Here is a 72,089-nt window from a genome sequence, read left to right on the forward strand (position 1 = left end):
GAAATTTGATATAAAAGCAGACAGAATTTCATAAATTGATAAGAAAATTGGAAATTATAAATTTTGCCAGCATTTGATTCATAACTGATATACTGGTGTTAACATTATCTGTTTAAATTCAATACATTTCTCTCCCGATAATTCTTTTACAGAAGTGTATTTTGATATATTAAGTTTACATTTATTTTTTTAGTTCACTTCATGGTACTTGTTAATTTGATCTGAAAGTTCGGATGGGAACGTTTGGTGTTAGATTCTGATGATGTTGCTGTTATTACTTTTACCTTACAGCAACTTGAATGGGGTGACATTTTGTTTGTTTTATTGTTTAGAAATCAAAAATTTACAGTTGTAAACACTTTCTTCCATACTTTATGTTTGTTATCAAAATAGTCTCAGGCAATGTTCATGCAAAAAAATGTAAATAAATATACTATATATGTATCTATAAGTGGTTAATTAAGTTTCATTCTAAGTCTCACAGTCTTTAAAAGCTACCTAACAAATGGTAACAGAGGCTCTGTTTTGGCACCTGACTCTTGCACCAACCTGAAACAATTAATTATGTGAAGTTAGAATTCAAGGTCTTTTTCTGCTTTTAAAAGCTGAATAAAATACACATGACATTTATAGTGGTGTTGTGAATTAAAACGCCGACATAAGAGTAATGTTTAATATTTAACTTCCTCCTCTTCAATTCTTCAATCTTTACCCAATATCCTGTAGCACTCTTCCATATACCAATCTATCAAACTGAGAGAAAAAAAATGTGAAAAGTCAATTTCTTATATAATTTGTAATATAAAAGGTGCTATCCAAATTTTGTTTCCCTTCGGACTAAAGCAATCTTCGAAAAACTGGGAGATTTTCACAAAATAGATTGTATACCAGTCGGAAGAAGATGGGTTTAACACTTAATAAACTGTGACACAGTCTGAACTTTTTGATTACTTTCGCAATGGAATAAATGAAATTTTGTGATTAGTAGGATACCCCATGGATGAGGCAATATCATCAATTTGTACATAGTGGCCATGCTGGTAGTGGCAGGCAATCTAGCCCCCTTATTGAATATTGACACAACTTCTGCTGGCTAACCTCTAAGCTAATCAACCAATTGGACACGCTCAACAAAATTATTTTCATTTTCAGCCAGGTTTTTTCTTTCCGTGTATTATAGTACAGTCTCGTATATTCAGATACTTCTTGTTATTATGATTTCTTTCTCCGAGAAATAAAAAGAGATTTCTGATTGAGATGGTATAAATGATTGAGTAATGTAAAAGTGTTGAAGCACAGTAAGTTAAAGAAAACCGCTTATTTTTTAGTTTAATAATGAAATCAATTTGATTATTTTAAAAGGTGATATTATTTTAAAAGGAGTTAGATATAGGTGATTTCTTAATAAGATTTTACACCTTATAAAATCGTTTTTATTATTTTATTAAAAAAGAAATGATGCATTAATTAATAACATTAATTTGTATCAATTGTGGGGGAAAAAAATTAATCTAAGTTTATTACACTTTAGCACAAGAGATATTGAAAGATTTCAAGAGTTAAGATGCATTGTTGCATTGTAATTATTGCATCAATTTGTGATTTATATAATTATCTGTCCGATTCCTTTCAAGGTTTTTGCCCTCAATCAAAGTGAAAAAGAAAGATAACTCATTCTTATTGTCCCTAGAGGAGAGTTAGGCAGCATCCCATTTGACACAACTGGTATTAACTTAATTGTTAAGGAGAAAATTTAGTGCTGCAGGGATGGTATTCATCTTGGGAAATTCATAGATCAGAGTGAGGTGCTGTTAAAAGAGCTCTTGTTCTGAATAAATCATGCTGAATAAGAATAGTTAGCTGGTCAAGATCACTCTCTTAAAATACATAAAGAACATAAGTCTTCTTTCTTTGAGTTATCTATTACGTTTAATTGAGTAGAAACATGGCTGATTGATATGAAGGGATTCACCGTGTGTTTGCCGAGCTCTTTACTGCTATTCACACTGTATCATTAAGACCCGCCACAATCATCTAATTTGAATACAGGGTGATTTGTGGATGACAAAATACATTTATCTGCTTCTGATTTATCTAGAGCTTCTCTATGAGCTGGATTTAACTTTCTTCATCAATGTCAATAAAAGGCTTGCAGTTGTGTTTGATTGGCTGATTTAATATTTTACAGTTAAACAAGTCTATAGACTGGACATATTTCTTATAAATATATTTAGCATTTGTCTTTGCTCAGTTTATAATTGATTTACGTCCTTAGAATAAACAAATACAAACATTTTTGATTAATGTAAATAATAAGATAAGACTATTTTGCTGGTAGAAAGGTAGATAGATGTAAACCTTAATTCTAATAATTTAAACATTAATAATAATCATAAGCATTTTATCTTTCTTTTTTTCTTTTGAAATATGATAAGTCCTGTATGCTTCACATAAATTTACAGATGATTCATTTAATCTAGATTTGTTTCTTTTTTAACGTCCAGGATACACAATTTCACCAGAGAAAATTATAATGAAAGTAAGTGAGTTTTAATGAGATTGAGTGAGTAGCTGAGTTGGTGTGGGTGTCTCTTATCTGATGTAAATTCCTCCAGATTTATTTACAGAACATATAGAAAATAATAACTTCTTTGTCCAGCCAGTACTCTCCTTGTAAATTCTTGCAGAATTATAGACATGCTAAAACAGAAATAACACATACTTTTAGATTAGAGGTCAAGGGCTGTAACTCAGTAACAAAACATCTGTTTCATTTTTTAAGCATTGTTAAACAATTCTTATATATTTATATATTTAGGTAAAGATATAATTGCAAGATCAGGGCCATAACTCTTAGATAAGGGCCATAACTCTATCACCATAAGACTGGTTAGTTTAAGGTACTATGTTAAAGGTATACACGCAGGATATTAATGCTAAGAGATAAACATAATGATGTTTCATTCATTGTATTTAACTGATTTTATAAACCTTGTACATTGAAGGAAAAATATTCAGTTAAAAGAGGGGCAAAATATAACTGTAACATATCCACATGAAAATTGTAGGAACAAATGTGAACTTGTTGAGTGAAGTAATATATATGTGAACAACAGGTTTCTGAAACAGACATTGTCTGTAATGAAGGGAAAACAAGCTGACATAAAAACAGCAAATAAAACATGAATTTCCCATTACTGATAATCTACTGCTTTATGAAATCTGGAATGTTTTTGACATGTATATTATTAAATAAATTGACATGACCAACCCTTTCCCAGCATCAGTTTATTGCTAGAACAGTTATCTCCAGGACGGCTCTGGTTACTGACGGGAATTTGTTTATGAATATAAATCTTGTCAATTTAATGTCTGAGTGTTTAGTAAATATACTTAATGAATGATTAAATACAGGATTTTAGCTTGGTTTTGCAAGATTTTCAGTGTGCCATAATTTCAAGTACCTGTGATAATAGAAACGTTGTGGATATAATGAGCTCTTTACGTTTACACTTTGGCAATTTAATGCTACGGATATACATTAATGTTTAATTGGACCACTCAAAGGCACTAGAAGAGAAATAAAACAAATTGCAGGTAAACTATTTATGTTCTCATTATATTATGAGTTATAAGAGAAAATATGTGGATTATTAACAACAGATTTTATAGTTATAGGTTGATTATGCTTGCTTTTAGTTAATGATACATTATAATACCTCAGTTAATTAGTGCTATAATACAGAATAGCTGAAATTTTTCTTAGTTACTGACAACATTCACACAAGGGCATCAGATTTTGATTAATCTTTAATTAACATTTTTAGTAAGGTTTTATTTTGATTTTCTGGTTAAGTTTTAAGTCACAATTTTGATTTTGTACCAAGATTTTGGCTGTACCGAAAGAGAAAAAGTCTGGGCTGACATCAGTGAAGTTTTAAGGCACCGACATATTGCATTAGCTAAGATGTCAGAGTCTGTGAATATTTTAAAATTTTGTGGAACAGTTTTTTATTTAATTAAGTTGTATCAAAAATGAAAGCAACAAGATAGTTCTGTTTTACAAAAATCTTCCCCAGTTGTGCTAAACACAGCAGTATATTCAGCTGATTGGTTCATTTTGTCATTTAATGAAGTGATTTAGAGTTAATTGAAGCCTATTACAAACTGACCGCCCCAATCAGAGACTGAATAAACCATTTGTCCTTTCTATTTCCTGTCTTGTATTGCCGAAGGGTTAGTTTGCTTCTATTCAGTGAATCAGGACATTTTTATGCTGTGTTAATGGACTGCATGTATTACTGTTAATGAGTATCACAGATAATAGTCACCACAAATCAGGCTGACTTTAATTTTAACAGCTTTGAAGAGATTCAATCTTTCAGACAATTTCAATCAGAAATACTGTCAACTCTTTGATTTTGTTAGCAAGAGCAAGAACTGACAAATCTACAGTATACAAAGCTGCCAAATTTACATCATATTTTCATGCTTGACTATTTGGAGAATAGAAAGAGCTTTAATATTTGTACGCATCAATATCAACTTTGAGTATTTTTTTTTAAAGCAAATTGCTATCTTCAAAACCACTTAAGGGAATGGTTGGAACTTCATAATTATGTGTGATTGTCTAACATGACTGGCACATCAGTTCCATAACTTTAAAAAAGTTACCTTTTTACAAAGTTATGCCCATTTTCTTACTTTCAAGCACTGAGAATAGTAGAGTGTGCTGTCTTACTGACAGCTCTTGTAACATACATGTATCATGTAGTTGCTTCTAAGTTAACTTGAGTTAAAGTTTAAAACAATAATTCCTTGTTATATTGGAGGATGTTCAATTTTTATCACAACTTTAGTTTTTCATTGACTTCCATTTTAATTTTCTCCACTAGTAGTTAGCAACTTCCTTGAAACCAGTTTGTTCTTATTATTTCATACACAGGACTTGACCCTTAAATTGGATGAACTTGAGGAAGGCGAACATTACAATCTGAAATAAAGTTAATTCATAATATAAATGATTGCTTGAAAAGATCTCACTCTAGTTAATATCCCCTTTGTGGGGATTTAAACAACAAAACAGTTGTGTGAAGCACAGGCCTCCAGATAATAGCTCTTTGTGGTGTGAAACTTAAAAAAAAAATATTCTGGCTAGTAATTATAATCTGTTTTTCCATCTGTGTACTTTTATACTGGATATTGTATATTAACAATATCTTACCGATATTCTCAAATTATATGACCCATATTCTCATATTTTACCCTTATTCTCATATTTGACGTACATTTTCATAATTATATGACCCATATTCTCATATTTTACCCTCATTCTCATATTTGACATACATTTTCATATATGACCCATATTCTCATATTTTACCCTTATTCTCTTATTTGAAGTACATTTTCATATATGACCCATATTCTCATATTTTACCCTTATTCTCATATTTGACATACATTTTCATATATGACCCATATTCTCATATTTTACCCTCATTCTCTTATTTGACGTACATTTTCATAATTATATGACCCATATTCTCATATTTTACCCTCATTCTCATATTTGACATACATTTTCATATATGACCCATATTCTCATACTTTACCCTCATTCTCATATTTGACGTACATTTTCATAATTATATGACCCATATTCTCCCCTCATCCTCATATTTGACGTACATTTTCATAATTATATGACCCATATTCTCATATTTTACCCTTATTCTCATATTTGACATACATTTTCATATATGACCCATAATTCTCATATTTTACCCTTATTCTCATATTTGACATACATTTTCATATATGACCCATATTCTCATATTTTACCCTTATTCACATTTTTGATGACATTTGCATATATGACCAATATTCTCATATTTTACTTGTATTCTTAATTTTACATTTGCACAGTCATATTCTCATATTTAACAGCCTGCCTTATTCTCATATTTTACCCATATTTTCATATTTTACATCATCATAATTGTCAACAATAACAACTTGTATAATATTATGCCAACAGTATAGAGTTCTAACCATTGCAGGAGCATGCAGTCCATGCCGTTGATATATGATACTTACTGTTGGCTGCACATTTTGATATTGAAATCCCTGAAATTCCCAACAGACATTTTATAATATAAAACAGGAGTCAGTCAGGAATTCAGCAGCCTAGTGTTATTATCTAATAACTAATGAGAATAATCTGTAAAGAATATAGTCTTTATATTAGCCTCTTATTAATTTTGTTTTTTGCAAAATGGCAGAAGTGATTGTTATAAGTGCTGATTTGTCAATAATTGAATCTTTGTTTGTTGTCCTTTACTTTCGTTCCATCAATGGATCTTGTCATTTATTTGTTAAGAATAGATAAATACTTATAGGGAAGTGTGGAAAAAGGGGTGAAAAAAGAAATTAAATCACTTATTTTACGGCACTACGAAAAAAAGAACCTGACATAAAATGTTTTTGTGCCAATTTAATCTAGCGGATTAATATACGCTTGCAGACATTTTTCACAGATTCTTTTTGGCCGTTTGAATGGGCGGAGTTTCGGCAGACAAAGATTCCTAATCTTATACTTTTTCCACTTGTTGTATTAGTGATGGTCATTGGAATAAAAAAAGGTGAATGTCTGTAAAAGCACTTTATCACCTATAACTATTGATTATTTAAGTTAGTGTTTCATCTATTACTGGCCAAGTGGTTAAGTTACTGACTCACCCTTCATCACTGTCAGGGTTTGAATCTTAACAGAAACATTGGATTTCATTTATTAGCTCGACTATTCGATAAGAATAAGTAGAGCTATTGTAGTCACCCGAGCGTCGGCGTCTGCGTCGGCGTAACAACTTATGTTACATATGGCTTTGAAACTTTGCACACTTGTTCACCATCATTACCCCAACCTGTAAACAGAGGGAGGTAACTGTATCAAGCATTTTGACAAAATTATGCCCCTTTTTCGACTTAGAATTTACGTTAAAGTTTTTGTAATAGTTCAAATATTTTCAAAGTCCATTGACATATGGCTTTGAAACTTTGCACACTTGTTCACCATCATTACGCCAACCTGTAAACAGGAGGAGGTATCTGTATCAAGCATTTTTTTTTACTATCAAGCACTAAGAATAGTCGAGCGTTGCTGTCCTACCGACAGCTCTTGTTTAAGTGCACTATATAGTTAACTTATGGGATGTCATGGTTCGACTCATGACAGTTTGTGCCTGAAATAATGGACGGAGAGATTCACCTGACATCTTCAACCAATAGAGCTTGTACAGTACCAACCAAAAAAAGTTTCGAGAATCAAAAGTGGTTTTTCTTCTCGAGATTTAGGTATTAAAGCTGTTTGAAATATTGGTGAGGAAAGCATAACACATTTATAAAAGCAATAAAGTACCAGTATCACTTTGAATAATTTATGCACAATTCAAGATTTATTATATAAGATAAACAAAATTTTGAAATGCTTTAAATATCCTTTAAATTAAACCAAATTATTTCTTCTGTAACTCCTTTGAGCGGAAGAGGTTAAATTCTTGTTTTAAAGATTTATTACCTTTGTAGTTAGTGGTTGAAGGTAAATACAAGTACATATTAGCTAGAAGAGTCCAGTGTGAACAGTATATTCCCTGATTTTCCTAACAAGCATCTAGATCAAATAAAAGAAAGGAAAAAAAAATTGAGGAGAATCATCTCTATCCATTTATGGATGGTATATACTTGAGACAAAATACAGATAATCACAGTATTGAGAAAGAGCCTGTTTTTATACAGACACGTCTGTCAGTCCATAATGGATGCATTTTTGGAAAAACATCCATCTTACAAAATGTCTGTTTGTATCCTCTGCTCTCAAAAACCCATCTTCCCACTAAAAGTAAAATGTGATAAATGAACAATTTTTATAATAACATCCCATTAACGTAATAGCAGCGTATAAACGATGACGGGCTAAAAGCTTTACGCTGCTCTAGTTGAAACATCGTCATTATGATGTCCTATTGACAAATGTGAAAGATACCAAAAAGATCAGCGCGTTAACACGCTCCTAAATACTTAAAATTTCCATTAAAAGCATTCCAAGGGTTCTAAAATGTTACAAAGTCCAAATTCGTGTTCACAGTTAATTGGGATACTGGGCTATCAATGTTAATACTCGGTTTCAAAATGCACCAGGGAAATGGATAGGCTTTTCGATCTCTGGAAAACATTTTAATGTACCGAAGTAAATTGCACTTTCATCCATTATAGGATCAATGGACGTGTGTTATGCTTTTACTGAAGTAACTGGTCAGAAAATGTTGCCATACATTTGTGATTAGGATTGGATTCTAAAATAGAGAAAAGTAATCTGTGTCTTGGTAAAAGCCCTGTCTTTATATGATAAATTCAAAATCGTACAACTAGTGCATAGCGGCTATAAGTTTCATTCAATTATTACAAAAGATGATAAAATGCTCGGGTTTACTTTAACATCGTCAAGTCTATTCATGGTTTATGAAAAGATAAATTTTTCATTTTCACTGACATGAAATTTTACTACGATTGACACAAAATTAACAATTTGTTTTCCAAAGTTATAATATTATTTACTAAATTTAAAAAATTTAATTGAAGGGTCTGATTCCACCGGATTTTGTCTTTCTCCTGGTCAACCACTCATAATTTTAAGGAATATTTCAAAATTTGCCCTGAATGAATGGTGAAGTGCAGACATTTTTTCCAAAAGATCATACGGATGTGGCGGGCTGATTTGGGTTCTGCACCAGTTCCCGGGGTAGTTTTGGCCCTGGGGCAATAATTACATTCTTTATTGTCTTGTAACCTCCCTTAAAGATTAATTAAACTGCAGAATAATGAATTGCAGCTTAGAATCAATACATGTTGCAAAATGTGTACGCGCTTTTTTTTCTCTTTTTATATTCCAAATGTAATAATCTAGAATTATGACGAGATGAATTTTATGAGATATTCTTAATATATAAATGGATGAGACATTAATAAATTATCTTATCTAATCTATCAACTACAAATATCAAGATGATTTGATAAATTGATAAATATATTTCCAATTAAAATGCACTAAAATATTTGTTACGAGTTGCAGGCAATAAGACCAGTAAATTAGATTAATTAATTACTGCAAAGTAATAAAACTTGAAATTCACATTTTAATCAAATATTTTCATGCCATAAGGGATGGTTAAATGAAAAAGATGGTTTTTCTTGTGAAGATTGAACAATTGAAAACCACATTCTAGCATGCTATGGTTTAATATTTTACAACATAATTCGAATGTTGCATGGCCTATGATCAAGTGTGATGCATTTTGGGAAAAAAATTGTGAAATATAAAAAAAATGCATCTTAGATTCAAACTGTTAATTGCTTTTGCAGGAGTCGTACTTAATTTCAGCTTCCAATGAGTATTTAAATAATGTTAATGTTTAAATAATGTTAAGGTGAAACAAAAAATGTTTGTTTTAGGTGTGTCACACATTAAATATTGTTACTGAATGAATTATTCTATTGCATTTTTATTTCTATATCAGAATATAAACTGTATTAAAAGTACCATGTTAAATGTCATAAAAATGCTTGCCCATCTTCAATCTAGACATAACTATACATCATTTTTCATCAAGTATGTGCCGACTGATTGTGGTCTGCACTTGTCACATGGCGGTCTGATCTTGGTCTGCACTGCACTGGTCTCATGGCGGTCTGATCTTGGTCTGCACTGCACTTGTCACATGGCGGTCTGATCTTGATCTGCACTGCACTGGTCTCATTGCTGGCTGATCTCTGTCTGCACTGTCACATGGCAGCCTGATCTTTGGTCTGCACTTGTCACATGGCGGTCTGATCTTGGTCTGCACTTGTCACATGGCGGTCTGATCTTGGTCTGCACTGCACTTGTCACATGGCGGCCTGATCTTGGTCTGCACTGCACTTGTCACATGGCGGTCTGATCTTGGTCTGCACTGCACTGGTCTCATGGCGGTCTGATCTTGGTCTGCACTGCACTAGTCACATCATGGCGGTCTGATCTTGGTCTGCACTGCACTGGTCTCATGGCGGTCTGATCTTGGTCTGCACTTGTCACATGGCGGTCTGATCTTGGTCTGCACTGCACTGGTCACATGGCGGCCTGATCTTGGTCTGCACTGCACTTGTCACATGGCGGTCTGATCTTGGTCTGCACTGCACTGGTCTCATGGCGGTCTGATCTTGGTCTGCACTGCACTTGTCACATGGCGGTCTGATCTTGGTCTGCACTGCACTGGTCTCATGGCGGTCTGATCTTGGTCTGCACTGCACTTGTCACATGGCGGTCTGATCTTGGTCTGCACTGCACTTGTCACATGGCGGTCTGATCTTGGTCTGCACTGCACTTGTCACATGGCGGTCTGATCTTGATCTGCACTGCACTGGTCTCATTGCTGGCTGATCTCTGTCTGCACTGTCACATGGCAGCCTGATCTTGGTCTACACTGGTCATGTGGATATCACTCTTGAACAGTAGTCTAGTTGGTTGCCCTTTCAATTTAAATGCTACTTGTTCCTGAGACACAAGGTAACAGTATGTGTTACTTCCAGGAAGCATTATAGGTGTGGTTCCAATAAGCTTTAAGTTTAAAATGCCAAAATGAATTTGTTTTGACCATATCACACACCATAAAATAATAAACCTGCAATAATTTATATGTCTTGTCTAATTCAATGTCAAGTGACAACTGTACTTGTTTTAGATGCTGGCATCATACGAGATATAGCTCTCTCCTATTTAAACGTATAAACATTAAAAGGTTTGAAGTGACTTAATTGACAATACAATTACAGTAGCAGAGATGGTGCCACTATAAAGAGGATATTGACTAATGTTTGTGACATTTCACACTAAATTTCAAACGTTTAAATTAGATCAAAGTTGCGGAGGCTTCAATGAAATGCAGTTTTTGTTAAATTAAGAGGAAAGAAGTAATTATAGGCTATGAGACAAGGTGTTGTTTGACTGAAAACAAAAGGCAATTAAATACTCCATAGTTTATTTGAGCAATTTACATGTTTACTTTAATAGGACATATATTTTCCTTGTAGTTAAAAATGTGTTTACAACAATGGGATGGTATTTAATTGATTATTATATGGAATCACAGTGTCTTTACTTACATAGCTATAAAATATATGAATATTATTTGTATATTTAATTACATTATTGCAATGGATTTTAGTTTATGCTTGTAGTTTCCTTCTATAGAATATGGTATATTTTTATGGTGACTACATACTCAAGTAAGGTGATAATTATTTTTGTTTAAATAAAGTATAGTTGTTTATTATAAGAGAGGTAAGAAATGTTGTTAAATTTATAATAGTTTTTGTTATATTTAATTCTGTATGTTGTTATATTAATATACCGCTGTGTTGACAAGAGTTATTGAGGATAAAGCATCAGGGCACCCAGTCTGTGAACCTAGAACTCTGAACCAGTCTGACCTTAAAGTCCATTTCACACAAACTTGTCTGACAATAATGCCAAGTTTTCATATTAATATTGTCCTGTCAGGTACCATTGCCAACCTTACATCAACATTTCAACAATTCACAACTCTATACAGCTTAAGCTTTATCTTTCAACCTGATATATTTTTTAAAAAAACTGGAGCAATAAATATTTAATGTTTCGTTAGTGGAACAAAAACCACTTAGATTAAAAATTACTGTATACGCATATATATTACTAAATACTTTTAATTCTTTGACAAGACATTATTCATTATTCATTAAGGTTAGCTTAGATGTAGGTAACCCTAATACCAAGTTATATTTTTTTAATGGACATGTCCATCTTTCAATCTGGACAAACCCAATTATCTTTTTCTAGGGCAAATTCAAAATATGTAAAAACAGCATTTTTTTTTTAAAGTGATATAATATTCCAATAGTTGCAGCCCCTAATATTATTCCAATAGTTGCAGCCCCTACTAAACAGTAAAATCATCCAATGGATGGATAGCTGAGTGAATTGCTTATAAAATTTAAACTTTCATTTGGAGAGTAACAGGTCAGAAGTGTTGTTAACAAAAGACATATTTTAATTGGCAAAAGCATTTTCTTTCAAAATAGATCGAACTATTTCCATGCACAAATAAGTTAACAAAAATTGGGGGTGCTATAGTTAAGCTGCTTCAGACTTAAACCAGGGATGTTAAACATTACTTGTGTCAAAACCCTTTATTTCCTTGAATGTAACCATGGTAATACTGCCAGTATTTAAATATAGAAGCAGATTCAAAATTGGTTTAAACAGTATTTACTTCATATAATACAAACATAAGGTATACAATAATGATACGAACATTATATAAAACAGGATTGAAAAGGTTCAAAATTGAACAAATTGATGTATAAAAAGGACTAGTTCAAAATTTTCAACCAATTAAAACTGTCATAGAAATATTGTGAATGCCCTCTCATTATTAATTGATACATTTAATACTTCAAAGGTGCTTGATTTATGATAGCAACAGTTACTTGCTTACTTAAAGCACTTAGAGCTTTAAAGGACCTTTTTCCTTCAATATACATTATCTATTATTCAGATTTATTTCCTTCCTTAGTCTTATAAAAGCCACTTAAATTTTTTATTTATTTATAATTGTTTTTAATCTTTCTATCTACTGTATAGTTTCATTACCTTTACCTTCTTTTGCTGCCATTTTTTTCTTCTTTTTTTGGTTAAACAAGATTCAAGTGATGATCCGTACGTTGAAAAACTTGATTTATCAATGAAATCAAACAAGACACGAAGACTTAGTTATTTTAAGCTGAAGTCTCCAAACTATCTATTTTTATCACCTGTATATGGCTTCGTGAAAATGAACATTTTATCCTGGAGGATTAATAATTAATCTTGTTTTCAGTGAAATCTCTTATAACTCTATCAAGTGCAATCACTGGCTTTAATGCAGGTTTAAAGTGGTTTCTAATGAACCACTCTTCTATAGATACAAACACAGAGATTTGTCACCATTTGAATTTGTATAAACAATTACTTAGCATCAGTTATATGGACACCGTCATCATCAAACATTTACCATTATGGATAGCTCCATAATTATGTGCCGTAATTACTGTAAAAGAAGTAAGTTTGTGAGTTGTTATTTTCTGATGTAAAGTTCGGATATGGAGTAATTGGAGAGCTAGGAATGTACATGCAAATATTTTGCATGTGATTTTGTTGGGGAGTGTGTTATGAATGTATATAATTACACCTGATGCGCACTTTACTGAAACAACTAACTGTTCTTGAATAATTATACAGAATGAGTAGATCTTTGTTTCGTTTCGTGGAAGTTACGTACAATAAAGGTAAAATGATGTCCTTAGTACTAATAATGTGTCAACAGTGTCATTAGATTTATTCCAACATCAATGCATAGACACATTTAATTGATTTTAAAATGATGAAATAAGTAAATTAGTTATACCAATTACTAAATCAAATATGTACCTTTCTAGTGTTAGTATGGTAAATTGAGGCAATTTGGACATTTTATATCTATGCTAATTAACATATTTATTCAGAGAAAGTCAATTTTAAGACCTTGCAAAATTTGTGCAGTTTACAATGTTTTATTTATAAATTACTAATTAACAAGGAAATTTCTTTTTAACGTGAGGAAGGTGGTCAAATAAACATGATTTAAGTTTGTGTGAAGTATTTCTGTTGTCTGCATATATGGAAAGTAAATGGGGAATGTAAAGGAGATGATAGACAGTGATTTATTTTGTGATACAGTCCTATAAGGAATTTATATTTTTAGCGTGCTAGTACTTAATAATAAAAGTGAGGATTCTGTTGGATATATCTTTTGAAGGTATGTTTTTATAGCCTTGAAATATATGAACAGGGTCAATCAAACCAAGCCTGCAACATTTTCAATTTTGAGCTGTGTTAGGTGTTCTTGTACAATAATTATATTTTTACTTTTGACAAGATATATAGCTCGGTATAGATGGTAATTCTATGCTGACATTAGTAAAAACTTTTTGTATCTAAACGAAACACCATTCAGTGATCCTCTAAACCAAAAAGAAAGTACTTTTCCAGTAATTCAGAAATAAATTCTATAAACCAGTTGTGAAGATTGGGATGGGCAGGAATTGAAACTGAGGGACATTTCTTGATAATGGTGTTGTTTATAAAATTAGACTGTTTCCTGGTTTATATTTTCCTGTCCATGACATAATTTGTTCTTTCTATCATTTGACTCTGCCAGTTAATTCACCTTACAGTGAAGGCATGGACGGTTACTTGTATTTACCTCTGGCTCAATCAGAGCCTGCAACATTTTCAATGATGTTGTGTTGGGCAGCCTTTAACACACCTATGCAGCCATGAACAAACTTAGGATACATTACTTATGTGACTTGCCTTTTGTTCTTTTTAGTCACACAAGGTATAAAAAAAGACACAAGTAAAAACATAATGAAAAGGATCAAAGAAAATGTACTGTTATCTATTGTTATTTTAGTCACAAAAGTACCGCTTGTTTGTACTGCAGACCAAAATCTGTTTGCACATCGATGCCATCTGAACATGCATGGTTTTCTTTTCAGACAGTATGTATTTTGAAATTTTCCCTTAAAATCATAAATGGTTCTGTCCAGATTGAAATATTGAAAGAGGGGTAAGTCCATTACATATAATTAGTGTTGTTAAGGGAAAGACTTTCATTTGTTGCAATTTTAGGGTAAAGATTTTCATTTGGACTGTTTTATTTTGAAATATTTAGTTACGTACCCTTTCAAGGAGAGAGTGATTTTACAATGTTATAGAGTTCCATTTAATTACTCGACTAAACCTTAAAGTAGACCTTCAACTTGTAGATCAAACAGACATACAAATGGATTAATCATGTTTCAAACTCAGTAACATTATTGTGTAAATGTTTACCGCTCATATTTTGTAGTTTGTATAAAAATTTCCATAATTTCTCTCAAGTCGGTCCAGTAATGGTCGTTTACAGGCAATGATAATCGTTTTAAAATAAGTGCAGTGAATGGATTATTTATGTAGAAAGCACTACAATGTCCTATTGTCTTAACAAATGTTCACAGACATTAACAAGTACATATCAATTATATATATTTATAGCTTATTTTGGGCACAACTAATTGCTTTAAAATTGACTAATTGACTTGATGGAACAGATTAAGAATTTGAAAGTCATAAAAATAAATGTTTAATTCCAATGTAGTTTGTTGTTTTGGATGATTTTAAATCAACAGATCGATAAAAGAGAAAGAAATCAAAATATAAGATATACTGAAAGTGACTTTAGAACTTTAAAATGATAATTAACTGTAATATAATTAATGAAAATTTTCAACTTAAAAAATTATTGTATATAATGATATTATCATTTTGAATAACATTGTGATGTATTCATTCTACATGTATAATTCCCTATAGAGTTAATTATACTGGAAAAAAAACTTGTCATAACCAACAAATTTAATCCTTTTTCAATTTTAAGAATTTTTATTAATGAAAATTTTGATGCATCATCGTACACATTCAGTAATGGCTGATTTGGGATATAAAGTAAAATATAACATAAAATAATGAAGTTCTATTATAGGAATATATGAAATAATGAAGCACCGCCACCCTGTAGGATAATTTCCTTTTTCCTCATTATTATATAATGAATCCATCTTAATATGATATTGATATACAAGCAAGCCTTGTTATAATATTTCAAACTTACAAAAAAACCTGCACAGCTTTAGGTTACTTAGAGGATAAATAAAGAATTTTTATCCGCTATGTGTCCCTAATTATATGTGTTTGGCCGTTAACAAGGCTTGTTTTTACCCTCATTAGTATAGTTAGTGTAACTTTACAAAGTTTATGATGGTTTCAATTCTGCAGTGAAATCTTGTTGTAAGATAAACCATAGTCTTTAATGAAGAGAAAGAAGAGTTGCTGTCAGAGAAAACCTCAAATGAGATACATAATTGTGAAGTTAGGCTGATGTTAATGATCAATTTGGCTGTGTTTTTTGTGATCGGAAATTGGAAATCAGCTTTTGTACAGCTCTCAATGATGCAAGCCCCTGTTTCAGGCTGTGCTATAATCAGTGCTGGAGTTTTATTTCTGTCTGTTTCATTTACTTTTATGGTGCTTATAGTTTCATTTTCATTGAATCTTCCCGCGGAGAAACACGATTTTGATTAAAACTTTGTGGATTTATCAATAATTGGAGACTATAAATGCTAATTACTACACTAATTGTTTGTTAAAGGTAGGGAACCTGTTTTCATTACATTTTCTCACTATTCAATTATCATGTATTTAGCAGAGTGGTATTTATTAGAGATCTAATTATCTCGCCTGCATCAGATACCGTTATTTTTTTACCTTCTTTTGTATGATCTTTCTAGAAAGGAAACACGACTTGGAGCAAAATTTGGATAAGTATGCTATCACTTTAAAAATTTAGGTTAAATTATGATGCATGATTTAAGGCTATATTGTAGAGCCTGATGGTTGCGATATTTTATCATTTTGAAATTTATCAAATAGCAATGGACAGCTAATTAAAAGCAAGCCATGCAAAGTATGTTTCGAATTATGTTTTTTTAACGGAGTCACAATTATGTCATATATGAATAGACATGTTCAATTTTTACAGTAACTACTGTTGAAAAAATTTCATGTCATAATTCACAATTGTTTTGTTTGATTAACCATAAATGAGCACTATAAATATGTAAGACAAAATAGTTATACATGAATACTTTAATAATATCAAGTCTTTCAGACTATGTTGTATTTAATTAAAAAGAAAAGTTATCCTATGGTTGGATGTCGAACAAAATTTATAATTATGAAAGTTAATAATAGTTTTTAAATATTTTGATAATTTCTCGTTTATTAAATTTATGCTTCCAGTTCAATTCTGTTCTATTCTAATATCTGCTACAATCGTCTGTAGTCGGGTTTTAGACATTTTTTTTATAAAATTTTAAAACGCGTGGGAAAACTTACAAATCATCACATAGGGAGTTAAACATTATATATTTATCATTTCATTTTATCGTATTTTGTATAAAGTTATTATATCAAATAGTTTCGCTTTCAAAATTGATTAAAAATTTAATGTTTCCATGGATACTGCTGGATTATTTAATAAAATAATTAATTTATTTTTGATAGAGGCGTTCAGTAATGATATTTCTCCATTTATGTCATTGTTTAATGAAATATTTCCGTAGGCTTTATTACTGATTGTGCATCATCTGTCGAGAATCACAGTTTTAATAGTCTCGTTAGAGTATATGGTAATGGTAGTTAGTGCCTGTCCCTTATTTGGTAAAAGTCTTGATCATCTAGGTGTTCAGAATAGCTACGAGAATAAAAATGGACATATTCTCATAAGTCATGTATATATAACTTATCATACATGACAGAGTGGTTTAAATCATTTAACTTTTGCATTCTGTGGATTTTGAATCTTGTCTGAGAGGTTGATTTATTTTGAATGTAAAAGTTACTCCAAGTTGGCGTACAGAAGTCTGGTGGTTCTACGCTATTCTGCAGGTTCATTTGCTGCTCATTTTAAAATAATGCTCATGCTCACATCCTAAGGTTCTCCTACACTTTAAATGTGCAAATATATCATGTTATTGGACTAATTTTGGTTTGACTTCAAGGGGGGAAAATTTAAAAAACAAAGAACAATAAATAACTCTTCTCAACTCTTAAAACTAACTTGAATGCTTTTCAACAAACATTTCACTAATTGCCATTAAGTTGAAAGGCATTTTCAAAATAATTTCATTAGGTAAATATTATTACAAGTGATTTTTTTTTGTTACTGCACTTAAGAGTTATGGCCCTTGATTTGTCATGAAATGGCTCTGGCAACTCGGTAACATTACATAATGTTGAAACAGATGTTTGTGTCTTTTTTATGTAATTCTCTCTACCGTGCATGTTTGTAATTTATGTCTTTTAATGTTTTCCTTTTCTTTTTCATTGTTTGTATTATAATTCTATCCTAGATATTCTTTTTCGTTGTTTCCAATATAGCTGTGTCCTAGATATTCTTCAGCCTGAAGTATTTTTGCCAACATTTTGGCACTATTATTGATCTACCATTTTTAGGTTTGTTAAAGCAAGGTTAGTCAGGGGTATTCGGGTATTCAATATCTGTTAAGGGGTCAGAAAGAAATGGCAGGACCTACTTCACCTCGGCAATTTGTACATTATCACGAAGGACATGTTTTGTCACAACAGCATTGATGTTCTACTCTGAACATTTAATGAATTTCGTATTCTGTACATTTGCAAAATCGGCAATAAAAGTTACTTGCTCTGGTAAAGCAGAAAATTAATTAAATTGATCTGGGATGAGAATTGTTGAACTTGGTTAAAAAAAATTGCTGCTTCAATATCATGTTTCAAACAACAGTTGCAGTTGCTAGTTACAAAAATAATTATTAACTGGAGTATAAGTTATATGTGACTTCAAATGAAAAAATGTAATGCGTTTTTTTAATAGGTGTGTGAATGTCATCTGTTTGAATTTTTTCACATCTATTCATTGGGATGTGCGAAAGATGACGCGAAGATGTTAATAAGCCCCCATTGATGATGATGTTAAAAAGATTTATATTTATGAGGCAACAGCTAGAGGTTAAAGGGTTACAAATATAAAGATATGAACGCAAACATATGTCACATATTTTTTCTTGCATTTTCTACCATATTCTATCATATTTTAAATTAGTTACATCAGTTAAACAATTTTTTTTTTCATCCGCAGCTATTTTTTATTACAACAGTGTATGAATTTACAATGGCAAAATGATGTCATCCGAGGCACACAGTTTCATTTTGAATATGCCAAATTGATGTCATTTTTACGCGGTTCATTTATAAAATGGGCTAAAATGATGGCATTGTATAACATGCAACTCATCTGGCACCCCCCATGCCAGATGAAATTTCCAGCATGGGTCTAAAACTAACAGAAAGACCAATAAAAAAAAGAGTTATGACAAAAAGTATGTGTGTATCCAGCAATCATTGTTTCAGGAGATTTACCTGGCAACAAATTGAAAATTTAGATTTAGAGCCTTCATTTAAAAAAAGCAAATTGTTTTCTATTTCTAATATTAATATATATAAGATTTTATTATATAAACTTCTTCAAAAATCTTGGGAACAAATCAACAACAAAAAAAGGATTCAGCTTAAAAAACGTGAGCAATTAAATGTTATTGCAGGCAAAATGCATATCAGGATAAAAAATAAAGTGATATAAAAAATTCATGGCTGAGAGTAAATTACTGAGAAATAAATGCATGGTATTGTGTATTAGAACCAGCCTGTTTACCCTGTATTGTATCATAGAGAGGGTTATATTTCCCTCAGATTGTCTGAAATTCACATTAACTTCTAACCAGATGCACTTCCATTATATTGAATGTCTGTTAAAATACTCAGAAATTCTATTAGAATAATTGCATATTTGTTTGTGTTGAAATGTGCAACTTAGTTAAGCACACACGCTAATTCAATGATACTCGATGACTGGCGCGCTGATCTTTGAAGTGGAAATTTAGTTTGTGTGTTGGTTTTTTTTTACAGAGGCATGGTTTTGGAAAGTTTTATATTTAATTTGATATAATATATCAGGAACGGTTTGATACGGATCCTTGCAACAAATTGAAAGTATGATCTAAAGCCAAAACATGGGAAAGCAGTTAACATATCATTTACAGAAATTCTAGGCTATACATTACTTAGATTTGAACAATGAAACGTTCCTGAAGCCGGTGAGTTATGTCTTTTTGTACATTATATAACTTGTCTCCTTATAATGTATAATATTGATAAAGATAAGCAAGTTTTTACTTAAAAATGAATTTGTAAGTTAACATTGTTTTAAGACCTATGGTATTTTATTTCTTTTTAGATTCGACTGAGTGAGGTGGACCTCTAACATTTAGAAATTGTGACTTATTGATACTTTTTAACTTCGGCTAATCTTACTGTTAAACTTAAATTTTGTCTTGTTATACATTTGTGTACATACTCGACTTATATGTGACTTCATAAAAACTTCTCTGATTTATCGAAAAATGTTGTTTTTAGCAAAGTTTCAAACAAGAAGTCTAATGAATTAAATGAATTGATATCACATGTAGTCTAAACCTCTGCTATCTAATTGGTTATACAATTAAATATGGTTACAGTTAAACCTTGAAAAACAGAAATCCTATAAAACCAGATTTTCAGCGGTCATAAAGAAATTTATTGCTCATTTTGAGCTGCTTTTATCTTAGAAAAAAACAAACAAAAAAAACAAACCACAAATACAAGAAAGCACTTTAATTTTTATTTTATTTGTATAATATAATCTATTGAGATAATCATGAGATTTTTATGGTTGATACAAGAATTATCTTTGAGGTAATTGTGTATGTATATTTTATGCACTACTAGACATTACATGATGCCAGTTGTCTTGTATTGTGTCATAAAGCTGCCAGAACGTGAGCCTTTTCCGAGTCTCTTCATTCGTCCATTTGCTTACAAATCATAATTTTGATGGTACTAGAGCATGCTAATTCCTATAACCATATGTCATTATGTCAAATCTGATCCATTTACTAGCAGAAAATTTCCTACATTATACTGGGCCTATACACAATATAGCAAATATTTTAATGTTTATGTACACTAAATTATTCCTCTCTCTATTTCTCTATTTTATATATTCTGTTTTTACTGAATAATGCAAGATTATCCTTTTAAAAAGCTTGAAATTTCTATTTTAAATGTTCACATCAACATGTTATAAATTGATATTTGTAATAAATTCTCCCAGGAGGTAATATCACTCTTACTTTAATTAGTTAAAATTCTTAAGCTTTAAGTTCACAACATTCAGCAATTAATGAATGTATGTCTCTGTTTATCAATACTATAAATTATGCATTGACTTTGTTTTATTTTATTTTTTAAATAAATTTTCAGCTATTGAATTATCAACATCCTATTTATGACTTGTAAAGTCTGTTTGCTATGATTGTGTGACCTATGGTTATTTATTGTCACAACTGGAAATCCCTCATACTCTTACAATCCCCGGAAGATGCTTTGTTAGTTTAGCACGAGGATTCGGTAGTCTAGTACTGGTGTAACTCTCCAGGAACGATGGTTAGGAAACTACCCGCCTATATGACTGAATTATGTTGGGAAAAGGCGTAAAATGAATCAAACAAACAAACAAAAATTAAACAAGCAAACTTACAATACTTATAGAAATTGAGGATATTGCAATTGCTACAGCCAAATTTGCAGGTTTTATGCACCTTCCTGAAAAGTGGGTAGCAAACTTGGGGGGGGGGTGGTCCGTCAGTATTTTTGTTTGTCCGTCAGTATGTTTGTATATGTATATATGGTACTTGAGAAGGAATACATTGTGGTTAACTTGGTAGGGTCGTTGCTCATGTACAGGTGTTACATAATAATTATAATAATAATAATAAGTATTTTCTAGAAGATAGTTTATAACTTGTATGAAATATGCCCTGTTGAAAATAAATTATAAATGCATCAAATGTAAACAAAAACTTACTTGTCTTAATGGTAATTTGGAAAGTTAATTTGAGATTTCCCTGAAATTTTATGAAATTATAATGACTTTCTGTTCTGCTGTGCCAACTTTGTGTTTTATATGTTGTGCCGCCACATGATATATTCCTCGTGCCAAATCAGAAAAGTTCTAATTTCAATTTGACATCAACTGTTACTGTATTCTTTAAACAGTAATTGTCTTAGAAAAACAAGTTGATTGACTAACAAAAATTTTGGCAGGTATTTCCGCATGAATGTGTGGCAATATGCAGTAGATTTCCTTAGCCAGTTTACACATAGGCTTTTAACCATATCAGTGTTGGTCCTACATAAAATGACTATTTAAAAAAAACATAAATTGAAAATATGAAATTAATGCATATCACAACACTTGAGGTAACAATCATATATCTAGGACTGTGCAAATTTAATATGACAAGTTTTAGCTTGTTTATGTCATGTCTTTAATATTCATATTCCTTTTATTATGAAAAACTGATCAGAAATAAATCTTGCTCAGATTAAATATTACACAATACGCAGTCAATATCATGCTCATAACCTGTTATATAAAATGATATATGAATATAATGTATTCGCTGATTTAGTGTAATATTAAACTTTTTTAATTAATTTCTGTATATTAAAAACTATGATATGCTGCACTTCTTATCCCATTGCTATGAAATTGCCATTTTGAATGAAAAAAGTGCATTTATTGATAAAAACATTCTTCAAATTTAATGAAATTTCAATAGAATGAAAGGAAACAATATTTGCCAGACATCTGTTGAAGGATATTCTTTACATTTGTATTATTCAGATTTCCTGAAAAAATCAGGGAGTTATTTCTAGAAAATAGGCAACAGTTTTCCATTTGTAACTAAATATTTTGTGTGCTTCTGCCATATAGAGTGGTATGTCTGCTGCTGAAATGGCCAGTGACAGGTTATTAAGTGAAACAGACAGTTAAGCTTTTAAAAAAAATGATGTAACGCAAAAAACCTGTAGATGAGGAATTGCCATTCTTGTAAGCAAGAATGATATAGAAGATGAATTTCATTTAGCAACAGGCAATACATTTCTGTGTGTTTCTGACCAGGAGGTTTGATTTGTCAAGTGGTTTCTTAATTGTGTCATTGACAAATCCTTATTGACACTTATGACAAATAGAATGCTTTTATTTTAAGTAAGAAATCACCTAAATCATTAAAGCAGATGCCGTTATGAGATGAGCGTTGGATACGGTGGATATGGGGATCATTTTTTATACAGCTCTGTCAGATATCTAACCATCTAGGGACAAAATAAGGGAGAAAATGCTGATGTAAAAGAAACAAAATGTTATTGAGGAAGACAGTCTGTAGATGAATAATAAACAATAGGACGCCATGGAAATCATCTGTATGATACAGACTGGCCGTACATTGGTCACATGTCATTCTCTTAAAATAATTACATACAGTCCAAGATTATTCATTTTCTAATGTATGAACACATTAAAATGATTATAATACAATTTGTACAATTTGTAGTTTAAGGACCACAATTTATGTTTTATGAGTTGCTACATCATTTATGTATTTTTGTTTGAGTTGCATAAATTGTATGCATAAATGGACACCTTGGTAGAAACACCACCATTTTGCGAGGACTTGGCATTGATAGGGGCATTTAAGTAATTCAACATCAGCAACATTAATTGCTTGTCTACAAAGGGCCGTTGTCATCTTACATTCAGGTTGTTGTTTGTTCTACATGTTTCAATTTTCAAACTTGTATATCAATATTTCAAAGCCAACTTTACTTTAGCTGATAAATTTTCAGGGTTTTTATGAATTTTTATTTTGGCCAATTATAGAATATTCATGCTCTAACGTTTTTAATGGGTTATCTTTAAAGATTTCTCACAATTGTAGATCATCCTGTATTAATTTTCCTAATAAAGTTAAACAGTAAATTGAGTAGGATTTTTCTCTTCCAACTTAGACAGGCTGTATAAAGATGTCGACAATGTTTTCAGTGATTATTTTCCTGACTAGAGGTTTCTTCTATGTGCTGTTAGTGTAAAAGATTTATTTCGGCCGATGACAGTTAATCTTTTAAGCCCCATCACAAGAATGTCTGATATGATGAAGGCTAGTGATAAGTGTGAGGCGCTTCTTTATTCGTAAAAAACATTCAGATGTGATCGGAATTAAGTTAATTCATGCATTAAGTGTAATTTCGGCAAATTTTGTGCTTTCAAACAATTTAGTGGTTAAAAGAGAAAATTGCTATGTCGTGATGCAATCAGGGTTATCCCAAGTGTGGACGTCTTGGTGTAAATTATTGCCCTATAGGTTTGTTTTTCGGATTACATATAAATGGAAAGTGTAGGTTCGTCAATTACATGGAAATATTGCTTAGATGATGTATAAACCTCTCTCGTATTATGTTTCGACAGGATTTTCTATACTCTGACAGTAAAAGAAGAGTAGACGCTCAAATGGAATATTTTGTAATTTTCGCCAGTGATTGCTTTGAATATTGGACGACTGCATCATTTAGTTTTATTGCAAAAACTTGTTATTTGACTTAGTGAGGCGTAATTGTAATAATCAGTTCAGGGAAATCTAAGCTGTTTTCATGATTGTATTCCAATGTCGTTACCGTCAATGAGACGTATAGTAATTGTATAAAGGGTTATAAATTTTTCGTAGATTCTTAATATTGAATTCCGTTGTTCAAATAAGGAAATCGCTAGTATTGAAGAGTATTTGTTTAAAATGGATGTTAATACATTTGGGACTGTCTACAAACTATCTGTAGCAGGTGTAGAGATAAAATGACATTGTGGAAAACAGTGAAACCTCCATATACTGTCATTAAAACACAATAAAGCATTCATTTAATGACTATTGAAAGACAATTCATTCTCTTTAAAATGGTTTATTGAAACACAGTAAATCCCCTGTAAAAAGCGTAAAAAAAAGAAGAGAAACACATGCAGTAAATGTGGCAAACAGAAAAGTTTTTGAACCGCAAAGCATGCTGAAAATCTGGACTTTATAAGATTTTACATAAAAACTATAAATGAGCGGCGTCACGACAAAACCAACACAGTAGATTTGCGACCAGCATGGATCCAGACCAGCCTGGGCATCCGCGCAGTCTGATCAGGATCCATGCTGTTCGGTTTCAAACACTATTACAAGTAGAGTAACTGATAGCGAACAGCATGGATCCTGATCAGACTGCGCGGATGTGCAGGCTGGTCTGGATCCATGCTGGTCGCAAACCCATTATGTTGGTTTTGTCGTAAAAACTATTAATATAAAATGGTTAATATTCCAAAAACTTCAATGCTGTGAAGGAATGAATTTAATTTAAGTGAATTTAAAAGATTTGGGAACTAAAGTAAAACCTGTATAATATTATAGAATGTAATGCCCCCCATCCCCACCTTATGGGGAGGGTGGGGTGTATATAGAGTTGCCTTTCTCTGTCCTTCAGCTGTCATGCGGTCAGTTCATTAAATGTCAAAACAGCAGAATTTGGGGTCATCTGAGTTATATATACACATTTCTAGTTTACAAGTTATATAACCAAGTATGAATAGATGTATAACCGCAGTTGCAAAGCATATAATGTCTAACACATTTTATATACTATCCAATTATTGCTTTCTAAAAAGTTGTGTTAGCTGTATATAAAGATAAAATAAAGAAATGTCTTTTTTGTCAAAATAAAAATCTATGCAATTTGAAAATTGTATTTATGATTTAATAAAGCATTTGTCATAATTATAATGACTGAAATTGAATAAAAAGCCCTTTAAATTATGAAGGTTCTAAATGAAAGGGGAAAGATGATAATCCTCTAGTTATTTGCAGTTGCTACAAGAGTCACTTTAAAAAAAAAAAGTGACAAATAAAAAAGTGACAAATGAAATACTGGAAAATCTATGTCTTTTGACCACTTGGAATATCAAAAGTAACTTTGTTATTTACTTTATCTGAAGAGTTTCTTTTCAGTATATTTTCTTCCTTTATATACATTTTCTTGATTGATAAGCAAAACTCAATTAAAGCATTTCCCATAGCAATCAAATCATTTCACTTGTATTATTTTCAGTAATTGATTCAAGCTTCAGGGGAAAGAAGAGTAAAGCAGGAAAGAAAAACAATTTTTCCCCGTGTCTTTTTGTAATTGTTGCATGCTACAGAACAAAGTGGTTTCCACAGAAATTTCATACAGGGCCCAATTCTACAGCTTATTAGTAATTTTGTATACGTTCTATTCATGGAGGAGCCAATTACGCTGCCTTCCTAACTTCAATTTCTCCAGTAATTGACTTCTTATTCTTTTTGGCAATTTGATGCAAGACGTTATAATTGACTTGTTAATTCGAAACACAGCTGCCAGAAATAAAGTTAGGATGTCTACTGTTTCCCCTTTTTCTTCAATTACAAGAACATGAAAATCATTCCCGGCCGAAGCCCACCAGTGGATAGTTTTCTAGATATTGCATGGAAAATATTCTTTGGAATTTAACGTTAAATTACCAATTTAAAATAGCGTATTACATCACAATTTTGTAATTATTAGCAACAAAAAAAACCAGTGTAACATGGATTAAATCTAATTGGAAATTTTGTAAGTTTTTCTTCCTCATTAGTAACTTTCTTAATTGTTTGTCAATTCACCAAAACTAGAAAGAATTCAATGTAGTAATGTTGTTTATCTTTACTAATAACCAGTATGTGATTTTTTGTGTCGCCTCTACGGAGTAGTGGCGACATATAGGGATCACTTCTCCGTCGTCTGTCTGTCCGTCTGTCCGTCTGTCCGTCTGTCTGTCTGTCTGTCTGTCCGTCTGTCCGTCCGTCCGTCACAAAACTTGTCCGGACTACTCCTCATAAACTACTGGTGCAATTTCATCCAAACTTTACAGGAATGATCAGTACCAAGTCTAGTTGTGCATATTGTCAGGATTTTCCGGTTCAATGATTTTTGTCAGAGTTATGGCCCTTTAATAATCTTTAATTTTAAAGTTTGTCCGGACTACTTCTCTTATACCACTAATGCAATTTCAATGAAACTTTACAGGATTGATCTGTAGCTCAAGTCCTTGCGCATATTGCACGGGTTTTCCGGTTGAATGATTTTTGGCCGAGTTATGGCCCTTTGATAAAAAGGTTTCTTTTTCTGTGTGTTGCCAGATACACAAAAGCTTGTCCGGACTACTCCTCATAAACTACTGGTGCAATTTCATCCAAACTTTACAGGAATGATCAGTACCAAGTCTAGTTGTGCATATTGTCAGCATTTTCCGGTTCAATGATTTTTGTTTGAGTTATGGCCCTTTAATAATTTTTATTTTTTAAAGTTTGTCCAGACTACTTTTCTTATACCACTTATGCAATTTCAATGAAACTTTACAGGATTGATCTGTAGCTCAAGTACTTGTGCATATTTCACGAGTTTTCCGGTTGAATGATTTTGGCAGAGTTATGGTCCTTGGATAAAAAGGTGTTTTTTTCTGTGTGTTGCCAGATACGCAAAAGCTTGTCCGGACTACTCCTCATAAACTACTGGTGCAATTTTATCCAAACTTTACAGGAATGATCAGTACAAAGTGGTTAGTCTAGTTGTGCACTGTCCGTCTGTCTGTCCGTCTGTCACAAAATTTGTCCCAACATGAAATTGGCCATCATGAGGCGACACATGTGATTACTGATCGCTCTTGTAATAAGTTAGAGGTAATTTATCATGGTAAGATGTTATGACGTGTGTTTAATTGTTCCAGCATGATGAGATGTTAATGATATCTGTGAAGCAGATAGAATAAAAACAACAACAACAATTTTAAATGATGTGTGAAATGGTATCTTAGCATCCAGTTATCATACACAGATTGTGTTCTGTTATAACTTGTTATTTTTTTAAAGAGGAATTTCAAAAACGTTACAGAAGTCACGAGTGATTATAGTTTAATATTGTTTGCTCATCTATAAATCTATGTTTATTTACTTTTTTTGGAGAGTCTTGAAAATTCGACTTTCTTTTATTATTTAGTATCATTTAGTTTTACAATAATAAAATTTCTATAAGATTAACAACAGGCTGGTTTGATTTGAAGTGTCTTTATTTTGTCACTTCTCATGATGGAGTGTCAGGGGAAGTAACTAGGGGATGACAAGTTACATATCACTGATTTCATCGGAGAATGTCATAGTCACTTCGTCACACAAACATCAAACAATCAAAGGGTCTCTCTGTTAACTAATTTATTAGTTGTAATCAAGCTGTGTAGTTGCACATACAGGATTTATTACAGGTGACTGAACGTGAAGAATCAAATCTTTAAAATTGACGTTTCTTAACTTAAATTTTACCATTTCCTGTTAATTGTTAAATTCTCCTTAAGACGGTGCTTTAAGGGGGCATATAATTTATAGACAATAGCTTGCACTTTCCAGTAATGTCCACGAACGAGCTGAAACAAACCGAGTCTGCAGCATTTTCAAGTTCATTAGGGATTCCTTTTTTTCTATTTTAGTAAACATGATATTGATTTTCTTGCTATTTATTTAACTCAAGATAACTAAAAATAAATGACCCCTTATTATAATTTACTTGGACCCTTAACATGTCTTTACCAAATACAGAGAAAAGATAGCCAATTATGTGTACGTTTATTGAGAACTTCTAGACAGAGAACTGAAGTTATAAGGGTTTTCAAACAAGTTTTTGATGTTTTGAAATTAATAGTTTAATAGACTTCATGAAGAGAATCCAAGTCTTTGATATTATTATCTTCTCTATAGTAATTATTTGAAATTGAATCTGACAAAAATACACCACTTTCAAACAGTACACATTTCTCTAGAATCCAAGTATTGCAAGAATATGCCTACCTTTTAAATGCATAAGTGATTTTCTGTCTGATAGAGAAAGATTTCTTTAATTTTTGCCTATTACTGTTGAAACAGATTTTATAAATAGTGTATAATACAATATTTCTTTTGTGGTTGTGCATTAAGCTTTGTTACAGTAATATGGTCTAGAACTTCCAAACTTTATAGAAGAAAATAAAAATACTCCTGAACTCGGCAAATAAGGGTTCTTGATCCCACTCAATCCTTGGGTACAATCAAACTCACAGATAGTACATGTATAAATATATATATATAGATAGTAAGTGTAACACATTGATCAGTCTATTGTGTATGGTAGTGCACCATGAAGCTGTTTTGGTCAAAATTTGTAGCACAGGATTAGATCTGGTTGGGGTGGGGGTGACCGCATTTGGCGAATTAGTGAATTATCTATTTTGCTGGTTACAATTGACACAGATTTGTATGTAAAATAGTGTATAGACAACCTTATATATTGAAATATGTATTTAATTATAAATCAGTATGTTTTACAACATGCTTCAATTTGTTTGTCATAATTATTTCTTTTATAAAAGAAATGAAATATAATGCATGTATTCAGCTAAAATATGCAAAAAAAATAGTTGGGTTATCTCACTGGTGTTCATTTTAGCTTGAAACTTACTTGAAGTTTTACAAGCTATTTTACCTTACCAACAGTGTTAAGTTATAATTTCACACACGTTTTCAGGTAGGCCCATAACTTGAGCATTTTGATGAATAGGTAAATAAATTATGCATTAGTTTAAGGTTTCTGTGCTGCAAATTTGATTGTTTGATACACTTTACAATACATCCAACTGCAGTTTATTATTCTTAATTGCAGCAAAGAAATATGCACACAAAAAAACACCCAAAATCTTAGAAATGCAGGGAGAGAAATGCCGTGACTGCGCAGTGTTTTATTGGTTTACAAGTGTTATATTATTTCTTTATAACACTTAGATATAGAATAATTATAACAGTGATTCTCTCATTGACTTATAGTTTGTGACATTTTAAGAATGTCATATCATGAAGTACTACAAAGTTATACCATAGATGTTAAATATATTATTGTTATATTTTCAGGTGCAATGCAGATTTCCCAGGAGCCAACTGGGATGGCGAACAATCAGAAACAACAGGAATGTTCGGGTTGTAAGAAAAGTATAATAGATCGATACTTGTTGAAGGCGTTAGACCAGTACTGGCATGAGGACTGTTTAAAATGTTCGTGTTGTGATTGTAGGCTGGGAGAGGTCGGGTCAACATTGTTTGCTAAAGCAAATTTACTTCTCTGTCGCAGAGATTATCTCAGGTTTGTCATTTGAATATAATTACCAGTACTGGCCTAGATTTACATTTGTATATTATTACTGCAGTGAATTGGCCTGTACAAGCTATTAAAGCAACTAAACATATAAAGCAAAGTTGTGTTACCAGCATACATCATAACTGTTCAACTTCACTAAACAGCTTGTTAATGTTAACAGCAACCAACCAAACTCGGATTGTTACCATAAAAGTGACTTATTCCAGTCATTGTACCATTAAACCTTTACATAGCCCAGTAATGTTACCAATTTACAGCATAGGCCAGTTATGTTACCAATTTACAGCATAGGCCAGTTATGTTACCAATTTACAGCATAGGCCAGTTATGTTACCACTTTATAGCATAGGCCAGTTATGTTACCACTTTACAGCATAGGCCAGTTATGTTACCACTTTACAGCATAGGCCAGTTATGTTACCACTTTACAGCATAGGCCAGTTATGTTACCACTTTATAGCATAGGCCAGTTATGTTACCACTTTACAGCATAGACCAGTTATGTTACCACTTTACAGCATAGACCAGTTATGTTACCACTTTACAGCATAGACCAGTTATGTTACCACTTTACAGCATAGCCCAGTTATGTTACCACTTTACAGCATAGACCTCTTATGTTTACCACTTTACAGCATAGCCCAGTTATGTTACCACTTTACAGCATAGACCTGTTTATGTTACCACTTTATAGCATAGGCCAGTTATGTTACCACTTTATAGCATAGGCCAGTTATGTTACCACTTTATAGCATAGGCCAGTTATGTTACCACTTTACAGCATAGACCTGTTATGTTACCACTTTGCAGCATAGACCTGTTATGTTACCACTTTACATCATAACCAAGTTATGTAACCACTTTACAGCATAGCCCAGTTATGTTACCACTTTACAGCATAGGCCAGTTATGTTACCACTTTACAGCATAGCCCAGTTATGTTACTACTTTACAGCATATACCTCTTATGTTACCACTTTACAGCATAGCCCAGTTATGTTACCACTTTACAGCATAGACCTCTTATGTTACCACTTTACAGCATAGCTCAGTTATGTTACCACTTTACAGCATAGACCTGTTATGTTACCACTTTATAGCATAGGAAAGTTATGTTACCACTTTATAGCATAGGCCAGTTATGTTACCACTTTATAGCATAGGCCAGTTATGTTACCACTTTATTATTATTATTATTATTATATACCACATTTCTATAGCACTCTTTTCATAAATAATAAATGTTCAAGAGTGCTTTACATAAATCCGATAAAACATAATCATATATATATATAAGACATAATGTACAACATTAATTAAGTAAACCTATTAAACAATAATGATAATCTAAAACCAGTAAAGGATGGTAAGAAATACAGACACATTTAGTTTAAAATCAAGGCACAATTAAAATTAACACTGATAATATAGCAAAAGTAGTACATGTATGATGATTTATGAACTAACGTCCATAGAACTTTATGAAATAATGTGTTTTGAGAGCTCTCTTAAAACATGGCAAGGTATTACAGTCTCTAACGTCAGGTGGTAACATGTTCCATAATTTCGCTGCGGCTGTCTGGAAGCACCTGTCACCATATCGTACTGTCCGAGATTTAGGCACAACTAATGTCATTGAGTTATTCTGGGACCTCAGATTTCAGACTGGGATGTACACGTCTATCATGTCTTTTATATAGGCTGGTGATTGATCGATGAGGGATTTATATGTATAAGTCAAAATTTTATGTTCGACCCGATACTCTACCGGAAGCCAGTGAAGTTCACGTAAGATAGGTGTTATGTGGTCATATTTGAGTGTTTTGGTCACAATTCTAGCTGCTTTATTTTGAACATGTTGTAACTTGGTCATTGACTGCTTAGAGACTCCATATAACAGTGCATTACAGTAGTCTAACCTAGAAGTAACAAGTGAATTTACTAGAGATTTGGTTGCTTTAACAGTAAGATAGGGTCTGATGTGACCGATTTGTCTTAATTGTGCATAACAGTTCCTACAGACATTATTTACATGTTGTTCCATCCTCATGTTCGAGTCAAGAAATGCACCAAGATTGCGCACACTAGATGATTGGCTAATTTTCGAACCGTCGACTGTTACTGTAACATCTGAAACAGGTTGTGCGTTATGTTCAGATGAGAAGATGATCAACTCTGTTTTATCGCCGCATACTTTACAGCATAGACCTGTTATGTTACCACTTTACAGCATAGACCTGTTATGTAACCACTTTACAGCATAGACCAGTTATGTTACCACTTTACAGCATAGACCAGTTATGTTACCACTTTACAGCATAGCCCAGTTATGTTACCACTTTACAGCATAGACCTGTTATTTTACCACTTTACAGGATAAGCCAGTTATATTACCACTTTACAGCATAGGCCAGTTATTATAACTACCAAACAAAAAAGCCCAGTCGCCACACAACATAACACTTCTATGACTGACTGCCAACCTACATGGCACTGTGTTATTCTTTCAAAACCACATACACTTTCATTTTAATATCAAACACAGCTACTTGTGACTGCCAGTGCTACTGTAACAAGTCATAATTTGAACATGAGCTATGTAAAAATAACTACATGATCTATTATTTCTAAAACTGTAAAACATTGTGTACTCATGTTTTTGAAGCAGTATTCAGTTTCACTTTCTATGTTCATTACTTTGCAGCATTCTGCTATATGATTTATGTTTTTAATTTCTTTTGAAGTTTCGAAATAAAATCATAAGTAAACAGAACTACCTGTATTGTACTTGAATTTTGTTTGATTTACAAGAAACATGTAAATCATATTGAATAATCTTAATCACATAGAAGATCAATGTCAATATAAATATCAAAATATCAATTAAATATAGTAAAATATTGTAACACTTGTTTTACGTAAATCATAATAAGTCTGTAAGAAATATGTCCCCAATTTTGAGTGTGTTTTAGTTTTGAGCTCAAATGCGCAATAATGTAACCATGAAGGCTGGTAATTACAGAATATTTGAAAGGTGAATGATATGTTGAACAACATTGAGCATGTTTTACATCACATGAGCGGGGAAGTAATTTTCCTGCCGTCATTTGGTTTATTGACGTCAGTTTTACATCATATGACTTGTAAGCATTATGTTTTTATGCTGTGCACAACACAAAGTTAACTTATTATGTAATAATGCACTAAGGCAATCATGTTAAAAGTATTTGAAAGATCATTACAAATTGTTTATATTAAGTTTTGTACTATTATTTGTGAAATGTATGTCATGTAGATTAAAATGATTTGTATATAAATAGATATTAATTTTAAGTGCATTGTAGTAGAATTAGACATAGTGCATTATATTACCATTCTAACTGAATTGATAAAGATATGCTGAACTACATTAAGCATAGAAGTGATTTGGTTTATTTATGTCATACAATGTGTAAGCATTTTTTATGCCATACATTATCATCATGTTATAATGCACATGTTTGAATGGGGGAATAATGTAAAGCATGTTAGATGTTGGTACAACTATGAAGTATCCATTGTTTTTGTTTAATGATGATAATAATGTTCATGTTGTGTTGCCATTGTAGTGTGGTATTTAAAGTGTATTTTGTGTCATCTACTAAGTTAAATAGGAAGAGCATGTGTTGGTTACTAAGTTAACATTGTGAACATGTTGTGTTGTTTCCAAAGTTGACATTTTGTTGATCAACAAATATATTGTGTTCTTTATTATGTTAATATTGTGTTAGTCAAAGAACATGTTGTGTTGTTCTCCCTTTAAATGTCATTAGTAATAATGATTTGTCTATTCCACCAGAATGGAGTCAGTCTTAGTACCTGGTTTTTCCTATATTGTTGGTTATAAAGAAAATTTGACAACTATGAATTATAATTATTTATAAGGTTTTAGATGTGTTGTGTTACAAAGTTTTATGTTGTATTGTTTTCAGGTTGTTTGGTACAACAGGATACTGTTCAGCATGTTCTAAAATGATTCCAGCATTTGAAATGGTGATGAGGGCAAAAAACAATGTCTATCATTTAGAGTGCTTTGCTTGTCAGATGTGTAATCACAGGTAACTTTCTTTGTCAGATGTTGTCAGAGGCAGGTGATTTTAGACAAACCAAATTGTTACAATATTGTCTTATCTATAAATTGGAAGAGGCAGTACAAATAAGCTTCTTATTAAAGATTTTTTATATCAATGAAAACAATTTGTCAATGATTGTTCAGGAAATTTGAGGTATACCTTAATTGTGTTGTGGTATATGTAAGGATGAGAAACGCAAATTTGATTTCTGTATTTTTGTTTAGATAATCATTTTGTTTGTATGCTTTAATAAAGTTAAAATACTGTCAGAATAAGCAATTGTCAGAATTGTTATTGACAAAAAATCCAGCCATACTTGTCAATTAAAATTTTGTTCTAGATTTGTGAGATCTTCTTAGAGTTCAGAGTTAAATAATGAACCTCTCAGATTATATTATTTCATTTATTTGATTTCTATGCACACTTACTGGTTTAATAATATTTTACATTAAAGTAGTCCCTGTATACTGTAACTAAAGCCTTTTTTTAATGAATTATGTAAGAACTGTAAATATAACAATATATTGATATGCGTTACTTTTAATAGCACAATATGTTATTTTGAAGACTTCATTTTGTCAAATTAATGATAATGTAATATAGTTTTTCTTGTATTTTCTAGGTTCTGTGTAGGAGATAAATTTTATTTGTGTGATAATAAGATACTGTGTGAATATGATTATGAAGAGAGAATGGTGTTTGCCAACATGACTTACAATTATAACGCGTTATCACAAATCAAACGCCAGACCAACAGCTTGAGTGACGATCTATCAAGTGGGTACGGAAGCCCGAGCCCAGGATCATTATAGTTAGATCTCTCATCACGGGAGTCACAGTCCCAACAATTTTTATTATCATTATTGTTAATTATAAAAGACGTGTTTTTGATGCACGAGAAATGTGTTTATATCATTTAAGAGTGTGATTACCTTTCTGTAAATGTGTAAAACATCTTGTCGAAGATGACGACTGTAGTGTTGTAGTGATGATATCATCTTTTCGTGGGGAAAAAAAAAACAACAACAAAACAACCTGCGTTCAGGATTTTCATGACTTGTATTGTTCACTATAATTATTTTGTTGATTTTTGTTGAATGCACAATTGCAGGTATTGTTTGAAGATTTGTATCATCCATTTAACAAACACATTACAATAGTGCATTACACTGTTCTATACAGTGGTACTTGAGACGTTCCATAGATTTATGAAATAAAAATTATAATTATTGAAGCATTCATCATATAAGACAGTGTTTTCTTACTTTTTTGTAATATTCCAGATTATTTTGAAAATGATAACTTTACCACACAGAAATTGTTAAAATTAGATAATGTAGAAAATCTACAAGATTATATAGGCAGACACATGTAGGAGATAGTGTAAATATTTGAGAAGAAAACTATTTAAGTTAACATAATTATTGTATATGAACTGTTCATATCTGCAAGCTTTTTCATGTTTCTTATTAGAATACTGCTTTTATCTTGTAAACAATTATGATAATTAATTTTCTCATTAATTAGCAAGCACTACACTCCTTATTTCCTGTAGTGTAACATTATTCCTTACAAATATTCAATTACACAAAGATTGTTAACTTTGCGGATTTACATTTTGTTTTGTATATTATTTCAACTGGTATTACTAGTTGATGCATTCTCAGAGTTAAAATAGTGTTGAGCTGCATCTAGAAAACCATGTTGTCTGCTATAGAATTAATTTAAAGTATTTCAAAATCTAAATCAAAATTGACATGTGACCATGCCAGTATTTAACATTTTTATTTGGCTATAGGGGGCTCTGTAGTTAAGTGGTTCTTGTCCCTTGTCACTTTGCTCACTACTAATAGTTCCTAATCCTACAAGTAACTTTTGATTCTTTCATTTGAGGAGTCTATCCACCTAGGTTACAGAAGGTTGACGGTTGTACTCAGGGTGTTCTCTTGTACCTGAGATAAATGTTTGGTAGGACACCTGAAGTCTTCCTCAACCAGTGCTACGTAAAATTTAATAATAATTGTGCTCCTCAAAAAGTAATATCCAGCTCTCTTTGTGTTTACTGCAGACATAGGGAAAGGGAACTGTGATATTAAAATTTTTGAATCTGTCATGTTCTTTTTGAACATATTTTGAATTTTTAGGGCTCAATATTGAAATATCAGATTTAATGTGCACAGAATGATACATTACTTGACAACTTTTTCTGCTCTCTTTGTTTTAAGTATACTTTAAAGAATAATGTTGAATAATATAAAGATGAATGATATATGAATTGATTATATGTTCACATATAATATGTGGGTGAAATATGTGTTCTGTGTTAATGAATAACATAATTAATATCTGTTGATGTATTTGTACATAACTTGTTAGGTATAGTCGGTGACTGAAATAATGTATTGTTCATTTGTAAATAATGCACATGAATTTTATTATATTTTAATGATATTGTTAGTAAATTTTTTATCACAGCTTCATTGTAAAAGACATTTAATGATGTATTAATATATTTTCAGTACATCACCATTATATCATGTTCTTTGGTTGCAAGTGACAACTATCCATTTACTTATCCTACCAGTATATAATAAGTTCCAAACATTAATTACTAACATCTTTAAGTTATAGACATCAGACCAGGAACCATGGGTTTCCCTACACAGGTCATGGCCACGTTACATGATATAGCACAAGTACTGGTTAGTTTCAGGAACCAGACTCAAAATTGGTCAAAGTCTTCAAATTTTCGTCTCCATAAATTAATGTTTATAAATGAATTTAATTTACATAATTCAGATATAAAGCCCCTCATGTTAACAATGGAAAGTTCCAAATTCACATAAAGTTATGACAATGGTTATGTCAGCCATGATTAATTTATGGAGAATATTCATGTCTGTTTTATTTGGGTTGGTGAGTTGTTTTTAATTAGAATGACCATGTATGAACTTGTTTTTGATGCACCTTGTTTTTGTGGGTTTTTCAGAAGCATTTTGATATCAAAGAAAACATTAAAACTTAATTTGAAATTTCAGTAATTACAAAATATATTTCAATTACTTAGCCAGTAAAACATGCTACCCTATACAAAATAATACAGATAATTCCAAACATAAGTGTGTTTTTTTTTTTTTTTTTTTAAGAAACTAACTAACTTGAAAGAATCACAATATTTAATATAATTATGAATCTAGGTCATCCAGAGGTTACATTACTGTTATGAGGTTGATGGGTCAAGTGGCTGAGAGGTGAAGGTCATAAACTTTCCGCTGTATTTTATTTAATTATTTAATCCCCTCAAAAAAGGTCTGACATTCCAAATTTAGGAATCTTTAAGGCACATCTGAATTACGTAATGTTTGTTACTTTTTATGATTTTACATTTTATTAATAAGCAAATAATTTGATTAATGCTTTTTTTCCGTCATTGTTAACTTTATTACTTGCTGTTTTAGTTAATAATATAAGTTTCTGGTTTCACTGTTGCATTTTATTAATCATTACATACAATAGACAATACAATATTCATATTTTCATCTACAAACTTTGAAATGTATATCAAAAAATAGATAAAAAACAGTCTCGAGTTAAAACTAGTCTATTGGTCAATTTTCAAGCTCAGCTTGAGATTAACCAATCAAATGGCAGTGTTTTAAACCTGCCTCTCAAATGTTAAGATATATATAGGTCGTATTTATATATAGATTATGTGTGCTATAGTTTATAACTGGAGAATTATTATTTATTGTACATTATTGCAATATTACTGCATTGTTGACATGATGATATTTATTGTGCTATGAGGGAAGAAGGATATTTATAATGAATTAAAAAAATGTAATTTCCGGTATTATCAGTGTTCACAATTTGATATTACATAGGGAACTAGATTGATGTGAAATCCATAATTGTTATTACATTTTCATGAAAGCATACTTTATTAGAAAAAAATTGTCTCTTTCATTTCTAACTGGAATCATTTTCATTTCACATATTATGATTTTTTGATTGTTTATTCAACAAATCATTCTTTGGCAATATTGGCCTGCTATTTTCTCTCTAATCATTCCTCATATTAAATTGCTTATAATATTAAACTGAAACTGATATTTTAGGAGGGGGGGGGGGGTGCAGTGTGCAAAAAAAAAAAAAAACCTCTACATGAAATAACTAATTTAAAAGTAAAGTAAATTATTCTAATATGTTAATAAGAATTAAGTACAGTATCAGAAAAGTTTGTGGCTTTAACTTTTAACCAGGCACCTGCATGTTTCTGATATGGTGTCTGTCATCTCTTATAAGGCTCGGCAAAGACATCATATGTTACTGTACTTCACTGGAAACATGCCTATTTAGTTGAAGAAAGATAACTCTTCCTACATCTTTGTGCATTAATAGTAATTACCTCCCCTCTTTATTAACATGCAATGAAGCAGTTACTGTCTTAATTAATTTGACTTCAAATTGCATTGTATTATATAACTAATAATAATAATATTAATAATAATAATAATATAAAAGCTATAATAAATAATGCTAATAATAATAATGATGATAATGAAAATAATAACTATAGTCGTTAATACATTAGCTGTTTGGCATTTGGACAGAGTTGAGATGGGGGGTTCAGGAGAAATTAACTATTTAAAAGTGACTATGAAAGCATTTAACCTTGATGACTGTTATCGTACATTTATCTTTACTAATCTTTACTGTTTTAATAAAATCTCGAAAGATTTATATTTTTAATACTAATGTAGTGTCTTTTAACATCAAATTATTTTTTCCCCCAAGATGTAGAATATTAATATCCTATTTGATGATATTAAATGAGTTTCTATAGACATAGTTATGTAATGTAAAGTTTTATGATATATTTCCTTTATAAAATTGTAATTTTTAAGTTTTATTACATATTATTTAAGGAATGTAGGCTTAAAACAATACTTTAATTTATTTTCCCCTTCTTATTCAAAGTATAAAACATAGCATTTTTATTGATAGAAATTTATTATTTTTCCAGGGTTTAATGAAAATCAAGCCTTTCTTTTATGTAAAGTTGATATCAATGGCCTTTAGTAGGAGGAATCACAATAAAATATGAATAAATGTGTATTTAAGTCTTCTGTTGTAATGCATGGAATTGCGAAGAGCTTAAAAATAAATAAATTTCAAAATATGCTCAGCACACAGATTTACTTCCCATTTTGCTAGAACACTTAAAGTTGATACTTGTTCAAAAAAGATGAATTTCGAAAAAAGATGAAATTTGAAAACAATGTGTTCTTTTAGTTTTTTGTTTTTTTTAAGTTTGTTTTTTTAGATTCCCAGAAATAATCTTGATAAAATGTTCAAGCTTTTACAAGATCTTGATCAGTATCAATAATGTAAGAAATATGTGAATGTACCAAGTTTTATAGCAATCTGTCAAGTACAACATCTCTAAGTTCTGAGATATATTTTCGTTATTTATTGTTATATTAATAAAAAGGGATAACATATTTTCGTCTATTCAGAAAACAAGCTATGTATCAGAAGACATAATCTCCATAGAAATCAAAGATATTTTGTTATTTACATGTAATTTATCCTGCTTAAATGTTATATATCACATTATATTATATATAAAACAGGTGAAATTGTCTGTGGATTTCTTTTTTTGTGAAAACATTTTTTTTTTTTTTTTTGGGGGGGGGGGGGGGGGGGGGGGTCATTTATGTGATCACATAAATGTATTGGGAGAGCCATTATCCACTAATTGTTACTTTCAATAATTTCAGATTACAAAATTATAGAATTAAGCAAACGATAGTCTGCCATTATTCACTTAAATACTTATTGTGTAAACTCTTAGCCTGCCAGCAGACGACTGAATCTACCCGTGTGGCCAGTGCAAACCAATATAAGCCGACACAGCCATGCAGTCTGGTCATGGTCTGCACTGTTAGCTGTTCATTCACTCAGTTTTTGTTTTGAAATTTCCATAGTTTTTTGTCTAAATTGAAAGATGGACAAGTCCATTTAAGGTATTCAGTATTCAATATATTTCATTTGAACACACTTCATTTTACATTTTACACAGGCTGAGCACTCAGGAGCATAACTTTAACATTATAATGAACAGAATAATGAAAAAGAATGTTTACATGACTGTATGATGTCAGATGTGATGTCATCAGAGTAAAATTATGATGTCATGAAAATTATTTCTCGGCTCAATTATTTCAAATTTGTTGTCAGTCTGCAATTACAGTAAAGTAATATGTGAGTCTACAATACTTTTACATTAGCATAATAGATCAACTAGTTCAATAATGTTGCATACATCTATCTGTGTTATTCAACTATACATTAGTAATTTCATTTTTAGCTCACCTGTCACAAAGTGACAGGGTGAGCTTTTGTGATCGCTTTTCGTCCGGCGTCCGTCGTCCGTCGTCCGTCGTCCGTCGTCCGTAAACTTTTACTTTAAATGACATCTCCTCATAAACCACAAGGCCAATTTCATCCAAACTTCACAGGAATGTTCCTTTGGTGGTCACCTTTAAAAATTGTTCAAAGAATTTAATTCCATGCAGAACTCTGGTTGCCATGGCAACCGAAAGAAAAAACTTTAAATATCTTCTTTTAAAAAACCATAAGAGCTAGAGCTTAGATATTTGGCATGAAACATCTTCTAGTGAGTGTCTACCAAGTTTGTTCAAATAAAAGCCCTGGGGTCAAAATTGACCCCGCCCCGGGGGGTCATTGATTTTCCCTATATGCATATAGTAAAAACTTAAAAAATCTTCTTTTAAAGAACTCAAAGAGCTATGGCTAAGATATTGAGCATCAAACATGTTCTAATAGGTGTCTACCAAGTTTGTTCAAAGAAAAGCCCTGGGGTCAAAATTGGCCCCGCCCCAGGGGGTCATTGATTTTCCCTATATGCATATAGTAAAAACTTAAAAAATCTTCTTATAAAGAACCAAAAGAGTTAGAGCTAAGATATTTAGCATGAAACATGTTCTAATAAGTGTCTACCAAGTTTGTTCAAATAAAAGCCCTGGGGTCAAAATTGACCCCGCCCCGGGGGGTCATTGATTTTCAATATATATGCATATAGTAAAAACTTATAAAATCATCTTTTAAAGAACTCAAAGAGCTATGGTTAAGATATTTAGCATCAAACATGTTCTAATAGGTGTCTACCAAGTTTGTTCAAATAAAAGACCTGGGGTCAAAATTGGCCCCGCCCCGGGGGGGTCATTGATTTTCCTTATATGTGTATAGCAAAAACTTAAAAAATCTTTTTTGAAAAAACCCAAATAGCTAGAGTTAAGATATTAAGCATGAAACATCTTTTAGTGAGTGTCTACCAAGTTTGTTCAAATAAAAGACCTGGGGTCAAAATTGGCCCCGCCCCGGGGTCATTGATTTTCCTTATATGTGTATAGCAAAAACTTAAAATCTTCTTTGAAAAAACCCAAATAGCTAGAGTTTAGATATTAAGCATGAAACATATTCTAGTAAGTGTCTACAAAGTTTGTTCAAATAAAAACCCTGGGGTCATAACTGGCCCGGCCCCAGGGGTGTCATTGTTTTTAACTATATGTGTATAGTAAAAACTTTAAAAAAATCTTCTTTTAAATAGCCCAATGAGCTAGAGCTTAGATGTTTAGCATGAAACATCTTCTTATGGGTGTCTACCAAGTTTGTGCAAATAAAAGCCCTTTGGTTAAATTGGCCCTGCAACGTTGAGTGGGGGGGGTGGGGGTTGGGGGGGCCTATATACAGGTGAGCGACCTCAGGGCCATCATGGCCCTCTTTTTTTTCAAGTAATTTTCTGTGTTATAGACCATTTTGTTATATCTGAAATGATTTATTGATTTTGTATATTGATATATTTATTCGTTATTTCTACTTAATATATATTTGAATTAGAGCACAGACAAAACATTTTGTTTGATTAATTATGATTTATTTGGTATAATTTTAATATATTTGTAGCTTCAGTCCTGATTCTGTCCAAATTTTATTCTTCCATAGTTTTGGTAATTTAAACAGATAAATGTAATACCTGTATTAAAGAATATGAAAGATGTAACCAGTACTACAGCTGATTTATTCTTCTTCATGAGTTTCTTACAATTTTAGTCCTTGTGGTCTGAAAAATCTTGTTCTTGGTTTTTGAATTCTCTAAAATTTGTATTTCAAAAAAATAAAAATGAATAAATTAATTAAAAGATGGGGGACCTGAATGTAATGTATTTTTTGGTTTACCAGCCATATGTCAAGTTGAATTTAATTTATCAACAATTTTTGGACCGATATTATATTAACTATTAAAGTTTTTGTCATTGGAAAGTGTGACAATTTTGGGATCTGTACTGGTACTATAGCTACACTTGTTTGACATTTAAATGAACCAGGAAGAATGTTGATGTTCAAATTGTGATATTTTATGACATCCACAAGGACTAGAAATGTCAGATGCTACTCATATTGAGTGATAGCATATCAGTTAAATAGGATGATGTTTAATGAAAACATTGAGAGCTTTCAAAGGAAAAGCCAAAGTTCTAGTCATTTATTTATTTTTAAGTTGTTTCTAATGGTGATTATTTGAAATCCATCACAAATGTTTTTTTCTTCAATATTGTATTATTTTAGTAAAACATGTTTCGTCATTTTTTTCTTGTATCAGATACTTTACCTAATTAAATGAATATACTGATTATTGATATGAAATAAGATGTTAAATAAATTGTGTCCTACATAAATTGTTATATCATAATTGTAATATAGATGTATGAAATTAATGTTAATGATATAAAATGCTTACTGCGTCAATTTTATTTCTTAAAAAAGGGGGTAAATTCACTTAAATTTCTAAATTGAAAAGAGGAGAAAATGTCACTTGCCAATGAAATGTGATTCATGAATGCTGAGATTAAGATAAAATATAAAGTTTACTTCCAATGATCTCACAAATTCTGAAGAAATCCTGTCCTGTCTTAAAGGTTAAGTTTGACACATGTGCATATATAATTCATACAGTATGCTATGTATATTGTAAAATTGCAAATGTTAACATTACATACGATAACATGTAAGCACCTAGCTCACCTTCTCTGTTTCACGTCAGACTCAAAGATTTAATTTTCCTGTTTGTTTGTATTAGAAAAAAAACATAAAAGATAGTAATCTGATTTATACAGTTATATACAAACTATGACATGTATGTTTATATGAGACTTGATTGATTCATTATGAATATAAAACACCTGTTCTCCACTAATTGAAGTTCTCATCCAAGTTTATAGATATTATCAAATATTTGGAAGCCCTCTAACACATGCAAATATCAAAATCTAATAATAATGTTTCACTTTCTTGCATTCAAAAAATGTAATTTATAATTATAAAGTAATGGTTTACGTCTTACAGCAGATTTGAAACTTTCAAGAATGTGAGGTAATTGGGTAAGGTAATTGGCAAACACATCTTTATTAATTTTTGTTATGCCTTTTATTTTAATTAGTGTTGTAAATTGCATGATGCCTTTCTGAAAATGAAGTTCTATGAGAAAATTGGAAATGTTTGCAGCTAGAAGCATGTTAATTTTAATGGGGAAAAAATAAAGTCTTTATTCAAAGGCGGTGTTAGGAATTCAAGATGATACTTTTGATGCATTCTGCAGTTTTTTATGGAACCATTTTCCCTGGGAATTGCTTAAATGTGAGAAACGAAAACAAATCTTTTAATTCACTATGCCTGTTATTTCTTCTGGCATCTGTATTGTGAAACAAATAGTAATTAAATTGTCTAGTTAAGTTTATTTTAATTTTGTATTAGAAATTATCTAAGAAAGATAAATTACCGTTTTACAACTATTTGATGATTTAGTTGTTTAAATGTAAGAGGTTCTACTGAACCTTTCAATACTTATTAACAGAAAATTACAAAACCTTCAAAAATTGTTGTAAAAACTGTAATTTATGAAATGATTTTATTTATTAAGATATATTGCAAAAATTTAACAATACATATTTAATTGATATGAGGAAGAAAAAGGGTTCATTAAAAAAAACTGACATTACAACAATGATGTTGTTAATGTTGTATAGTTAGAATGACCTATATATATCACCAGAACAGAACACATCAGTCTGGACATCTGACAAGTCTGAAAAAACTCCCATTTAAAAATTTTGTGGTGGATGTGCCAATAAATTTTAAATGAGAGATTTTCTCTGCAGTGTACATGGAAGTTGCCTGTTGACTTTATATAGTCTACCTGGGAAGGTTATTTTTATGGGTAGCTTTAAGAGAGTCAAATCATTTGGGACCTTTATGTAATAAATGAAACTATATCCTAGGTTTTAACATGTGGTATATTGTTTTAAATTATCAAGTTTTTGCTGAGTAATGCTTTTTTAAAAAAAGGAAACAAGTTTTTCCAATTTTGTTAAATGAAAGAAGTATATGAACTGTTATAGGTATTTCATTTAATGAATCAAATAAGTTTATAAACAATAAATACTATATTTGTTTGCAGAGACCTAACTTTGTAAGGCTCATAGTTAACATGGCATGCGAAATGTAAATATTTCAGCATGCTCTTACAAATTCTACTTTTGCATAATTTGATATTTCAATAATATTAGATCTGACACTTTTAAAGATAAATTTCAGAGAACTATATAATGACAAAATGCATATACACTTCCTTGACGGCTTAAATTAAAGTAATTTCTGTTACTACAAAGTACATAGAGCTTCCTTCATGTTCCATGTTACAATGCTATCCTTTATTTTATAATTAGTATTTCATTGAAATTAATGACTTACACTGACTTCCCTGAGACGTTGTTTTACCATAATGAAACTCATCATGCAGCAGTTTCATTAGTGAATCTTCAAACCAAATTGCACATGCGTAATTATAGGCAAAAAAAAACGAAACCAGAAGAAATAACAGCGAAATAAGCAATCATAGATTAATGCACACGACAGTTTCAAATTTAAAACTTTACTAATGATAGGATAGAAATGGGAAAGCTGTAATCAGAGTTAAGAAAATTTTGAAATAAAAGGAAAAACTTCAGGGGTATTTTTTTCTCTTTCCTACAAGAACAAATTAGAGAAGATTCTAAACATCAAAGATAGTTGTTTTTTGTTGGTAAGTAGATTCCAATTGGAATAAAGTCTTCTCAATTTTCTATTATTTGCATTGTGTTTAAATTTGTCTTGATAATTTACAAGAAAAACGAATATTCACCTCTAAAATTCTTAAATTTTAACATTAATAAAAAAAAAAAGAAAGAGAATTTTGTTATGTTTTGTTAATTTGATCTAATATGACTTCACTTAAAGAGGAAAATTTGCTATTTCCAGTGCAGATTTTCAGAAAACAGATACTTCAAAAACTGATATATTTAACAGTTTAAAGATTGTTTTATTTTTTTATGTCATGACAGCCATGTGAAGTCATGGCTGACAATTTAAAGATTGTACACTTGTGTATAAGATGTACTTTGATAAAATAAAAATACACAAAACCTTTGTTTAAAGTATGTTTTCATTTCATATTTCTTTCAAGCATATTCTCTGTAAACCATATGTTGGAGATTATTATCTTAAAATACAAGGGGAGTAAATCTTTGTTAAATCTAAATAAGTTCTTGTATGAGTTGCTTCCCTTGCAGTGCATTATTTTATTTTCTATGTTTGGGACCAATGTTTTTACTTCTAAGCAGCATGGCTTAAAGTAGCTACATACATACATGCATTTAAACTTCACTGCTCTACTGTGTTTGTCATTATAAATTATTCATCTTCAATTACAAGTTATCCCACAAGAATTTAATTTTATTCTTCACCTACTGGAATAAACATCCCAGCAAATTTCAGTTGGACACTCAGTTTTTGTATTTTACTTTTAAAATCCCTTAAAATTCAGCTTGACTGTTCCAGTAGTAATTTTTTAAAGCCAATCAAATTAATTATGTAAGTTCAGCAGGACAAGGGTTATCGTAATAACCAAAGGTTGATATATAAAACTTCTAATAATCACATTCTTGCTCTATTATATTATGGAGTTACAAATAAAAAGAAAAGTTAAATGTATTGCATAGATGTATCAATATCAAGGAGCAAGTTCTGGTTTAAAAAGTATGCTTGCTTGCTATATTCCTCCATTATAATTTTCAGGAAGTCTTTTATTCAATGCTGTTACAGCCTTTAACAAACATTGCAGGTTATGTAATAATTTCATCTTCCAAATCAGTAAAAATATGAAGTTGCTTCTTAAAAATTGGACAAAATTTACTTATTTTTACAGATTTCTGCAAAACTATTTAAAACTTAAAATAATGTATGATATGTTAGGATTGCTTTACCATTATAATTTTTTGCTGTGGATGGAAAAAGTGATCTATTTAAATAATATTTCAAGTAGTGTTTAAGCTAAATGTTTTACCATGTGATGTACATTTTATCTTTTATAGTATTATTCTTAGAAATTAATGTACTTTATTGAAAGAAAAAAAATATTGGAATTATTGATTTGTGAACTTGTTTTGAAATAAAGATATTGTTTTACTTGAAGCAAAGTTTGTTGTTATTTTAGACATTCTACCACCACAATTTGCTCTCTCCCTTTCTGCTATACGATGGTAAAAGAACTGTCACACAAAAGTAAGGGTACAACCATCATAGGCAATATAAGAACTATTTTCTTGCATCAACAGCTTGGTGTGAAAGGGTCGTAACTCCTTTATCTAACATGTGTTACAACTCTTTCGCACCAAGCCTCCACATGTAGTAAGGAACTTTTGTGTTTAGCCTCCACTAAATTTCCCCCATTTTCTCACTATATTTCTATGTGTGAAGTGACTAGCTCCCTGCAACCAGCGACTTCTAAATAGACGGCTACATTTGTATTTGTGATCAATCTTTTTATCAAGCAAGCATATAATATTATGCTGCACTGTTGATATTTAGAGTCCAGTGAATTAACCCTTGAAATCATCACAGTTAACATTAAGTGTCAAGAAACATTGAAGACAAGTTAAATTTAAAGACGGAGGAGCTTAAAAATCTGGAGAAAAAAATCAAACCTGTACGTAATGGATTATCAGAAGTTTTTTCCCCAAATTTTAGTATGGGAGTCTGATTGGTATAATAAACCAATGTAAGTTCAAGATAAAAGAGTGGCTGCGGGGCCGAGACTGGTTAACACATCGAACTAGTAATCTAAGGATTGCTGACCGCGTGAGTTCAAATTCTATCAGGGGCAAGCCATTGTTTCCTTGAGCAAGAAACTTTACATTCATTGCTTAGTACTGGTTGGTTCCAGGAACGGATTCAAGAGTGTTTCAATAAGCTTATAGCTTCCAACACAATCGAACTAAAATAAATTTGTATAAACTAATCAAACATAAAAGAGTAATAAATGTATTTGTCAACACCAGGACAAGTTAAGAATATTTCATTAGTGTCAACAAAGTTTCGGTCAATACTTGATCTTCATCAGGACCAATGTTATTAATAAATGGGAGCAGAAATACTTAAAGATACATGTATCTTGAATATAGGATGATTTTTGGTGTTTCCCTTGTGATGTTGCTTGATTGTAAATTCAATATATTTTATTCACAATATTTATTTGTTGATTATTATGTTCACACAAATGGAACATACGGCTACATGTTTTACACATCTCAAATTTCATTTTTTTATTATAGAGTACTGCCAAAAATCTTTATTTATCACTAATTAATAGTAATTATGCATCTGCTATGACAACTGCTTGATAACATTTACATAATTATTATTTTTATAAAATTCAAGATAAAATTCAAGAAAAAGCCTTATCTATTATAACACTTTTTTTTAAATAGTCTATACTTCTTCTGGGTGTATCAGTTTTGACCCAAGCTGCATGACATAAAAATATCTGTACAGGTCAGCTAAAAGATGCTTCATGCATTGTAGTTTTCTGCAAGACTTAAATTGTGTGTTTTCCTATAGAAGTCTATTTGAACTAAGTAATCCCTAATGCAAGGCCAATTTTGACCCCAGAGACATGATCTATTTAACTTTTTGTAGAGAACAAGATGATGTGACATGCTCTTTCGGCTGTTATTTCATGACTTATATTTGTGTGACAAAAAAGTCCAAATAGACAAGTAGATGGTGGCATAGCTGAATGGTTAAACTAGTGACCTAAAAATTATTGGCTGCCTGGGCTCAAACCCTGTTACAGGGAAGTTGTTGTTTCCTTGACCAAGAAACTTTACATTTATTGCTTAGTGATGATTCCAGAAACAGATTTGAGGGTGCTTTAATAACCTTACAGCTCTCAACACAATCAAACTAAAACAAATTTTTATTCACTAAATAGACGAGTTGCCCCCAGTGAGGCCAATTTTGACCCTAGGGCGACAAAAGGCGATGCTACATGGTACAGGAGATTTCTAAAGATTTTATTTTTAAGGCCATTTGAGGCCTACTATGAATCAGACTAGAACTGTTGTTTAAAGACAATATGGATAATGATGACACATTGCTATGAGAAAAACCCTTTGTGCACTTTGTGCTTAAAGGAGCTTAATAATGTCACAAAAACTTTATTTCATTCATAAGGATACTTCTGTTTTGATATTTCTTGGTAAAAATAGCAAAAATACTCATCAAGTGTTAAAGGATAATCAGTTTTCATAAATTTTGTAAGTTTAAAGGAGCATAACTGCTACAAATATTACTTTTAGGACAATGCTTCTTGTATTACAATCATGCCTTGTCATGATTATCAAGTATACCAAGTTAAATGTTGGTAGCTTTGATACTTAACAACAAGCAAATATTCAAGTTAAAAAGGGGCATGAATACAATGTAACTCCAAAAATAAAGCTGTAAGAGTATTGACCCTTGTTTCACAAATATAGCTTGTCATTGTATTCCAAGCAATATGTTGATATATTTCATAGTTTTGAAATCATTCTACTTTATTAGCAATTTTGAAATAAATTCTAAGGAAAAAGGGCCATTACTCAATGAACATATACAGTTGACTCTCAATAAGTCAAAATCGCTTTACTCAAAATTCCGCGTTAGTCGAAGAATTTCTAAAGTCCCGTCAAATTTCCTTCTTTATCTTTGTATTTCAACTCCGCTTAGATCAAAGTTTGACTTATCGAGATTCCTGTTTAGTCGAAAAGAAAATACGGTCCCGTCAATTAAAGTCCAACATATTTTCATCTCAATTAGTCGAAGTGTGAAAACAACCGACTGATCAAAGTTCGGAGACATCAAGGTGAGATGTTGTCACTTGTGATTCACACGTTTCATAGTTATTCTAATTGCCGGTCATCATGTATTATTAACACGTCATTAAAGTGGCTTTAGTCGGTTTTACGATTTAATTGGTTTTAACAGTTAGATTACTAAATTAAGATTCAATTAATTCAATTGTAAAGAATCCAAAATCTGATCGAAAGTATCATTCACCAAATTGTCAAACGAAAGTTGACTCGTGCTAGTCTGACAGGTGTTAGTCAAATAAAGCCTAGGTATTGATGTGTGTTATCAACGTAAATGACATTTGTATAATTAATGTTCCATCATATTGCAAACATTATTATGTACTTTCAATTCACTTCAAAATTGAAATAAATGTTTAATTGTGCTTTTATTGTAATGAATTGTCATGGGTGCTTATTAAAAACATGTGCAAGGGTTATGTATTGCAGCATTGCAGCTATCAACAATAACAAGCCTACTTCTTTGCACATTCAATCAGGCACATGTATATACATGTACGAATGTCAACGTAATGGCGGCAGATCCACGTTACTCGAATTCCGTTTCTCTCGAAGTAAAATGCCCAGTCCCTTGGATTTCGAGTTACTGAGAGTCAACTGTATATCAGAATTATGCCCGTTGTCTTCTAGTTGCATCTTGTCATGAGGAGCACATATCCTAAGTTTCATGTTGGTAGCTTTAATTATTTGGAAATCATCCTACTCAATAGGCAAAGTAAGTTAAAAAGAAGCATAACTTTAAAGCTTTAGCTTGACTTTCTGTTCAAAACAGACAAGCTACAAAAAGGAATTAAAGTTGAGTGTTGGGGCGTCCGTGGCCGAGTGGTTAAGGTCGTTGACTTCAAACCACTTGCCCCTCACCGCTCTGGGTTCAAATCCCGACAGGGACTTTGGATTCTTTTATGTGAGGAAGCTATCCAGCTAGCTTACGGAACGTCGGTGGTTCTACTCAGGTGCCCGTTCGTGCCTGAAATAATGCACGGAGGGGCACCTGAGGTCTTCCTCCACCAGTAAAGCTGGAACGTCGCAATATGACCTATTCTGTGTCGATGTGACATAAAACCCAAAACAAACAAACACACAAAGTTGAGTCTTAAGTTTCTGATGAATACTGTCATGAATAATTTCAAAAGAAAATTTCTTTTCCTTCATTTTAAGTAATATTTTTAATTGTATAATTTATAGGAGTTATATGATGAATAGACTAACATGCTACTATCTATTGATTTCTTGTAACTGGTGTTTCTGTTAGTTTTACCCGTGCTGCAAAAAATCATCTGGTATTGATTAAGCCATCTGAAATGTCATTTTAGTCAATTTAAGAATGACTGCATTATAACAATAATGTCTTTAACCTAACTAGCTCCTGCAAATGTTTCACAGAGATGTAAATGTGAAAACAATGTTCCAAACATATTTTTACCATGTACCTGAATCACAGTTATTAGGGCTATTCCAGTACCAACAAGCACTTAGTTTACATAAAATCAAATTCTTTGGAAGAAGAAAACACATGAATATCCTATGAAAAGTTGCATACTTAAAATTTAATTCAAAAATAGAAAATATTTATGATAATATGAAACTGAAAGAAAACTCTAACAATATGACAGTTATAAATAAATTAATAAATAAAAACACATGTTTTGACAGAAATAAACTTAATAAACTAGATGTCAAAAAGGGAGATAATGACGCAACAAAAATGAGTCAAAACTGGAATGTACACTTATGTTTAACATGAACATACAAAAATGATCACATGACTGCAGTTTGAGATTTTACAGTCAGTTTTATCTGTCGAAGATCCTCGGAACTAAATTTTGGAGTAAGCACTACATTATCATAGTCAAAATCTTCATCTAGTTTGAATGGCTGGACAAGATCTGTGCTCTCTACCTGAAATATATTTACAATCAATAAAAACATGTTATCAACATTATTTTATAAAGTTTATATTCATTGTTTGTTAAACAAAAGGTAAAAATATTTTATATAGTGCATTATCTTATGGTGAAAGCAAAGTAGCAAGAAAGGGATATTGACATGTATTTTTGGGTGTTAAACTTTCCCGCTAAATATAATCCTATAATTTGATTTTTTTCTGTTCTTTTCTATAAACAGTTTATAATGGAATAAATTTTGATAAAACTGTGATACTTTGTGTGTATTTGAGTTTATTTATACTCGCCACCGGTTGCCCATATGGTCGAATCCTCCAGAAGAGTATTAGTTATTTTATTTTTTGGAGGATAGTGCAAGATACAGAAAGATGTCCCAATTCCGGAAGCTTCCCCTGGTTCTTTTACGTGCCAAGTGTTAAAGCACCCATACACGGGACCTCGATTTAAAGTCTCATCTGAAAGACTGATTAGTAATTTTAGTTGGCCAGCCTGGGAATCGAACCCACAATTTCGAGATTACAAGTCTTGCGCTCTAACCAATGTGGGCTGGCAAAAAAAAAACAAGAGCTGTCGGTAGGACAGCACGCTCGACTATTCTAAGTGCTTGATAGTAAAAGAGCCTTGATAATCTTAAATTTTTTAAGTTCACAAAAGGGCTATTTTTTTTTTATAAATTCATGTTATAGGCCTTAGAGAGAGTCTAATTATACAGTATTGGCTTGACTATTCGGAAGGTAATGTCACAAGGGTGTTTTATTGAGTATAATAATACTAATTACCTATCAATACATAAATTTGACAGAAAAGGTACAAAGGCTTGTTATTAAGATGTTTTATCAAGTAAATCACTGCTGTATTATTATGAATGCATAAAATTGTCCCAAAAAAGGCACAAACCCTTCAGTAGTTATTGAGATAACAGCTTACAAGCAAAACTTTACCATGAATTTCTAAGTTGAACAAGTCAAGGGTGCCATAGTCACAAAATACGCCCGTTTACGAAAGCTTTAGATGGAGAAGGGGGCATTATGGATAAGTGTTATCTAGCAAGCAAGTTTTTATCCTTGGCACTGTGTTATTAAATGAACCTTAAAACAAATCAGTAGGGAAGATATGCACAGGATGTGTGACCTTGACCTTGGTCGCAGGGACCTGAATTTTATGCACGGCACTCAGCCTCACAATGATGAACATTTGTGCCAAGTTATATTGAAATCCCTCAATGCATTTTCAAACGGGCGTATAAAAAGTACATGTAATTGTAATTTAATAACTAAAAAATTCTGATTTAAGATTTTATTCTAGGGAAATACATTTCATTACAATTCTTAATCTTTGAATGAGCTGAACTGATATTTACTTGAAAATAAAAATATAATTAAACTTCTATGAGAAAGTATTTACATTTGATAAGGTAATTACTGTATGATCTTTATGAACAAATACCAAGTCTACAGAACACCATAGTTATCACAGTTAAGAATCTTGACCAATGAATGAAACATGTGTAAATAAATGTTACATTCTTTAGAACATACTCAAGTCCAAGAAAGAGGATTATTTTATGCCCTTTGATTAAATTCTATTTTTAGAATTGAAAGTGAAAGTAGATCAAGGGGAGTAATTGTGTAAGTCATTATAGACAAAGTAATAACTTTGTTGTCGCCCTTTGATTAAATTCTATTTACAAAATCTGGATATTTCATCATCTTTAGTGACCTTGACCTTGTATATATTGACCTAAATTATATGTATCACAGCCATAGTCTTGATAATGACCATTTGTGTTACAATCCCTCAATAAATGATGACTAAATGGTCCATATACACATCTTCAAATTTTTATCTGAACTTTGACCTCTATGTGTGACCTTGACCTTGGCCGCAAGGACCTGAATCTTGCACGCAACACTCCGCCTCACAATGGTGAACATTTGTGCCAAGTAATATTGAAATCCCTCTATACAAGTGGAAGTTTTGCTCCGGACAAGCATTTTTCAATGAGCTCTAAGTGTGACCTTGACCTTTGACCTAGAGACCTGGTTTATGTGCGCAACACTGCTCCTCATAGTGGTGAACATTTCTATGAAGTTTCATTAAAATCCCTCCATACATGTAGGAGATATGCTCCGGACAAAATTGGACGACGCCCGCCCGCCAGGGGCGTTCCCATAATACGTCCCGTTTTTCAAACGGACGTATAAAAAGGGGAGAAAAATCAGCCTAAATGCAAGATTGAGTTATGGAACTTTGTCAGTGACCTACAATTATGACCCTAAATGCATATGTGAAGTTTTAAATATATATCTTTAATAGTTATTGAGATATGTAAAACTTGCATGTAAACATTAACCAAGAGACTAAGTAGAAAATGGGATATGAATCAGCCTTAATGCAAGATAGAGTTATGGAACTTGGTCAGTGACATACAATTATGACCCTCCAATTATGACCCTAAGTGCATGTGTAAAGTTTCAAGTAAATATCTTTGAAGACCTTAAACCTTTAACCAAAATTTCTAAGTTTCAAAGGGGCAAATAATTCTGCAAATATTGCAGGCAGAGTTATGCAATTTTGCAAACTGATGTACATTGTTACTATAAAAAAGTATTTTAAATTTCAATTGAATATCTCAAGCAATAATTGAGATATTTGACTTTACAAAAAAACTTTAACCAAAATTTCTAAGTTCCAAAGGGGCATAATTCTGTCAATATTGTAGTCAGAGTTATCCAACTTGTCAATCTGATGTACCTTGTTACTATAAATAAGTATTGTAAGTTTCAATTGAATATCTCAAGCAATAATTGAGATATTTGACTTTACAAAAAACTTTAACCAAAATTTCTAAGTTAAAAAGGGGCATAATTCTGTCAATATTGTAGGCAGAGTTATCCAACTTGTCAATCTGATGTACTTTGTTACTATAAATAAGTATTGTAAGTTTCAATTGAATATCTCAAGCAATAATTGAGATATTTGACTTTACAAAAAACTTTAACCAAAATTTCTAAGTTAAAAAGGGGCATAATTCTGTCAATATTGTAGGCAGAGTTATCAAACTTGTCAATCAGATGTACCTTGTTACTATAAATAAGTATTGTAAGTTTCAATTGAATATCTCAAGCAATAATTGAGATATTTGACTTTACAAAAAACTTTAACCAAAATTTCTAAGTTAAAAAGGGGCATAATTCTGTCAATATTGTAGGCAGAGTTATCAAACTTGTCAATCAGATGTACCTTGTTACTATAAATAAGTATTGTAAGTTTCAATTGAATATCTCAAGTAATAACTGAGATATTTGACTTTACAAAAAACTTTAACCAACGCAGACGCCGACGCGGACGCTGAAGCCGACGCCGGGGCGACTACAATAGCTCTCATATTCTTCGAATAGTCGAGCTAAAAATGATACTGCAAAAATTATTGTTTATATACCAAGACTAAAGGCCTCCTTAATCCTATTGGCTGAAAATTTGAATTCAAAACTGTTTAATGTCAAAAATTTACATACTAAAATCAAAATCTATTTCCTTTGAATACAAATGTAATCAATGTTATTAAGTAAGTATAGCTTTACTTTTCTTATTTCAAAATTTAAAATAGTTTGTAACAGTGAAAAGAAAAAATATATATCTTAAGTAAAATTTGACAGCATAATAGTAGCATTTTTTGCTAGACTGTAATAGTGTTTTATGTATTTATTACATCAACATTAAACATTATAAAGTAATTAGATCACCAAATGGTTTGTAGAATTAGTTAATTTACACCTGTTTAATTACTCATTTTGATCGGATAAAATTGGCATACTTATATTATTTATTGTGAAATCAGAAAGAAATTTAAAGCTACATTAAATAAAATATGTTAACATATTTTTCTGTCAGCTTACAAACCAAGCATTCTATAGGCTTGTTTACATTTTAAACAGTATTGTTGTAAATCTCATTAAAATTTGTCCTTAAGTTATGATTTTAAAAGGAAAACCTCACGGTAACACAAAAGTTCGTATACGAATTTTAACATGCAAATGAAGACTTGTATAATTAGCTTGTGTATGTGCTATGTCACAATAGTCAAAATCAATTGTAACCATGTGGATCACAGCAAATATTAGATCTTCTTGTGCAAACAAACTTTTACTGTTTTAGTTTCACAGTGCATAATAGCCCTGTCGTTTACAAAAAAGAAAGTAATCATTTTAGAAAAACATTGAATTTGTATGAAAACATCCGTTATACATTATAATGCGGAAATATACCATTAAATTCTGAATTAAATTAAATTAAATGCTTGTTGATTTTCTATTGATGTACAGATGACCTAAAGGCAGAGATTCTCATGCAAATAGAAATTGTACTACCGATTTCGCCACAATAAGGTTGTAGATTATGGCTTATAAAACTCATTTTGGTTGTCTGGACACCAAAATATGAACAGGAGTCAATATGAAACATATTTATTTAATGAAATGAAGCTATTGCTTTTTTTTAATGAAATTCATCAAATGTAGCTTTAAATATTCTTGTTGCCATATAGGTCAATTACCTGTATTACCTGTATGTCAGAGTTCACTGATGATTCTCTGAAAGTTGCCTTAAAGTCCAGTAATCTGTCATTCTCAACACCAGGTTCATCATTTCTCTCTTCTACTTGACCAGGAAACACAAGTTTATCAAAATCAACTGCCCCATGTTCTTCTATACATGTGTTTTCATTTGCCTTCACAATCTGCACATTACCTTCAGAATCTCGTAAACTGCTCCTGTATATATCATCTAATCTTGCTTTCACCTTTTGATCTGGTACTTTCATTGTCTTAAAATCCTCTTCAGTTATTTTCACTTTAACATCATTAGTCTCTGAGTCATCACACAATAAATCAATAGCATCATTATCATCATCATCACTGTTAAAATTTACATCTTCAGATTCTGTACTAGCTTCTTTCACCTCTGGAGTATGCTGTTTTTTAGGTTCTTTATTTTTATGTAAGAAGTTTTCTATGTCCATTTCAGAACTTGCAGCTTCTAATTGTGATGTATTGCCAGGTGTCTGCTCATTTTTTTCATTTTGTAAATCAGCAAGAAAATTTAATAATAATTTATCAGTTGAATTTTCATCTAAAGACAAGTGTGTATTGAGCATGTCTGTGACATCACCATCATCATTGAAACTGTTTGAACTAGCTTGGACTGTTTGAACTGTTTCAGGAACAATATTAACCATTTCTCTGGCAGCACTGTTTCTAGTGGAGATTCCTGCAGTATATTATATTCTAACAATATTTTTTATCAAATTAACATTGCATGTATGTTTTTGGTGACAAGAATACATTAAAACATTATAAAATAACTACAATGTAATAAGTTAGATTGAGTCACAGAAAATCTCAAACAAATTCTAAAATTTGACCTTCAAAATCATGTTTATGAGTCAAGTTCAGTGTGACGTTAAATGGAATATCTTGTCATAAAGGTTGTTGTGCCTAGTATGTAGCCAATCCAGTCAAAAATTGCAATCCATCAAAATCTAAAGTTTTTTACCTTGAATGTCAAGATTAATTATGGATCAAGTTCAATTTCAGTGTGATTTAATTGAAGATTCATTCATAGGGTTGTTGTAAATGCAGATAATCCATGAATTCAAACAATTAAGACCAAAGTTAAAGTTTGCAAATGGCAACATGAATGACACCATGATTCTTACATATCAGACAGGATAACCGTTAACACCAGTGCTAGAAAAATCTGTCTTATACTCACCCCCCCCCATGTAACACAAGTTGCATGCTTTAAATGACCTCATTGCCCTGAGTTTTTTATGAATGAATTGCTTTCTTGGGATGACATCATTTAACCATTATGAATGTAGTTTTAAGTTCATACGCTACTATAAGAAAATTGCTCTCTGGTAAAATAGTGCTCTCGGGTTACTGTTTAGCTGTAACTTGGCAGAGCCTCGTTACCGGCGTAAACAGTTACCCTCTGAGCTAAATATTCCGGTCTGTACCAGCTGCCAGTGTAAGTTTCTTATAATGCAGCACTAGGTCAATTTTTTAAAATGTTATTTAAAAAAAAAACGAACTCAAGATAATAAGTCAGATAGCTTATACAAATGCTTAACATTTCTTCAATCATATCTTTTCTTAAAAATATAAATCAAAATAAAAAATGTGCAATTAAGATGTTAACAAAACTTTTTTTATATAACTTTAATTTGAAGGCATTATAAATATGATTTTCACTGCATGAGAAAACAAGATTATTATACCTGAACTGAAACTGGCTGAATAACTTTGTGTAGACATATCTTCAATGTCATCAATATCATCTTCATCACCATCGGCAACAGGATCAACAAAATTGTCAAACTAAATAAAAACAAAAATTTCATTTGCATTCAATCAATCTCTGATAAGTTTAAATGAAATACAACTAGAAATGTGTCCATAGGACACGGATGCCCCCACACGCCACTGTTCTGTCAATCTTATGACTCTAGGTCAAATATTTTTTTGGACTACATGTGCCACAAGTTGAAAACTAAAAATCAACAAAGGACCATAATTCTGGTAAATTTGGTCGCAGAAAAAATTCCTTCCTTTACTACCATCTACACATGAAGGTTGTTCATCCCTGGAAGTTTAAGCAAAATCTGCCATCCGGTTTAAGAGGAGTTGCATTCACAAAATTTCTGCACAGTATATAGTGAAAAAATCAACAAAGGGCCATAATTCTATTAAATTTGGTCGCAGCAAAAATTCCTCCTTTACTACCATCTATACATTAAGGTTTATTATCCCTGGAAGTTTAAGCAAAATCTGCCATCCGGTTTAAGAGGAGTTGCGTTCACAAAATTTCTGCATAGTATATAGTGAAAAAATCAACAAAGGGCCATAATTCTGTTAAATTTGGTCGCAGCAAAAATTCCTCCCTTTACTGCCATCTATACATTAAGGTTGTGCATCCCTGGAAGTTTAAGCAAAATCTGCCATCCGGTTTAAGAGGAGTTGCGTTCACAAAATTTCTACATAGTAATAGTGAAAAAATCAACAAAGGGCCATAATTCTGTTAAATTTGATCGCAGCAAACATTCCTCCTTTACTACCATCTATACATTAAGGTTTATTATCCCTGGAAGTTTAAGCAAAATCTGCCATCCGGTTTAAGAGGAGTTGCGTTCACAAAATTTCTACATAGTATATAGTGAAAAAATCAACAAAGGGCCATAATTCTGTTAAATTTGGTCGCAGCAAAAATTCCTCCCTTTACTACCATCTACACATTAAGGTTTATCATCCCTGTAAGTTTAAGCAAAATCTGCCATCCGGTTTAAGAGGAGTTGCGTTCACAAAATTTCTACATTGTATATAGTGAAAAAATCAACAAAGGGCCATAATTCTGTTAAATTTGGTCGCAGCAAAAATTCCTTCCTTTACTACCATCTACACATTAAGATTGTTCATCCCTGTAAGTTTAAGCAAAATCTGCCATCCGGTTTAAGAGGAGTTGCGTTCACAAGATATCGGGACGTACGGACAGACGGACGGACGGACGGACGGACAGACGTACGGACACTCGGACGGACAAGTGCAACGCTATATGCTCCCACTCTGTGGGGGCATAAAAATCTTATTAACCATCAGAGCTTGGTGATAGTATGGGGTCAGATTTCTTGTCTATTTGTTGCAGAATTTAATTTTTGTATGGGTTCTTAGTCATGCTTCCATGGTTGATTTTTACAGCTTTACTAGTGGAGGAAGACCTCGTAGGCTCCACTGTGCATTATATCAGGAACTAGCTTGCACCTTGCACAGAGGTACCAATTGCTGAAGTAAGCAATTTATTTTTAAAAAAACAACAACAACAAAAGATAAAACCAGCAGCACCTAAAGTGACAAGATTAAAATAGATGCCTAAATTCAGAATTGCACCAAACAGAGGAATAAAACATAGAAACAAGTAAAAGAAATCACACAAAAAAACACTTGGATATTCAACATTCTTGAACTGGCATTTCCATTTAAAGTGGCAGCACAAATGAACTCATACAAATGTTCACTTGAAACAATTTCAGGCATTTTTAGTAAACAAATTAAGTATGAGCAGGTATTAAAAAAAACAATGTTAAGAACAACTGCACTTCTTGACTTTGTCTATCTAACTTCAGATAATGACCTCAAACTCAACAGTATGATACAAGAACAGATTCAGTATTTCCATATAAACCTACACAACAAATTTATGGTCAGTGTGTGAATTTAGAATTGGTTCATGTTGTCAGGCCTAGTATTTAAAGTGACATGATGCCCATCTAAGGGCCTATAATGAGAGAACAGGTGAAAGTCAAAATTAGTTTCATTATGCTATAATTACCTTTCAATTTTATAATTGACTTCGCATGAACGATAAATAACTCACATGGCACAAAAGGCAATTTCAATAAATATCCATTGGATACGGGGCAGCCTTTATATTTTAGGCAGATTTATATTTAATCCTTAACATTTTCCAGTATCAACTGCTGGTCAATCATATTATAACAGTCAATGTTTTGAAATTTTAAAAGAAATTTACAGTCAATTTAGTTCAACTTGACACTGAAAAAATAATGAGCATAATGTCACTTCAATCATAATACTATCAACAAGACTTTTAGTCCAATGTAAAGTAAATACATTTGTTACTCCTCATACACTGTTTTTGTGTAAAGCAAGGTCACATCGTAGAACTATTTTCAATTGTTCTAATTCCAAGATGATTCATGAAAATAATTGGTGAGGGGTTTCAAATGCATTTAAAATTATTTGTTGGCAAAGTTCCAATTTTAAAAGTAGTAACAATTTTGTCAAAGTTACCATGATATTAGTTCCATTTTTTATTTTCCATACATGCACCTATATCTGAGTAGAAACCCACAAAATTGGATCTCCACTAATTCTTAATTCTCAGTAAACCTGAATCTTTGTTACTCCGGAAATTTTGTCAAGTCCTGACCATGTCCGGTTTAGTGAGTTTATTACTGTATTTGTTTTACTCTTTACATATTGTTCCAAATTACTTGCTTGTTTACATAATTATACAATTAAACTACATTAAAATTACTGAAATTGAAGTAAAACTGAGAAGTTAGATCACAGTATGGTATAAAGTTACCTTGACCAATGAGCCTGTTTTGATGACTTTTGTCTTGTTTATTCTACTAGTTGTGTCCCCTTCACATAAAATCTGTAAAATAATAAACTTCATAAAAAGATCCAGGCATAATGATACTAGCATATTTAAATATTTTCTTACATTGATTACAGTAAAATTAAAAGCAAATAAAAGACATAAATTTACAAAAATTTTGGCACCAAACATCATGAAACATGCTTCAAGAATGATATACTTTTTTTTAAAATGAGATATTGAAAGTTATCAATGAGAGATGTATATTTGTCATATCATACTGTTTGAAACTGAATGGTTTCTATTTAAAACATTCATAGATATGACAAAGACTTTTGTGATTTAATTAATTGACATTAAGAACATCATTTTCATTAGTGTCTTGGTAACATATGACTGGTTTAATAGAAAACTATTTTATTCAATGCAAAGTAGAAAGAAAGTTTGTAGTGAATACAGACTATATTTCACTCCAAAGTGAGAATCTGTATTACATGTATATTTACACTTGCATTTTGTGTTCTTGAAAATATCTATAAAATTCCCACTTCTACGGAGATATAGAATATATTCAAATATTTCAAATTTATATCCTTATTTACTGCATTGTAATATAAAATTGGACAACAGCCCTCTATTGGCCTGTTGAATTGTTGCTATTGCATGGTACAGTCTAACTTGCCCATGCAACATGTGTATTAAGCGACTTTTGTCTTAAACGACCACTTTAAAATTTCCCCCGATCATTTTCTCTCTATATTTTTAATGTATTAAGCGACTTTTGCTCAACGCGACCAGCGACCGCTTATTAGTCACCTAATTGAGAGCAATCATTTTATTAACAGAGACCACTTTCACTTGTGAAATAATTGTATTTTTAGAGAACGCCGCCTCGTAATGTCACAAAGTGTCAACAATCAAAACACAACAAATAAACGTGTGAAAAACTCTATTTCCCAAACCGTTTAAGCGTTAGCAAATGAAGTTAAGTACAACGCGTGACATGTATTATCAATAATATCGAATAAAGAATGCAACGCTCCTCACCTACTGATGTGGTGGTATACGCTTCGCTTGTTGACAATTTAGACTGCATTGAATTGACCTTGAACCTGATCAGCAATTAAATTAGATGAAGTTTGTTTATTTGGAATGAAAAAATGCAACAAAAGAAAAAACACCTTTACTAATAGGGTTTTCGTGTTGGAGACAAGGAAAAAAAACGGAGAAGTTAAAAAATTCTGGGAAAAAATGTCAACATGTACTTAATGGATCAAAACTGTTTTTGTCAATAAATATCTAAAAGTTATTTTTTACATTGGCATCAATTTAGATAATCGAGCCTACTAATTATTCAACATTTATATAAAAAATTAAGTTGTAAAACATTCCCACCGCATAAGAAAGATGTCATTGGTAAATTTTGACTTTTATGTCATGCTTTGTCTTAAGAGACCGTTTCATTAAGCAAAACCGTTTTGTGTGTTTCCCTTGCGCGGTCGCTTAATACACGTTTGACTGTATATGTAGTTTTATAAAATGACATTTTACCTCTTCTTCGATATCTTGTGATTCTGGTACCTTGACAGGTGAGTCTTTAATTCTTGCCTTTGATTCACTCACTAGATCGGGTGCATTTTCATTGTTTTTCAACAGTCTAGTTTTGTTTCTTTTATCTGAACTTTTATCAACTTGCTCTTTCTTGACAACTTGTTTCTCCTGCATACCTAAAATAGATATTTATATGCACAGAGCATACCTGACAGACCAAGATTCATATAAATTCAAAGACATTCATAGAATGAACCTGAATTAGACATTCATATGCTCAAAACAAACCTGAAATAGATGTTCATTTGCAATAAATTTTGAAGTGTCAAGCAGCTCGGTAATCGTCTACGCTCCTCCTATTTCAAAGCGATTTGTTATATATACACAAAACAAACCTGAAATAGACATTCATATGCACAAAACAAACCTTAATTAGACATATATATGCACAAAACAAACCTTAATTAGACATATATATGCACAAAACAAACCTGAAATAGACATGCATGTGCACAGAACAACTTAATAATGTAATCATAGTTTTTTTTACCAAAATTAACAGAAAATACCCATTTTTCAAAACATGCAGTCTGAATTCATAGTCTGGCTGTTGTTGCTACTTATGCCTTTTTCTGTTCTAATATACATGACTCAAAAATGAACCGGAAATTCAGAAAGAGGTACATAGGTACAGTATAAATAAATACATGTAGCAAAAATCAGATATTGAATGATATATGAATAAAATAAGCCATAGACAATTAATTTTTAATCACTACCTTTAACTAACTCACCAACATTGGTTTATCAGAAGATAAAAACTGAAAACCTATTTAAATTCTTGATTCAGGGAAACTGTACAGAAATTCTTTATACATTTAATTGATACAGTAAAGAAGAACATTAAAATATGGTTACACTTATGCTTAAAATGGAAAACTATATTTATAATTATATCTATTTTATTATAATTCATATTTTATGGGTTAATAGGGTAAAAAAATGTTTGAATATAGAGATAATGTAAGCATTAATGTCTAATGGATTATAAGAAGGGGGTGGCTGTGGCCAAATACTGTAGATAAGGTTGTTGACTTTAAACCACTCAACCTTCACAGCTGTAGGTTCAAATCCAGCTAGGGTCTTTGGATCTCTTTCATATGAGGAAGCTATCCAATTAGCTTTCAGAAGGTTGGTGATTCTACTCAGGTGCCCTCTAGTGCCTGAAAAAATGCACAGAGGGACACCTGAGATCTTTCTAAACCAGTAAAGCTGGAAAGTTGCCACATGATCCTTACAGAGTTAGTGTGATAAAACAAACATAATCACAACAATACCTGTTTTAAGGAAAGTAAAGCTGTTTAGAAAGTCCTCATAACTTTGCACAGAATTTCCCATGACCTTATCAAGGGCACTGTACATGGTATCATCTCTATTGTTTTTCCTGTTGTCTTCTGAAGGTGTTGGAGATGGTGTGCCTGTTGCCATGGTTACTTCTGTATAACAGATATACATGTATTGTAATTATATGATTAAATTGATATCAAAGCATAAAGTTAGTTTTGGTATTCAGATATATGTCCCAACATAACAATTGTTTACAGTTTCATTATTCAATTTGATATGTGCCAGTCATTTAATGATTTATTTTCATCAGTTTTTGTAAAGCAAAGTCACATCTGTCATCTTGCCAGTTGAGTAATAAGTGTCCTTTTGTCCACCTCCGCCTTAGAATGAATCAAAGCCATAAATAAATGATAAATTTATAACAATTTAAGCTTAATATCTAAAATTTTACTGGGAAGTCCAAGGCCGGGACAGTGAACTGGGCCCAGGCTTTGGCTTGCCAAGCTATAGACTACACGTGTACAGTTAAAAGAAAATCGAAGAACAATTAAAGAATATAAATTATAGACTTCTATACATATCAATGAAATTTTCAGTGTCAATTCTAGTCTGGTGCCGTCATTTTCAATGTAACTCAATTCTAGTCTGGTGCCGTCATTTTCAATGTAACTCAATGATAATAGGCTGGGTATTCCGATAACGAATTTTTCGTATTATCCACTAATAATAAGCGTGGAGTATTCTGAGTGAAAACAGAAGCAGTGCATAACACACAGAAAGACACCTTTAAAACAGAAGAATAAATGAGCCGAGACATTACAAAACCAACATAATGGGTTTGCGACCAGCATGGATCCAGACCAGCCTGCGCATCCGGCAGTCTGATCAGGATCCATGCTGTTCGTTACCAGTTTCTCTTCTTGTAATAGGGTTTGTAAGCAAACAGCATGGATCCTGATCAGACTGCACGGATGCGCAGGCTGGTCTGGATCCATGCTGGTCGCAAACACATTATGTTGGTTTTGTCATGACACGGCTCAAATGATTTATTTTTAACCCTCTTCCTTTTTCATATAGGCTTAGCCTTATCTCATATATTTGGTGTGTTCCTCTTTCAATCTAGATGAAACAATTTATCATTTATACAGAATACAATATTGATAATAATTTTTACACCACCATGAGCTGTTTTTTTAATGGAAAATATATAACATTCCAAAATATTTACTTGGTCCGAACTTGTTTGAGTACGAACTAAGCAATTTTCAACACTTAAAACATTACGTAGGAAAATATTGGATTAATCTTTACTCTGTCACACAATTTAATTTATCATTTCACCTGATTGTACAATATTCTTTGAGACAATCTTTTAAAAACGTTTATCTCACAAAGTATAAAATATGCAATTTAATTATAAACTATTCAGTATGGAATGTCACTGGGCAGCCATGTTGTTTACATACGAAGGATAGCTATTTTTCGTAAAATTTATGTTGAAAGGGCCTGGCTGGGATAAATAGGATAAAAAATACTAAGCTGATTTCTGGTATATATGTCTACAAGATATTTGATCTTGTATTTAAATCATTACATTCTTACTGTTGTATTTGACACCGATAACATAAACACAGATCTATTAAGTATCTGAGTAAAGAACTATCCTTAAACAATCTCTTTTCGGCCGAATATCCGAGGTTTGGCGGAAAATGCCGAGAAGCAACAATCGCGTTGCGGGATACGTATCCGTAGACCCACGCATAGGGGTACGGCACATGGGGGTGAATTTTTTTTTATAGATATTTATAGATCTATATCCACATTTAAAAAGATTTGCAGAAAAAAAAACGAAAAAAAAAAAAACCAAAAAAACAACCAACAATTGGCTTAATAAAAAATTGTTCCATATGTGCCTTAATTACCCCTATAAGTCAGTTTTCATTGACGCGCCTATGATATAACGCTAATATTTAGCGCGTATTTACACTTTGTATGTTTAACGCTAATGACGTCACGTCAAAATATATGCACGGTCATGCAATACCATTTTTACGGAGTCACAAAATCGGCACGGGTGTGTGATAAATATATGGTGCATTTAGATCTAGCTATTTTTTAAAGAACATAAATTTAATTGTATCAGAAAACCTTGATTTCAATAAAATAAATATTCGTAGAGTCCCTAATTTCCGAATCATTACCGTTACATTGTAAAAAAAAAAAAATGCTGGTTGAGCAAGCCAACTGTCGTGTATGAATTTTTTTCAAGTTTCAACGCGCGAAAATTTCAAAAATGGAGGTTGAGAATATAATCGTTAGTTACCAGTTGCCTCTGCGTACTAAATTGTTTCCTTTATCATTACCGTAGAGTACAATACCTTAAAATTGTCTATATCATATATTTTCATGTCGGCTTTGGCAGCTGTAAAAAGTTTCCCCGTACTTCATTTCAGTGTTGTTATATCTTTCTGTTCTTTCGGGATAATTGATTCCAACACTTTAAGTGTTGAGAATTGAGTATCGCTCAAGTCGGTGCTAGGGCGTGAGGGATGTTGCACATTTTCATTATCTATCGTCAGGGACATTCATAACATCTATGTCTCTGCTATCAAGTACAGACTCAATCAAACCGAGCCTGCAATTTTCATGTAATTTTGTTGTGACTAATGCTTCCGAGGGATCACTTTTTTTCCAGATTTTTTTTTCATGCAAAATATCTGTCAGGAAAATAACAAAATTTCTTACAGTTCATTTTGTGAATTACTTCCTTTCTGGACAATAAATCTTAGGGAAAAAGACAGACAGGCATGTATGTGTAAAATACACCATGTGCAATATTGCACTGAAGTTGCAAACAACACGTTTCTTGCATGTCAGACAGGATTATCTACCGTTTACACCGGTGTAAGACAATACGCGTGTTTTAAATGACGTCATTGCCCCGCGCCTTTTATGAATAAAATTGCGTTCTTAGGATGACGTCATTTTAGCGTTAAGATCATACGCTACTATAAGAAAAAAGTGCGAAAATGAGAATATCAGATTTCGTAATTTTTGTTTTGAAAATAACTGATATGTAATATGCAAGAAAAAGAATCAAACACTGGCTGCCGGTACAGACTTAAATATCTAGCAACAACAACAACAACAACAACAATTACTTTTATTAATATCAGATTACAGACATGTAATAACATGATTCATTTTGTTTAATATTGAAATATGGGTAAATAGATGGGGACAGATAAATACAAAGTTAATAAGTAAATAACATGTCAATCAATTTAACACAATATTTAAAACTATGTAGACCTTGTTAATATCATTATCTGTAATTTAAATGGTAAATAGGCACGTTGGGAGAATTGGGGTACGCACGGGTAAAGCGTGATAAGAAAACAAAATAATGTTACGAGAATTGGATCACGTGAAAATCGTGATCAGGAAAGGTATTTCATTGACTAGTGGATATGTTGGGAGAATTATACCACGAGAAAAACATAGTGGAAAACGTATGTCATTGTCTGGGATATTTTAGAAACGGTAACAATAGTTAGACCACAGCTGTTTTCTCTCGGCCAATCAGAGAGGCTAAAAAGTGTTTGATAAATCCCACACATCACAGTAAAGTGTTTGATATAACTATCATGTTTGTATTCAACTGAAAGGAAAAACCCGTTATATGCACGCTTTATGCGGGGGAAATTCTATCTATATTGTAAAGTAAATAGTGTAATTCCCTTCTTAAAAACAAACAGATAGCAAAAGTCCTTTGACCAATTTATTTCGACATTTCATTATTTTACAAGAATAAATACTGTATTTGTAAATAAGAAAAAAACTATCAATAATGAAGTGAAATGCGTTCATCAATCTATTTAAATCTATATTTGTATCTAAATTTTACTACCGCTTTTGTGCTAATATTTTGAAGCACTGTGATTTCAATAATTGCATCCTGAATTATGCCCGGCTCACTCTTAATAGCAGACAGTCAGAGAGGCTAAAATATCCCTATGTAATTGTCGGATGTACATTCATTTACTGGTTTTGGAAGAGGGGATTCCACTGGTGGGCAAGGGGGTGGTGACTGGGCTGCGGGAAATGCTATACTTTAAGGCTTCAGAAACACATTTGTAATATTTTTTAAGTTCATGAATGAGGTAAAAAGTCAATGCAGGATGTATATAAAGCATACAATAAATAAACGAATCTATACGTCAAGTAAAATATTTTCAACTTCAGCCGAACATTACCAATAAATATCCTGAGCCCTAGGGTTCTTTAAAGGGATACTCAGGTAAATTTATGGCAAAAATATCAAATTTATCTTTTGTACTCGAATCACGCTAAAATGACATTTTTAAAAGTCCCATGAAGATTTTCTATAAATATTCTACATGTGTATATTTTAGGTTTGAAGCGTACAAATATCTATATATGTTGAAAGAAATTTAGACGCTGGCAGAATCACCGAATAGTTTTTAAACTAGTTATGTGACTTGAACAAACCATGGAAGTTACAATTACATATATTGTAGATGTAGTATTATTGAATCAAACCTAAATCATTCATTTGACATGTTCTTTAACCTTTCCAGATATCACTGTGACAATTATTGTGAAATCTTAACGCTCTAACCTGATCCGCGTGGGTCAGGTTAGGAAACCACCATTTTATTCTTTACAAGGAGAAATGTTTTGTTCCTGTGACTGCCTAGTGTATTCATTTTGAGGACATTTACATATAAATGAAAAAAAATCAAAACGAAGAAATGAAAATTATGCCTGTGTATCCCTGTGCATTAAGGAAAATATTTAATGAAAGTTACCTGCCAGTTTCTCCAACGAGCCCACTCTTGTTAACAGGCCATCGCCCATGATTTCTGTCTTAGAGCATTTTTCGGTAAGCAGTCATGCTTTTTGACTTCTTTTTCAAGCACTTATGTCATTAAATCATTTAAATGAGGAATCAACAGGAATAACAACAAAATCTCTCAAGGTGCGAAATCGTAAAGTTATCACATTCAGAAATGTTAAATTCTTCCTGACTGCACCTTTTGTGATAGAAATTTAAAATGGAATGTGAAATCTATCATTCATAAGAGTGTGTATTCAGTAACTTATAAAAGAACATGAATAATGCTATTTTCTCGTGCATTTTTTTAGCCTACAATAAGGCCAAATAGATTGAATAAGAAATATTTGGATATCCCTATGTAATTGTCGGAGAAAAAAACATTTACGCATGTTTAATCTTCACCATAAACAGAGAAAACTACCTGTGGTCTAAGTCAGATAGATCGCTCGTACCAGTTGGATGTGAGATTTATCAACTCGCTTCGCTCGTTGATAAATCTCACATCCAACTGGTACTCATGATCTATCCTATACATATTACATGCTACATGGTATTTAAGTGATAGAGAAAATAAATAAACATCAAATGACAATAGTAAATAAGTACGAACGATAGTGAACTGTATTATCAAAAATAAATAACAAAAAAACCGTCTGCTTGAGATTACAACGGCGAAAACAAACATGGATTTAAACATGCATATGATACCTGGGTAAGTCACTGAATAATAATATTCTCTAGGGACAAGTATTTCGGAAAAAAATTATTATCAAGTGTAAGAAAGTACTCAGATTATTAAGGACCACTAATGATTCTGCGGACATAAGTTCCCTAAATTTGATTACATTTGTCCTATTATAGAACCTTCTCGGAATATATTTCATTCTTTCATCAGCAAACAGCACTTACCCATGATATGAGCAAAACAAAAGATGTTAATGAACTCTTTAAAACTAGATAGTGTTTGACGACGGAAGTTTCAAATGTACTGTATGTATAGAGAATGTAATGAGTGTAGATAAAAAAAGATCCCGTCTGATCTTAATGAAAGTGAAGCAACACAAGTGACTTGGTCAGAATGGAACATTGTAAGACAAAATAATTATATATAAAACAATAAAAGTAAATGAGCAGGGAACAAATCAAACACTTTCAGAAGAAATCAATAAAGATGTAAGAAGAGCTTGCAGACATATTTTCAATATCAGGCATCGCTATCAATCTCTAAAATATTTTAGGGAAATACTACTTATATTAAGACAAGATGAAATATGTATTCATGTTGATTTCTCTGAAAATTACTGTTTCAATTATGCAGATGAAATTCAAGCAATGCACCTTGGAGCGACTAGGAGACAAATAAGCTTTAAAAACACACTGATAAAGATGTTGTTACGTTCTGCAATGTGTCTGGCAGTTTAAACATGGACAGGGAGCAATTTGGGCACATTTAGATCCGGTTTTAAAATACATAACCACAAATAGAAATTTAACGGCGGTGCATTTCATAAGCGGTGACCCAACATCATAACTTACCGAAATAAACGATTTTTTCTCTTTGGAGCACACATTTGAAAACGTATGCGTTTTTGAAGTCTACAAGGAACTTCTAAGAGGCATCACACGGAAAAGGTATGGCAGACGGCATAGATGCCGCTATAAAAGGGCAGAATGCCAACATATGATTGTCAAGAGGCGGCAGTAAGATCAAACTATTTCGGGCCGATGACGAAACTATATCAGATATGGAAACCAAAATACCTAATCCCTACAGGCAATTCCAAATACATGTACAATGAAACTACATGCAAAAATCAAATATAACGACTAAATAAAATTATTATAAGTATCACTTTTTTTTAGAAAAGACATGATTATTTACTTGCAAACTGAATGGAACTTTTAAGATTAATATTGATACACATATTTTTTCTAACTAATTTTAACTAGAAATCATGACATAAAGGAAACAAGATAGTGATGAAATCTATCAAAACTTTAAATTGTTTATAATGATAGAAATACATGTTATAAAGTATTTGTTTATAATAAAATATGTTCACAGAAATAAAAGAAAGACTTAAATTATGCAAATTAATTTTCTAATTATTTCAATTGGCACTTGAAACTCCTGGAATGATAGCTCATAGATTGATGTCTTGTTTGCCACTGTTTCTAACCAACTATCACTATTTTAGTACATCTACATTTTAAGAAAATGTACAAATGTATTTATTATTATTGGATGTTGCTTTTGCATTGTTTAAACAACATGTGATGTAATTTGAATAAACAGTAATTAACTCACTGAAACCAATAAAGTTACGGCGTGAATTATTTACATTTAATATGTTTCATATTTATGTAAATGATATAATCAAACTTTTTCTTCTCTTTTTAAATGATTCGGATATCAAGCAACATTGGTGAATATTAAGAAACCATATTATTACATGTGTATATATTATGATATTCGATATGATTAAATACTGGATTATTTTTCAGCAGTATCTCAAAATAAGATAATTTTCTGTTTTATAGGCAAATGAGGTCACCAAAATGATGCAAATAAAGAGGAACAAAGTAATCAAACAGTAACAGAGTGATTGGAAATACGGTGTGGTCATTTACGATCATATGCCATATCCTGGCATGATAATGGACTTTGATGATAATGACGAGGTGGAAATTAAAGTGATGTGCCGTATGTTGGACACAACAGATTCTTCTGACCTTTGGTTGAAGATCGGAAATGGAATTCAATGAAATGTGTAATAACACTCTTAGATGAGGAACGCCATCGACAAATATCACCAGGAATGTGGAATCTGGTTGTTAAAAAGCTAGACCTTGACGAGCAAAATGAGGAGTTTAAAGTCTAGTTATGCGTTTCTTTATTTAAACGTTTGTTTACACGACAGTACTATAGGCCACTAAAGTTATGAGTATATGTAGCTTGACATCAAACAAATTGCAACACAAGCTTTCTTTAGTATTTTGCAATCAATATATATGCATGGACCTTGTAGTAAAACCCTAAAAAAATATACCTACGGAAACTTGACTTTTGGCAGGTATTTTACGAGTACCTGTCCAGGCATAAAAATCGTAATTTAATATCGTAATATGTTAAATATGTGGCGACTGTCTTGTCTTTCTCTGTTATAGATTGGTATTTTTTTAGCCAGCATGTATTGGTGTTCATAAAAATAGAATTTGCAATGAATAATAACAGGTTTGGCCTCTTTTGTATTATTTATTCACTTGTGACACACAAGATTATTACCCCACCCACTCATAATAATAAAGCAAAACGTTCAAATTGCATTATCTTAAAAATACCTAATATTTACAATTGAAAAGAGGTTCATATTATATTTATATCACATAAGCTTATATAAATAAAGAAACATAATCACTTAAGACATTTTAAAAGCAAAATGTAACATACGTTACATCAATTACATTGACATTATTCTAGCATTTTTTAACTATTTTTGAAAAAATTATGAAAATAAAGAAAACAAACTTAGTTACAGCAAACAATGCATATGGTTATATACTCAATTTCTGAAAGTAACACATTATTTAGTCTTTTGCTGTGTCATTTAACATATTTGTACGTTACCAAAGTCTCATCCATCCAAATATTACCCATAAATGTTATGCAAACTATCACTTTTAACATGATTTAATAGAAATAACTTCATTTATCATCGCCAGTATTGTCCAACTATATATATTGCACAACACTTAAGTTAGTGAAGAATAAATGCTGAAAATGAGCTGTAGTTATGTCTTTAGTAATGGTTCGAAATTAGAATTTTTTATGTACAAAATGCCAATTTTATGTCATGTATCATTTAGGTTGCTTTAAAAAATATTTCACCTTTGAAA

The 72,089-nt window shown here is 31.6% G+C and overlaps 2 protein-coding genes across 7 annotated transcripts; one reads left to right on the forward strand and one right to left on the reverse strand.

The window, feature by feature from the left end:
• Window positions 1–3,321: 3,321 nt before the first annotated feature.
• LOC132744231 (LIM domain only protein 3-like) lies at window positions 3,322–38,193 on the forward strand. 5 transcript variants are annotated; one of them, XM_060732875.1, is made up of 4 exons: window positions 3,322–3,597; window positions 29,683–29,911; window positions 33,898–34,023; window positions 34,661–38,193. In XM_060732875.1, exons 2-4 carry the CDS (start codon window positions 29,688–29,690, stop codon window positions 34,848–34,850), a joined length of 540 nt encoding a protein of 179 aa, XP_060588858.1. In that variant the 5' UTR covers window positions 3,322–3,597; window positions 29,683–29,687; the 3' UTR covers window positions 34,851–38,193. The 5 variants fall into 5 exon arrangements, with proteins under 5 accessions (XP_060588858.1, XP_060588862.1, XP_060588860.1 ...); XM_060732879.1 differs by lacking the exon at window positions 3,322–3,597 and adding an exon at window positions 13,764–13,907; XM_060732877.1 differs by lacking the exon at window positions 3,322–3,597 and adding an exon at window positions 16,032–16,340.
• Window positions 38,194–50,486: 12,293 nt separating this feature from the next.
• On the reverse strand, window positions 50,487–64,902 carry LOC132744232 (uncharacterized). 2 transcript variants are annotated; one of them, XM_060732881.1, is made up of 7 exons: window positions 64,673–64,902; window positions 63,322–63,480; window positions 61,985–62,160; window positions 60,419–60,490; window positions 57,534–57,633; window positions 55,809–56,521; window positions 50,487–51,248 (listed from the first exon to the last, which is right to left on the reverse strand). In XM_060732881.1, exons 2-7 carry the CDS (start codon window positions 63,470–63,472, stop codon window positions 51,108–51,110), a joined length of 1,353 nt encoding a protein of 450 aa, XP_060588864.1. In that variant the 5' UTR covers window positions 63,473–63,480; window positions 64,673–64,902; the 3' UTR covers window positions 50,487–51,107. The 2 variants fall into 2 exon arrangements, with proteins under 2 accessions (XP_060588864.1, XP_060588865.1); XM_060732882.1 differs by having other exon boundaries at window positions 55,818–56,521; window positions 64,673–64,899.
• Between the last annotated feature and the right edge of the window lie 7,187 nt (window positions 64,903–72,089).

Source organism: Ruditapes philippinarum, unplaced genomic scaffold, assembly GCF_026571515.1.
Source record: "Ruditapes philippinarum isolate M1 unplaced genomic scaffold, ASM2657151v2 ctg5536_1_1_1_1, whole genome shotgun sequence".
Lineage (NCBI taxonomy): Eukaryota > Metazoa > Mollusca > Bivalvia > Venerida > Veneridae > Ruditapes > Ruditapes philippinarum.

Bases quoted from the DNA above. Each gene is read 5' to 3' on its own strand.
- LOC132744231 (XM_060732875.1), top strand. From the start codon at position 29,688: ATGCAGATTTCCCAGGAGCCAACTGGGATGGCGAACAATCAGAAACAA. The intron at 29,912-33,897 runs GTTTGTCATTTG...TATTGTTTTCAG, and splicing joins TGTCGCAGAGATTATCTCAG to GTTGTTTGGTACAACAGGAT. The intron at 34,024-34,660 runs GTAACTTTCTTT...TGTATTTTCTAG, and splicing joins TGTCAGATGTGTAATCACAG to GTTCTGTGTAGGAGATAAAT.
- LOC132744232 (XM_060732881.1), bottom strand. From the start codon at position 63,472: ATGGCAACAGGCACACCATCTCCAACACCTTCAGAAGACAACAGGAAA. The intron at 62,161-63,321 runs GTATTGTTGTGA...TATCTATTTTAG, and splicing joins CTTTACTTTCCTTAAAACAG to GTATGCAGGAGAAACAAGTT. The intron at 51,249-55,808 runs GTAATTGACCTA...AATATATTTCAG, and splicing joins CTGACATACAGGTAATACAG to GTAGAGAGCACAGATCTTGT.